We start from the raw sequence: 72,089 nt of genomic DNA, 5'->3' as shown, positions 1-72,089 counted from the left end.
CACTGTTTTTATAATTAATTCAGCCACTGTGGAAAGCAGTTTGAAGATTTATCAAAGATCAAAAAATAGAACCACCAACAGACCCAGGAAACCTATTACTGTGTATATATTGAAAGGAAAATTTTAAAAGACACCTGCGCTCTTATGTTTATTACAGCACAGTTCACAGTAACAAAAACATGGAATCAACCTAGGTGTTCCTCAATGCTGTATTGGATAAAGTAAATGTGGTACATATACACTGTGGAATACTGTGCAGCCATAAAAAAGAAAGAGATTATGTCCTTTGCAGCAACATGGATGCAGGTGGTGGCCATCATTCTAAGTGAGTTATTGCATAAAGAGAATACCAAATATCAAATATTCTCACTTCTAAGTGGGAGCTAAAAGTTGGGCACACCTGGACATAATGATGGAATCAATAGGCACTGGGTATTCCAAAAGGGGGAAGGGATTGAATGAGGAGGGGAGGGACTAAACACTTCCTATTGGACACTATTTTCACTATACAGGTGATGGGATCATTAGAAGCCCAAACATAAGCTTCACACCATATACCCTTAGCAAGCATGCGCATGTACCCCCTGAGTATATATATTTTTTAAAAAAGAATGTTATACAAATGTAATCCTACAGTATATGACTTTTTGAGGTTTCCTTTTTTTTTCACTCAGTATTATGCCTTTGGGATCCATTCAAGTTGTTGCATGTATTAGTTTGTTAATTTTCACTGCTAAGTAATATTTCATGGTATGGATGTACCACGGTTTGCTTATCCGTTCAAACACTGAAGGATGTTTAGGTTGTTTCCTACTTTAGGCTATTACAAGTACAGCTTCTATGAACATTTTTGCTTGGGTTTTTGTGAAAAACAGGTTACCTCTCTCTAGAATAATTATCCAGAAATGTGATTGCTGAGTTAAATGGTAGTTACATATTTAAACTATCAAACTATTTTCCAGAGAGGCTGCACAATTTTACTTGCTCCAAAGGATATCTGAAGGACTCAGTTTCTCCACATTTTTGCCAACAGTTGATGTGGTCATTATTTTTTATTTTAGCCACTCTGATAGGTGTGAAGTGATATCTCATTGTGGTTTCAATTCGCATTTGTCTTATGGCTAGTGATGTTTGTGAAGTGTCTCTTGATGTTCTTTGCCCATATTATAATAGAATTATTATTACTTTTTACTGTTGAGTTTTGAAATTTCTTTATATATGCTGGATGCAGGTCCTTTGCCAGATATGTGGTTTGCAAATATTTTCTCCAGTATATGGTTTTTCTTCTCATTTTCTTAATAGGATCATTCACAGAAAGTTTTAAATTTTGATGAAATAGAGTTTAGCAGTGTATTTAATGGCTGATGCTTTTGGTGTCATATCCAAGAACCCTTTGCAAAGCCCTAGGTCCTGAATACTTTCTCTTGTGTTATCTCCTAAAAGTTTTATAGTTCCACATTTTACATTTAAATGTGTGATCCCATATGAGTTTATTTTTTGTATAAGGTATCAAGTTTAGAATGAAGTTCATTTTTTTTTTTTTGCTTATGAATACTGCTTTTTTACAGTGTTCTATATTTACAAAATCTTTGAATATTTCCCATGACCTGAAGGATAGAGTTGAAGTTCCTTACTCTGTTATTCAAGATCCTCACAGATCAGGGCTCACATTTCTTTCTCATTTTCCATACGATCTGTATTCAAATCCTGGTACTGCCTCGTGGTGACTCAGTTTTCTCATTTGTCATATGTGATACTAATAGTGTTTATTTATAGTGTTGTAATAAAGATAAAAAATTGAGTTACTTTATATAAGCAGCACAGTGCCTGTATTAGTCCATTCTTACACTGCTATCAATAGCTAAAATTGGATAATTTATAGAGAAAAGAGGTACAATTGGCTCATGGTTACTCAGGCTGTACAGGAATCCTGATACTGGCATCTGCTCAGCTTCTGGGAAAGTTACAGTCATGACAGAGGGTAATAGGAAAGCACCCACATCACATAGCCAGAGTAGGAGCAAGCAAGAGAGAGGGTGGAGGTGCTACACAATTTTAAATAATTAGATCTCATGAGAACTCACTCACTGTTGTGAGAACAGTACTGAGAGATGATGCTAAACCATTCATGAGAAACCCACCCCCATGATCCAATTATGTCCCACGAGGTTTCATCTCTGATATTGGGGCCTACAACTTGACATGAAATTTGCTGAGGACACAGATTCAAACTATATTTTTTCACCACTGCCCCACTCAAATCTCATGTCCTTCTCATGTTGCAAATACAATTATCCCTTCTCAACAGTCCCCCAAAATCTTAACGTATTTCGGCATTAACTCAAAAGTTCAAAGCCCAAAGTCTCATCTGAGACAAGGCTAGTCCCTTCCACCTATGAGTGTGAAAATAAAATAAAGTAAAAAAAAAAAGAGTTAGTTACTTCCAAGATACAGTGGGGTTACAGGTTTGGGTAAATACTTCCATTCCAAAATGAAGAAATCGACCAAAAGAAAGGGGCTACAGGCCCTGTGCAAGTCAGAAACCCAACAGGGCAGTCATTAAATCTTAAAGCTCCAAAACAATATCCTTTGACTCCATGTCCCACATCCAGAGCACACTGATGAAAGGGGTGGGCTCCCAAGATCTTGTGGCTTTGCAGGGTACGGCCCCCACCATTGCTCTCATGCACTAGAATTGAGTGCCTGTGGCTTTTTCAGGAGCAGGGTGCAAGTTGTCAGTGGATCTACTATTTTGGAGTTTGGAGGATGGTGACTCTCTTCTCATAGCTTCACTAGGCAGTGCCCCAGTGGGAACTCTGTGTGGGTGCTTCAACCCCTCTGAACTTCCCTAGTAGAGGTTCTCCATGATGGCTCTGCCCCTGTAGTAGGCTTCTGCCTGGACACTAGGGATTTTCCATACATGCTCTGAAATCTAGGTGGAGGATTCCAAGCCTCAACTCTTGCACTCCATGCACCTGCAGGCCTAACGCCACGTGAAAGCAGCCAAGGCTTATGACTTGCTCCCTCTGAAGCAGTGACATGAGGTGTACCTGTTTCCCTTTGAGCCACAACTAGAGTTGGAGCAGTTGGGATGCAGGGAGCAGTGTCTTGAGACAGGCTCTGGGCCTGGCCTAAGAAACCATTCAATTGTCCTAGGCCTCTGGGCCTGTGATGGGAAGGGCTGCCACAAAGGTCTCTTAAATGCCTTTGAGGCCTTTTTCCCATTGTATTGTCTATTGGCAGGTGGCTCCTTTTTACTTATACAAATTTCTGGAGCCTGCTTGAATTCCTTCCCTGAAAATGGGCTTTTATTTTCTACTACATGGCTAGGCTGCAAATTCTCCAAATTTTTTGCTCTACTTCTCCTTTAAATGTAAATTTAACTTTAGGTCATTTCTTTGCTCATACATATGAGGTAGGCTGTGAGAAGCAGCCAGGCCACCTCTTGAACTTTTTGTTGCTTAGAAATTTCTTCCTCCAGATACCCTAAATCATCACTCTCAAGTTCTAAGTTCCACAGATTCCTAGGGCAGAAGCACAATTCAGTCAAGTATTTTGCTAAGGCATAACAAAAGTGATACTTGCTCCAGATCACAATACGTTCCTCATTTTCATCTGAGTCCTTTTTAGCCTGGCCTTCTCTGTCCATATCACTATCAGCATTTTGCTAACAACTATTCAACTAGTCTCTAAGAAGTTCCAAACTTTTCCTCATCTTTCTGTTTTCTTCTGAGCCCTCTACTCTCTTCCAACCTCTGCTTGTTACCCAGTTCCAAAGTTGCCTCCACATTTTCAGGTGTCTTTATAGCAATGTCCTACTCCTTGATACCAATTTTCTGTATTAGTCTGTTGTTACACTGCTATAAAGAAATACATGAGACTGGGTAATTTATAGTGAAAAGAGGTTTAATTGGTTCTACAGGAAGCATGATGCTAGCATCTGCTTGGTTTCTGGGGAGGCCTCAGAAAACTTACTATTATAGTGGAAGGTAAAGGGTGTACATGCATGTTACATGACTGGAACGAATAAGAGAAGGGGGGAGGTGTTATACACTTTTAAATGAGCAGATCTCACCAGTATAGTACCAAGGGAGATGGTGCTAAACCATTCACGAGAAACCATCCCCAATGATCCAATCCCCAGTCCCCACCTCCAATAGTGGGGATTACAACTTGACATGAGATTTGGTAGGGATGCAGATTCAAACCGTATCAGTGCCTGACAAATACTGTTCAACAAATGTTACCTCCTATCATTATTGTACAAAATGTTTACTTCCAATAAGCTTTTCCATCTGCTAGCCTCAAATGCCATTTTTTTCTTTCCTTTTGATCTGTCATAATCCTCACTGATCAAATTGCTATCTGTTTTTGTGGTTGCCTCTGAGGGTGATGGACCAGTCAGGATTGACTGGAAAGGGGAGATTTCTGTGATGATGATAAGGTTGTATGTCTCGATAGGTGTTTGGGCTACATAGGTAAATGCATCTGTCAGAGTTTAGCAAATGTTCCCTTAATGTTTGTGATGTAAATGTATGTACATTTACCTCAAAAAACTGTAAACATACATTAAACTCTAGTTAATGACATGTATGGAGAAGTGTTTGTTGGTGAAGTGTACTAATGTCTGTTACTTTCTTTGAAGTGCAACAGAAAATAAAATATATTAAAGAATGAATAGAGAAGTGGATAGATATATGATGAAGCAAATGTAGTAGAATCTAGGTGGTGGGTAGGCTGGGCATGGTGGCTTATGGCTGTAATCCCAGCACTTTGGTAGTCTGAGGTGGGCAGATCTCCTGAGGGCAGGAGCTCCAGACCAGCCCGGCCAACATGGCAAAATCCCGTCTCTACAAAAAAATACAAAAATTAGCTGGGCGTGGTGACAGGTGCCTGTAATCCCAGTTACTGAGGAGGCTGAGGCAGGGAGAATTGCTTGAATCCAGGAGGTGGAGGTCGCTGTAAGCCAAGACCATGCCACTGCACTCCAGCCTAGGTGACAGTGAGACTCCGTTTCAGGAAAAAAAAAAAAAAATAGAATCTAGGTGGTGGGTATATTGGTGTTCACTATAAAATTCTTTATATTTTGCTATATGCAGGATAATCTTCAAAGGTGTTTGACCTGTGGATCATACAGGGCCCCATGCACAGAAGGGCATTGTGCTTGGTTTAATGCTCTTTTGTCACTTTTTTGAAATTCTTAATAATTTCATCTTTGAACTTGTGTTAAAAATCCAACAGGACAATGGAGCATGCAAATGAGCAGAGTAGATACACATGATATGTATCTACTATTACTTGCCACCCCAGGTATATATAGTGTTTGTAAGGCTCCATGAGTGAAGAATTCCAGTACATCTACAATGTGTGGGAGCTCAGCAAGGCTCAAACTGAGTGCAAGGTAAGTGATTTATGTGTATAACCACGTGGGAGTACTGACAACCTTAAGAGGGTATGCTTTCCTTTTAAATCAGAACTTGCTTTGAATGCAAAAAAAGGCAATTATCTTCTAAGAAACACAAATGACCTTGGTCATAACCACTTGGTTATACACATAACCAGCTCTGTTATTACCAGGCTGTGTAACTATTGAGAATGCTTTATCTCTCTCTAGGTTTGTGTCTTTACTTGTACAATGAAGAGGTTGGATGAGATAGTCCTTTCTTAAGTTCCTTCAAATTGGGAGACTGTGATTCTCTCATTTATATCATCTAAAGACCTTTTCCATCTACAGCTGAGTGATATTGATAATGTGTAAGGGTCATGTCCTTTCATGGATGTGAGCTTTTGGAAAACGAACCTCCGGCTTTGTATATTTCTACTCACTATGATATTTTGCACATAGTAGGTGCACAATAACTGTTTTCTGGATAAATGAATAAACAAGTGAGTGAATGTGGTGACCATTATTTGTATTTTACCTCACAGTGGCTTCAGAATCAACCATTTGCTCCTCTTTCATTGTAAAAAGGTTTTGTGCCAAACCTATGCTGTAGAAAGTCCAAACATGATAGAAGGGGTCGCTGATACTGCCCTGAGACATCAGCTAACCTTTTGAGACCACTCTCTTCATATTGCCTATAAAAGATTTTTCTCTTTTTGAAGAATCCTGCCTAAGGTCCTTGGATTCACAGCTCCCATCCTCAGGGAGAGATAGGTCTGTCCTGCCTCACTAGGTTCAGGGGTATGTGCCCAGCTCAGAGGCCCATAAAGGAATTGGGAAAATGGCCAGAGTTCCTCATGTGGGTTGAAGGCTCAGCCCCACAAGAGGCCATTAGAACTTCCCATATATACTTGAACCTTTTGTTTCCCACACCCGCTGGAAGGGTGGAGTAGGATGTGGAGTCAGGAGGATGGCTTTGTGAAATCCAACATCTTGAGGCAGTGAGCCATAAATATTAACAGAAAAGTAGCCTGGGCCTTTGTAGGACCTGGGATTTCCATTTTCTTGCCACTGGCCAGCACACATTGGTGTCATTATAAACCAGGCTAGTTTCACTCCCTCCAGAGCCCACTGTCCGGCTCCATTTTCCACTTTCATAAGCTCTACTCATCATTTCTCAATGAATCAGGCAGAATTTTTCCATCTGGGCTCGGTATTGGTTTCCCCAAATGACCCTTAAAAAGTTCAGATTTGAGTCCACAGATCTGTCTGAGCAGGAGGTGGGCCTCATACATCACTGAACACTCATCTTCTCAGAAGGTCGAGGCCTTGGCATGGTTGAGTGTTGATGTCTTTATGGATGGAAAATGTTGGTTTTGCATTCTATCAGTAACCTCCACAGAGGTGATATTGGGATTTAGGGATCTAATCATTTGGAAAATGCTTGATTGGAGCCAGTTCTAGTCTCATTTATATTTTGGAAAGAGAGGATAATGACTTGTACCTCAGAGATGGCTGCTCCTCTGCAATCTTGTTGGATGGAGTTTAGGAGTGATCAGCAGAGTGAGGTGATAGAAAGACAATTTAAGGAAGAGACTCAACGAACAATCAGAAGCAATAGTGGAAAGAGCACTGGATTGGGAATCAGCAGACTGAGGCTCTGATTCTGACTCTATTATGCTCTTACTTGTTCGCCGTATAGCCTTAGGCAGATTATTTTCTCTCTCAGAGTCTCAATTCCCTCATGTATAAAATGAAGACATGGCCCTTGACGGTCCCTAAGGATCTTCCCAGCTCTAATTTGTAACACTTGAGAGGATACTTACCCTCCTTTAGTTGGGTTAAGTTCATGAAGTCTGGAGCTAGGCTGCCTGGGTTTATGTATTGGACTTACCCTTTCCTGACTGAGTGACCTCAAACTAACCTCTGTGTGCTTCACTATCCTCAACTGTAAAATGGGGATAGTAATGGTACTTGCCTTATAGGATTTTAATAAGGATTAATTGTTTCAATTTACCTGAATCCCTTAGAATATTACCTGACACATAGTAAGTGCTAATAAATATTAGGTACCATTATTTTGTATAGGACCCTTCCCTGGGTTATCCTGAGGAAATCAGGTTACAGTATCTGGGATTTCAGGATATAGCCTTTACCTTCTCTCTGAGAAAAAAGACTGCCTAGCGGTTGACTTCCTAGACCTCCTGACACATACCTCAACTACCTTTGGGGAAGGTCAGCTTCTGCTCACCCATGGTACAGTACTCCAGGGCTACTGTATAAGAGTCCTCAAACTGGACCTCTTTAGAAAACAGCTATTCTAGGATTTGGTCTTGATTCTCCAACTTGGAAGGTCTGTTCATCTTCCCGTATGTGCTTCTCTACCTTCTGGCTAGTTTTTACCTTTTCCCGCTGAGATGGTCAGTTTTGGAGTGGAGATAAGACAATCATGGCAGAAAGGAGAATAGTACCTCTCTAATCTCTGATTGTCCTCTCAGGATTTGTTTCCATTAAGGGTTTCTATGCCTCTGGGATATCTTTTGAATTAATCCATGTCTCTGGATTTCTACTTTTTTACAGACATGTCTGGTCAATTCTAACAAATGGATAAATGAATACTTGTAGTCCTGCAAAGTAACATTTGAGCTTGTATTTGGGTCTTAATAATGTAGAATGTTTTAGTCATAAGTGGCCTTTGAGATGAACTTATCTAGTTCCCTCCTTCTGTGGTATATTGAGGAAACTGAAACCCAGAAATGGGAAGGAAATTTCCCAAGATCATGCATCTCAGTTGGGGCTAGAAGCTAGGTAACTTAATGCCGACTTGTAGGCCCTTTCACCTATATAAATTTTCCTGTGGGGCATTTTTGCAGGCACATTTTCCTTAACCAAAAGGAGTGTCTCCAAAATATTGGGGTGTAGATGAGTGAGTGAATATGTTTTAGGATAGAGAGGCCTTTTGGTTCTGCTTAAAATTCCCGGTAGGCAGTTGCCTGCACTTCTTTTAAATTGGGCCAGCCTTGCTGATACTTAAAGAATTCTAGGAGAGCTAGAATTTCAGAGCTCTGTATCTTCAACTGTAGTACCATTGTTGGGTGGGGACAGGAGCATAAGCCTTGCAGCTGGATTTCCTATGTGTCTCCAGGGCCTGGGAGGAGCTTGTCACTCTGGAGTTTGCTTTGGGGTGCTTGGTCATATCATGCAAAGACAATGAAGAGATATGAATAGAATTGATGGAAGAGTGAATCAGGGGTCAGTGTCTGGTTTGCTCGGCAGCCAGTCCATGGGAGTGGCAGAGCAATGAGAACAAAGCACAGTGTGAACTCCTGGCCAAAAATATAACCTAATAAATAGAGGTTTTGCACCCTAGAGAGCACAGTGGAGTTTCTGGCAGGATTGGGTAGTAGTCATCCTGAACAAACAAGATCTTAATTTATGTCTAAGCAGAACAAGATTAGAAACCTGCTTCACATTCCTCCTAGAGAGTTTCTGAAAATCAGCCAAGTAAATTTCCTCCATTTGGAGGTGGAGCAGAGAAGTCATGCACAGTGATTTCCAAACAGTTCCCAGGCTACTGCACTGGTAGTCCTAGGCATGACCCTCAAGGAACCACCATCTGGTGCCAACTTGCAATGTCAAGACAATGATAGCAACAGTTGTACATTGACAAACACCAAGATATAGATGGCTTAGTTGGAGCTTTGTATATCTATTTCAATAGCTGAATGAATTTGCAATCTGCTTCACCAGAAGATCTTAAGCTTATTTTTTCTTGCCTATATTCCCTTAGTATCTAGAACAGTCTTCTATTTATTATCTGTTATGCTGTCTTTTTTACTCTATTCAATTGTTTCCTGAAAACTTATCACTTTCACTTTCACAAGAGATTTAATCTAAATGAAAGACAATAAAAGAGTAGCCATGAAGGATTCTCAATTTTGAAGCTGCCAGATTCTCCAAAGAACACGTAATATGTCCTTTTGAGGTACCAACTCTCTGACTTTCAACTACCATTTATATTCTGATGACCCCTGATTCTATATCCCATCCTCATGCCCAACTTACAAATTAATATATCAAGTTGTCTGCCACTCAGATGTATCACAGGTACCATAAACCTAACATGACCAAGGTGGAACTTACCCTATTACCCCTTCAACATGATTCTACTCCTGTGTTTCAGTTTTACTTGGTGGCACCATTACTTCTCAGTGACCTAACGTAGAAACTATGGAGTCATCCTTGAATCACCTTCTTTCCTTACCTGTTAGACCCAAATCCATCATCAAGTCTTACTGATTTTTATCTCATAAATATATTTCAAATCTGTCCACTTAATTTTGTTTCTACTGCCTTAATTCAAGCCCTCATTACTTCATATCCAAACTGCTACCTGATGTCCCTGTCTCCAATCTGGGCCCCTTACACTTCATCCTCCACACTGCCAAAATAATTTTAAAATATAAATCTGATTATGTTACTCGAAGTGCTTAAGGCCCTACAATGGCTACTGATATGATTTGGCTCTGTGTCCCCCACCCACAATTGTTGAATTGTAATCCTCATGTGTTGGGGGGGGCGAACCTGGTGGGGGGAGATTGGATCATGAGGGTGGATTTCCCCCATGCTGTTCTCATGATAGTGAGTGAATTCTTATGAGATCTGATGGTTTAAAAGTTTGGTACTTCCCCCCTTGCTCTCTCTCTCCTGCTTCCATGTAAGACGTGCTTTGCTTCCCCTTCTGCCATGTTTGTAAATTTCCTGAGGCCTCCCCAGCCTTGCAGAACTGTGAGTCAAACTTCTTTTCCTTATAAATTACCCAGTCTTAGGTAGTTCTTTATAGCAGTGTGAAAACAGACTAATACAGCTACCCATTTCCTTTAAAATAAATCTCAAATTCCTTTCAGGGCCCACAAGGCCTTACATGATTCTTCTCTACTTATTTCAGAAGCCTTGTTTTTTGCCACTCCTTGGATTGCTCTTTATGCTTTAGCAACACTGAACTCTTTGAAGTACCCCGCAGACACTGTTTTGTTTGTGTAATTGTTTGTGTTGCCTTCTTGAATTGGATCTTCCCTACTTATTATTTTGTCTGGCTAACTTTTTATTACTTAACCCCAGAAGTCTTTCCAGACTAAGTGAGGTGGCACTCTTGTGTGATCTCATAGCATCCCGTCACATTCCATATCGTATCTCATTATCACACCCTATTATAATTATCTGTTCACCTGTGTTTCCCACTACATTATACTGTTCTTCAAGAGACAGTGTGTTACTTATCTCTATCCTAGCACACTGTTTGGCATATAGTAAGTGCTCAATAATTGCTTTCTGAGAGAATGAAAGGAGCAGGTATATATTTGACTATTCAGCTAGCCCTTTGACATCAAGTAATTTTTCACTCATTGACTCATTTTTCTGTCACAACAAGTCCATGGGGTTGGTTTTTGGGGACATTCATATGTATGCTTCTTTCATAGAACACTTCTTGTGAGTTACTTTTCTGAAACTTTTTCTGGTAAGGACAGCAAACTTGATATTGCCCATTTTGAAAATGCAAAAACTGACACTCAAAGATGCTACAAAACTTGCCTCAGTTCATGCAGCTAATTAATAGTGGAGTGTAAATTTTGATTTCTAAACTCTCATCCCAAGGGTCTTCCTCCTGCCTCCCACTGTTTCCAAATCATGGTCTTGAAACTTTTGGGTTTCAAGGGAGGTCCTTAGGATGACTGGGTTTCTCCTATACTTTGTTTATCTACTGACTTAAAACATTTAAAAAATTATTTAATTTTATTTTTAGTTGACGTGTAACAATTGTACATATTCACAGGACACATAATGATGTTTCAATACATATAATGTATGGTGATAAGAAAAGAATAATTAACATATCCATCATCTTAAACATTTATCATATATATATCATATATATATATAAATATATATATATATAAACAAGCACAGCATGGTACTGGCATAAAAATAGACACATAGACCAATGAAAGAGAAAAAATAACCTAGACATTAATATAAGAATCTACAGTCAACTTATGTTTTACAAAAGTGCCAAGAACATTCATTGGGAAAAGAATAGTCTCTTCAATAAATGATGCTTTCAAACTAGGTATCCATGTGTAGAAACATAAGACTAGACCCACACCTCTCATACTATAGAAAAATCAACTCAAAATGAATCATATATATATATTAATTCATAATATTCATAATTAATTCATAATATTATAATGATTATACATATAATATTATGAATATCATATATATATATAATTGCTAACTGTAGCCATCCTATGGTGTTATAGATTACACGAACTTATTTCTCCTAATAAAACCTCCTCCTATGCATTCCTTCCCCCTACTCTTCCTAGCCTCTAGCGTCTTTTGATCTACTTTTTAACTTCTCTGAGACCAACCTTTTTTTTTTAAGCTTTCACATATGTGTGAAAACATGCAGTGTTTGATTTTCTTTTCCTGGCTTTTTTTTACCTAACATAATGCCCTCTAATTCTATTCATACTGCCATAAATAACAGGATTTCATCCTTTTCATGGCAAAATATTATTCCACTGTGTATAAACACCACATTTTCTTTATCCATTCATCTGTTTTTGGACATCTAGTTTGATCCATGTCTTGGCTATTGTAAATAGTGCTGCAATAAACAAGGGTAGGGCAGTATATATCTCCTCAATATATCCATTTCCTTTCTTTTGGATAAATATCCTGCAGTGGGATTGCTGAATCATATGGTAGTTCTATGTGTAGTTTTGTGAGGAATCTTCATATTGTTCTCCATAGTGGCTGTACTAGCTTACATTCCCACCAAGAGTCAATAAAATGTTTTTTTCTCTGCATCTTTGACAGCACTTGTTATTTTTTGTATTTTTGATAATAGTGATTCTAACTGGGATGTAACAATACCTCATTGTGGATTTGATTTGCATTTTTCTAATGATTAGTGATATTATTATCATCACTGTTAATCTTCATTAGCAAAAATGATCATCAATTTTTAAAATATATTTCTTGGCCGCTAGTATGTCTTCTTTTGAGAAATGCATGTTCAGATCATTTTCTCATTTTAAAATCAGATTTTTTTTTTTTGTTTTTTGCTGTTGAGGTGTATGAATGTCTTCTATATTCTCGGTATTGATCCCATGCCAGATGAATAGTTTGCAAATGTTTTCTCCCGCTCTGTAGGTTGTATATTCACTCTGTTGATTGTTTACTTTGCTATGAAGGAGTTTTGCAGTTTGATATAATCCCATTTGTTTATTTTTACTTTGGTTGTCTGTGCTTTTGTGGTCTTTTTTTAAAAATTTATTTATTATTATTATACTTTAAGTTGTAGGGTACATATGCATAACGAGCAGGTTTGTTACATATGTATACTTGTGCCATGTTGGTGTGCTGCACCCATCAACTCGTCATTTACATCAGGTATAACTCCCAATGCAATCCCTCCCCCCTCCCCCCTCCCCATGATAGGCCCCGGTGTGTGATGTTCCCCTTCCTGTGTCCAAGTGATCTCATTGTTCAGTTCCCACCTATGAGTGAGAACATGCAGTGTTTGGTTTTCTGTTCTTGTGAGAGTTTGCTAAGAATGATGGTTTCCAGCTGCATCCATGTCCCTACAAAGGACACAAACTCATCCTTTTTGATGGCTGCATAGTATTCCATGGTGTATATGTGCCACATTTTCTTAATCCAATCTGTCACTGATGGACATTTGGGTTGATTCCAAGTCTTTGCTCTTGTGAATAGTGCTGCAATAAACATACGTGTGCATGTGTCTTTATAGCAGCATAATTTATAATCCTTTGGGTATATACCCAGTAATGGGATGGCTGGGTCATATGGTACATCTAGTTCTAGATCCTTGAGGAATCGCCATACTGTTTTCCATAATGGTTGAACTAGTTTACAATCCCACCAACAGTGTAAAAGTGTTCCTATTTCTCCACATCCTCTCCAGCACCTGTTGTTTCCTGACTTTTTAATGATCGCCATTCTAAGTGGTGTGAGATGGTATCTCATTGTGGTTTTGATTTGCATTTCTCTGATGGCCAGTGATGATGAGCATTTTTTCATGTGTCTGTTGGCTGTATGAATGTCTTCTTTTGAGAAATGTCTGTTCATATCCTTTGCCCACTTTTTGATGGGGTTGTTTGTTTTATTCTTGTAAATTTGTTTGTGTTCTTTGTAGGTTCTGGATATTAGCCCTTTGTCAGATGAGTAGATTGCAAAAATGTTCTCCCATTCTGTAAGTTGCCTGTTCACTCTGATGGTAGTTTCTTTTGCTGTGCAGAAGCTCTTTAGTTTAATGAGATCCCATTTGTCAATTTTGGCTTTTGCTGCCATTGCTTTTGGTGTTTGAGACATGAAGTCTTTGCCCATGCCTATGTCCTGAATGGTACTACCTAGGTTTTCCTCTAGGATTTTTATGGTATTAGGTCTAACATTTAAGTCTGTAATCCATCTTGAATTAATTTTCGTATAAGGAGTAAGGAAAGGATCCAGTTTCAGCTTTCTACTTATGGCTAGCCAATTTTCCCAGCACCATTTATTAAATAGGGAATCCTTTCCCCATTTCTTGTTTTTCTCAGGTTTGTCAAAGATCAGATGGCTGTAGATGTGTGGTATTATTTCTGAGGACTCTGTTCTGTTCCATTGGTCTATATCTCTGTTTTGGTACCAGTACCATGCTTTTTTGGTTACTGTAGCCTTGTAGTATAGTTTGAAGTCAGGTAGCGTGATGCCTCCAGCTTTGTTCTTTTGACTTAGGATTGTCTTGGAGATGCGGGCTCTTTTTTGGTTCCATATGAACTTTAAAGCAGTTTTTTCCAATTCTGTGAAGAAACTCATTGGTAGCTTGATGGGGATGGCATTGAATCTCTAAATGACCTTGGGCAGTATGGCCATTTTCACAATATTGATTCTTCCTATCCATGAGCATGGTATGTTCTTCCATTTGTTTGTGTCCTCTTTTATTTCACTGAGCAGTGGTTTGTAGTTCTCCTTGAAGAGGTCCTTTACATCCCTTGTAAGTTGGATTCCTAGGTATTTTATTCTCTTTGAAGCAATTGTGAATGGAAGTTCATTCCTGATTTGGCTCTCTGTTTGTCTGTTACTGGTGTATATGAATGCTTGTGATTTTTGCCCATTAATTTTGTATCCTGAGACTTTGCTGAAGTTGCTTATCAGCTTAAGGAGATTTTGGGCTGAGACAATGGGGTTTTCTAAATATACAATCATGTCATCTGCAAACAGGGACAGTTTGACTTCTTCTTTTCCTAACTGAATACCCTTGATTTCTTTCTCTTGCCTAATTGCCCTAGCCAGAACTTCCAACACTATGTTGAATAGGAGTGGTGAGAGAGGGCATCCCTGTCTTGTGCCAGTTTTCAAAGGGAATTTTTCCAGTTTTTGCCCATTCAGTATGATATTGGCTGTGGGTTTGTCATAAATAGCTCTTATGATTTTGAGGTACGTTCCATCAATACCGAATTTATTGAGCGTTTTTAGCATGAAGGGCTGTTGAATTTTGTCAAAAGCCTTTTCTGCATCTATTGAGATAATCATGTGGTTCTTGTCTTTGGTTCTGTTGATATGCTGGATTATGTTTATTGATTTGCGAATGTTGAACCAGCCATGCATCCCAGGGATGAAGCCCACTTGATCATGGTGGATAAGCTTTTTGATGTGCTGCTGGATCCGGTTTGCCAGTATTTTATTGAGGATTTTTGCATCGATGTTCATCAGGGATATTGGTCTAAAATTCTCTTTTTTTGTTGTGTCTCTGCCAGGCTTTGGTATCAGGATGATGTTGGCCTCATCAAATGAGTTAGGGAGGATTCCCTCTTTTTCTATTGATTGGAATAGTTTCAGAAGGAATGGTACCAACTCCTCCTTGTACCTCTGGTAGAATTCAGTTGTGAATCCATCTGGTCCTGGACTTTTTTTGGTTGGTAGGCTATTAATTATTGCCTCAATTTTCAGAGCCTGCTATTGGTCTATTCAGGGATTCAACTTCTTCCTGGTTTAGTCTTGGAAGAGTGTAAGTGTCCAGGAAATTATCCATTTCTTCTAGATTTTCCAGTTTATTTACGTAGAGGTTTTTATCGTATTCTCTGATGGTACTTTGTATTTCTGTGGGGTGGGTGGTGATATCCCCTTTATCATTTTTAATTGCGTCGATTTGATTCTTCTCTCTTTTCTTCTTTATTAGTCTGGCTAGTGGTCTGTCAATTTTGTTGATCTTTTCAAAAAACCAACTCCTGGATTCATTGATTTTTTGGAGAGTTTTTTGTGTCTCTATCTCCTTCAGTTCTGCTCTGATCTTAGTTATTTCTTGCCTTCTACTAGCTTTCGAATGTGTTTGCTCTTGCTTCTCTAGTTCTTTTAATTGCGATGTTAGAGTGTCAATTTTAGATCTTTCCTGCTTTCTCTTGTGGGCATTTAGTGCTATAAATTTCCCTCTACACACTGCTTTAAATGTGTCCCAGAGATTCTGGTATGTTGTATCTTTGTTCTCATTGGTTTCAAAGAACATCTTTATTTCTGCCTTCATTTCGTTATGTACCCAGTAGTCATTCAGGAGCATGTTGTTCAGTTTCCATGTAGTTGAGCGGTTTTGATTGAGTTTCTTAGTCCTGAGTTCTAGTTTGATTGCAGTGTGGTGTGAGAGACAGTTTGTTATAATTTCTGTTCTTGTACATTTGCTGAGGAGTGCTTTACTTCCAATTACGTGGTCCATTTTGGAGTAAGTATGATGTGGTGCTGAGAAGAATGTATATTATGTTGATTTGTGGTGGAGAGTTCTATAGATGTCTATTAGGTCTGCTTGCTGCAGAGATGAGTTCAATTCCTGGATATCCTTGTTAACTTTCTGTCTCGTTGATCTGTCTAATGTTGACAGTGGAGTGTTGAAGTCTCCCATTATTATTGTATGGGAGTCTAAGTCTCTTTGTAAGTCTCTAAGGACTTGCTTTATGAATCTGGGTGCTCCTGTATTGGGTGCATATATATTTAGGATAGTTAGCTCTTCCTGTTGAATTGATCCCTTTACCATTACGTAATGGCCTTCTTTGTCTCTTTTGATCTTTGATGGTTTAAAGTCTGTTTTATCAGAGACTAGTATTGCAACCCCCACTTTTTTTTGTTCTCCATTTGCTTGGTAAATCTTCCTCCATCCCTTTATTTTGAGCCTATGTATGTCTCTGCGTGTGAGATGGGTCTCCTGAATACAGCAGACTGATGGGTCTTGACTCTTTATCCAGTTTGCCAGTCTGTGTCTTTTATTGGAGCATTTAGTCCGTTTACATTTAAGGTTAATATTGTTATGTGTGAACTTGATCCTGCCATTATGCTATTAACTGGTTATTTTGCTCGTTAGTTGATGCAGTTTCTTCCTAGCCTCGATGGTCTTTACATTTTGGCATGTTTTTGCAATGGCTGGTACCGGTTGTTCCTTTCCATGTTGAGTGCTTCCTTCAGGGTCTCTTGTAAGGCAGGCCTAGTGGTGACAAAATCTCTAAGCATTTGCTTATCTGTAAAGGATTTTATTTCTCCTTCACTTATGAAACTTAGTTTTGCTGGATATGAAATTCTGGGTTGAAAATTATTTTCTTTAAGAATGTTGAATATTGGCCCCCACTCTCTTCTGGCTTGGAGAGTTTCTGCCGAGAGATCTACTGTTAGTCTGATGGGCTTCCCTTTGTGGGTAACCCGACCTTTCTCTCTGGCTGCCCTTAAGATTTTTTCCTTCATTTCAACTTTGGTGAATCTGGCAATTTTGTGTGTTGGAGTTGCTCTTCTCGAGGAGTATCTTTGTGGCGTTCTCTGTATTTCCTGGATTTGAATGTTGGCCTGCCCTACTAGGTTGGGGAAGTTCTCCTGGATGATATCCTGAAGAGTGTTTTCCAACTTGGTTCCATTTTCCCCCTCACTTTCGGGCACCCCAATCAGACGTAGATTTGGTCTTTTTACATAATCCCATACTTCTTGCAGGCTTTGTTCATTTCTTTTTCTTCTTTTTTCTTTTGGTTTCTCTTCTCGCTTCATTTCATTCATTTGATCCTCAATCGCAGATACTCTTTCTTCCAGTTGATCGAGTCGGTTACTGAAGCTTGTGCATTTGTCACGTATTTCTCGTGTCATGGTTTTCATCTCTTTCATTTTGTTTAGGACCTTCTCTGCATTAATTACTCTAGCCATCAATTCTTCCACTTTTTTTTCAAGATTTTTAGTTTCTTTGAGCTGGGTACGTAATTCCTCCTTTACCTCTGAGAAATTTGATGGACTGAAGCCTTCTTCTCTCATCTCGTCCAAGTCATTCTCTGTCCAGCTTTGATCCATTGCTGGCGATGAGCTGCGCTCCTTTGCCGGGGGAGATGCGCTCTTATTTTTTGAATTTCCAGCTTTTCTGCCCTGCTTTTTCCCCATCTTTGTGGTTTTATCTGCCTCTGGTCTTTGATGATGGTGATGTACTGATGGGGTTTTGGTGTAGGTATCCTTCCTGTTTGTTAGTTTTCCTTCTAACAGTCAGGACCCTCAGCTGTAGGTCTGTTGGAGATTGCTTGAGGTCCACTCCAGACCCTGTTTGCCTGGGTATCAGCAGCAGAGGCTGCAGAAGATAGAATATTTCTGAACAGCGAGTGTACCTGTCTGGTTCTTGCTTTGGAAGCTTCCTCTCAGGGGTGTACTCCACCCTGTGAGGTGTGGGGTGTCAGACTGCCCCTAATGGGGGATGTCTCCCAGTTAGGCTACTCAGGGGTCAGGTACCCACTTGAGCAGGGAGTCTGACCTTCTCAGATCTCAACCTCCGTGTTGGGAGATCCACTGCTCTCTTCAAAGCTGTCAGACAGAGTCGTTTGCGTCTGCAGAGGTTTCGGCTGCGTTTGTTATTGCCCTGTCCCTAGAGGGGGAGTCTACAGAGACAGGCAGGTTTCCTTGAGCTGCTGTGAGCTCCACCCAGTTCGAGCTTCCCAGCAGCTTTGTTTACCTACTTAAGCCTCAGCAATGGCGGGCGCCCCTCCCCCAGCCTCGCTGCTGCCTTGCCGGTAGATCACAGACTGTTGTGCTAGCAATGAGGGAGGCTCCATGGGCGTGGGACCCTCCCGGCCAGGTGTGGGATATGATCTCCTGGTGTGCCTGTTTGCTTAAAGCGCAGTATTGGGGTGGGAGTTACCCGATTTTCCAGGTGTTGTGTGTCTCAGTTCCCATGGCTAGGAAAAGGGATTCCCTTCCCCCTTGCGCTTCCCAGGTGAGGCAATGCCTCGCCGTGCTTCAGCTCTCACTGGTCGGGCTGCAGCAGCTGACCAGCACGGATCGTCCGGCATTCCCCAGTGAGATGAACCCAGTACCTCAGTTGAAAATGCAGAAATCACTGGTCTTCTGTGTCGGTGGCGCTGGGAGTTGGAGACTGGAGCTGTTCCTATTCGGCCATCTTGCTCTGCCCCCTCGTGGTCTTCTTAAAAAAGTATTTTTCCAGACCAATATCCTAGAGTGTTTCCCCTAGGTTTTCTTCCAGTAGTTTTGTAGTTTTGGGTCTTACATTTAGGTCTTTGATTCATTTTGAGTTGATTTTTCTATAGGATGAGAGGTGTGAGTCTAGTCTTATATTTCTACACATGGATACCTAGTTTGAAAGCACCATTTATTGAAGAGACTATTCTTTTCCCAAAGAATGTTCTTGGCACTTTTGTAAAACATAAGTTGACTGTAGATTCTTATATTAATGTCCAGGTTATTTCTTCTCTTTCATTGGTCTATGTGTCTATTTTTATGCCAGTACCTTGCTGTGCTTGTTACTATAGCTTTGCAATACATTTTGAAACATGGTAATGTGATAATCCCAGCTTTGTTCTTTTTGCTCAGGGTTGCTTTGGCTGTATTCTGAGTCTTTTGTGGTTCCACAAACATTTTTAGGGCTTTTTGTCCTATTTCTGTGAAAAAATATCATTAGTATTTTGATTGACATTACCTTGAATCGAGATTTCTTTGAGTAGTATGGTCATTTTAACAATATTAATTCTTGTGATCCATGAACATGGGATGTCTTTCCATTTGTTTATATCCTCTTTAATTTTTTTATTTTCTTTTATTATTATACTTTAAGTTCTAGGGTACATGTGCACAACGTTCAGGTTTGCTCCTCTTTAATTTTTTTTCATCAGTGTTCTGTAGTTTTTCTTAGAGAGATCTTTCACCTCCTTGGTTAAATTTATACTTAGGTATTTTATTTTTTGGTAGCTATTTGTAAATGGGATTTCTGTCTTGATTTATTTTCAGCTACTTTTTTGTGTATGTGTAGAAATGCTGCTAATTTGTAGACTGATTTTGTGTCCTGAAACCTTATTACCAAATTTTTAAATAAATTCTAAAATTTTTTTGGTGAAATCTTTATGTTTTTCTATTTAAACCATCATGTCTGCAAACAGGGACAATTTTACTTCCTCCTTTACAATTTATTTATTTATTTATTTATTTTTCCTTCTTTACAATTAAAATGACTTTGTTTCTCTCTCTTTTAAAGTGAAACTAACATAACATAAAATTAACCACTTTAATGTGTAAAATTTAGTACATTTTTAATGATGTGCAACTATCACTTCCATCTAGTTTTAAAACATTTTTATCATCCTAAAAGGAAATTCCATTTGCATTAACCAATCACTCCCCATTGGTGCTCTTCTCCTAACCCCTGGTGATGACTTTTTCCTTCTGTCTCTGTGGACTTACCTATTCTGAATATTTAATATGAATGTAATCGTACAATATGTGACCTTTTTTGTATGACTTCTTTTATTTAACATAATTTTTCCAAGTTCATTTATGTAATGGCATGTATCAGTATGCCATTCCTTTTTTGGCTGAATCATATTTTATTACATGGATATACCACATTTGGATTATCATGCATTTATCATTGGTGGACATATTTGGTTTGTTTTCAACTTTGTACTACTGAGAATTGTGCTGCCATAAAATACAACACTACAGTACAAATTCTGTCCAAGTACTTGATTGAATGCCTATTTTCAATTCTTTTGGAAATATATTTACAAGCAGAATTGCTGAGTTACATGGTAGTTCTATGTTTCACAGTTTCATAGAAAGCATGACACAATGCTTTCCATAGCAACTACAATATTTTAGATTTTGAGTAGCAATGTATGAGGGTTCTAATTATTCTACATTCTCACCAACACTTCATATTTGGTGGTTATGAAGTAGTATCACCATGTGGTTTTGATTTGCATTTCCCTGATAGCTAATAATGTTGAGCATCATTTCATGTGTTTATTGTATCTTTGTATAACTTCCTTAGAGAAATATATGTTTAGCTGCATCCATGTCCCTACAAAGGACACAAACTCATCTTTTTTTATGGCTGCATAGTACTCCATGTTGTATATGTGCCACATTTTCTTAATCCAGTCTGTCACTGATGGACATTTGGGTTGATTCCAAGTCTTTGCTATTGTGAATAGTGCCACAATAAACATACATGTGCATGTGTCTTTATAGCAGCATGATTTATAATCCTTTGGGTATATACCCAGTAATGGGATGGCTGGGTCATATGGTACATCTAGTTCTAGATCCTTGAGGAATCGCCATACTGTTTTCCATAATGGTTGAACTAGTTTACAATCCCACCAACAGTGTAAAAGTGTTCCTATTTCTCCACATCCTCTCCAGCACCTGTTGTTTCCTGACTTTTTAATGATCACCATTAAACTGCTGTGAGATGGTATGTCATTGTGGTTTTAATTTGCATTTCTCTGATGGCCAGTGATGATGAGCATGTTTTCATGTGCCTGTTGGCTGTATGAATGTCTTCTTTTGAGAAATGTCTGTTCATATCCTTTGCCCACTTTTTGATGGGGTTGTTTGTTTTTTTCTTGTCAATTTGTTTGAGTTCTTTGTAGGTTCTGGATATTAGCTCTTTGTCAGATGAGTAGATTGCAAAAATGTTCTCCCATTCTGTAGGTTGCCTGTTCACTCTGATGGTAGTTTCTTTTGCTGTGCAGAAGCTCTTTAGTTTAATGAGATCCCATTTGTCAATTTTGGCTTTTGCTGCCATTGCTTTTGGTGTTTTAGACATGAAGTCTTTGCCCATGCCTATGTCCTGAATGGTACTACCTAGGTTTTCCTCTAGGGTTTTTATGGTATTAGGTCTAACATTTAAGTCTCTAATCCATCTTGAATTAATTTTTGTATAAGGAGTAAGGAAAGGATCCAGTTTCAGCTTTCTACTTATGGCTAGCCAATTTTCCCAGCACCATTTATTAAGTAGGGAATCCTTTCCCCATTTCTTGTTTCTCTCAGGTTTGTCAAAGATCAGATGGCTGTAGATGTGTGGTATTATTTCTGAGGACTCTGTTCTGTTCCATTGGTCTATATCTCTATTTTGGTACCAGTACCATGCTGTTTTGGTTACTGTAGCCTTGTGGTATAGTTTGAAGTCAGGTAGCGTGATGCCTCCAGCTTTGTTCTTTTGACTTAGGATTGTCTTGGAGATGCGGGCTCTTTTTTGGTTCCATATGAACTTTAAAGCAGTTTTTTCCAATTCTGTGAAGAAACTCATTGGTAGCTTGATGGGGATGGCATTGAATCTATTAATAACCTTGGGCAGTATGGCCATTTTCACGATATTGATTCTTCCTATCCATGAGCATGGTATGTTCTTCCATTTGTTTGTGTCCTCTTTTATTTCACTGAGCAGTGGTTTGTAGTTCTCCTTGAAGAGGTCCTTTACCTCCCTTGTAAGTTGGATTCCTAGGTATTTTATTCTCTTTGAAGCAATTGTGAATGGAAGTTCATTCCTGATTTGGCTCTCTGTTTGTCTGTTACTGGTGTATAAGAATGCTTGTGATTTTTGCACATTAATTTTGTATCCTGAGACTTTGCTGAAGTTGCTTATCAGCTTAAGGAGATTTTGGGCTGAGACAATCGGGTTTTCTAAATATACAATCATGTCATCTGCAAACAGGGACAATTTGACTTCTTCTTTTCCTAACTGAATACCCTTGATTTCTTTCTCTTGCCTGATTGCCCTAGCCAGAACTTCCAACACTATATTGAATAGGAGTCGTGAGAGAGGCCATCCCTGTCTTGTGCCAGTTTTCAAAGGGAATTTTTCCAATTTTTGCCCATTCAGTATGATATTGGATGCAGTTGGAAACCATCATTCTTAGCAAACTATCACAAGAACAGAAAACCTAACACCGCATGTTCTCACTCATAGGTGGGAACTGAACAATGAGATCACTTGGACTCAGGAAGGGGAATATCACACACCGGGGCCTATCATGGGGAGGGGGGAGGGGGGAGGGATTGCATTGGGAGTTATACCTGATGTAAATGACGAGTTGATGGGTGCTGATGAGTTGATGAGTGCAGCACAGCAACATGGCACAAGTATACATATGTAACAAACCTGCACGTTATGCACATGTACCCTGGAACTTAAAGTATATAAAAAAAAAAAAAGTTGAACTCAGTCATCCTATTAATTTTTGCCAAATTTTAGACATATAAAAACTATCATTTTATACACTTAAAGTTGTATTATTATAAACATATATGTATATTTTTTATATATTTTTTTGAGACGGTGGCCAGACAAATTTTATAGTATTACATGTACACACACACTGTGATAGTGTCTCTCTCTTTGCAAAAATTACAAGGATTAAGCTGCCAGTTGCCACAGTGAGATCTTTCATTATAATTATTTCATTAACTTTTCATGATGTACAACTATAAGTTTATCTGTGTATTGTTAAGTAGTATGTTTATAATTAAAACTCCATCAGGCTTGTTAGAATAAATGAACAGAACTCATTCTCCCTTACATAAGATCCTTTGTTTTCAATTTTTTTCTTTTTTTGTTTCTTGCACTTTTACTGAAACACAACTTCACAATCTAGAGTGAAGATAGCCCAACTTAGTTTCTGGCACAAAATTCACACTGAATATTTGACAAATGACATAAAACAAAACCCCCAATATGCCTGATACTTTATTGATGATCCTGGATGAGATGAAGCACTGTATTCCACCTTCTCCATTTCCTTGTGGTGGTCTCATAATTTCAACCAGAAGTTGGAGGAGAAGTGGAGACCAAGCTAATGAGACGCCCATAAGTGAAAAGGAATGACCAGGGAACACACTCCAAAATAACTGAGGTTTCCAGCTTCCTGGGGATTGATATGCTGGAAATTACACAACTAAAAGATGCTTGAGTATACTGTAAAGCTTGACTAAGCTCACCTTAATCATTATACCATGCAAATACAGGAATAAAAATGTCATTGTTCAACTATAAAAAAAAAAAAAGAAATATATGTTTAGGTCATTTGCTCATTTTTATCATTGGTTTTCTTTGTCTTCTTGTTATTGAATTGTAAACATTCTTTAAATATTTTGGGTTCTAGATCTTTATTAGAAATATGGTTTGCAAATAATTTTTCCCATTCTGTGGGTTGCCTTTTCACTTTGTGATAGTGTTCTTTTATGTGTATATATTTTTTAATTTTGTAGATATCCAATTGATCTATTTTTCTTTTCTTTGTCCTTTTGCTGTCATAGCTAAGAATCCATTTCTAAATCCAAAGTCATGAACATTTACTCACTTTTTAATGGCAGTGTGACTGATAAAAAACGCATCCATTTAAGGTGTAAAACAGTTTTTTTCAAGATGGCAGATTAGAGGCATTGCTAGCTTACTTGTCTCACTTAGAACAAAATAGTGTGTAGGGATTCACACTGTAAATTTTCTTTATTTCCAAGAGGTGACATGGGAACTAAACGGTAAAACTGAAGGAATCCACAGACCTTTTGAAGGAACTGGCAGGCTGCAGACTACACTGTGAGTCAGGAGAAAGGCTATGAGTCCCCAAAGCATGAGATGGAGAGACTGCCTCTGGGATATACAACCTCACTAGGGGGCTGGAAAGTTCAGGATATGGGGGAAGGCCTTCACCCTACCCAGTGCAGAAACCAACTTGGGGAGAGTCATAGAACATAAAAGTAGGAGCAGTGGTGGCAAGACCCTTGCATGCACTTCCAATCACCAGTGCACACCAAGGGAAACCACTCTTTATTATTCCTCACAGGAGACCTTGTGGAAGTCAGCCAAATAGTTCAGAGATTGGTTGTAGGTTGAAAGAAGCCCCCAATTCGGTTTCATAATGTAACCTCAGGTGGGGATGAATTCCCTTTGCCAGGGCTTGGTGGGGGGTGGGGGCAGTGAAAAGTAGGCTGCACCCACGAGTGCAGGAACCAGGCATCTGGTTTTGTGAGCGGAGACAAAGGGTATGGCCGGAAACCCATAATTGCTATCTCTGCAGGGAAAGCTTATAACCTGTGTCAGTTGCAATTTCTGAGTGCAGGCTGCCTAGAACTTAGTTTTCTGCTGCCAGTGGAATACTGTAGGAATGGATCTGCCTCAGCAAGTGTGTGGGATCTTTGTGGGTCTTACTGCCACCTGATACTCCCCACTCCTTGTGTGAACTTTTCTGTGCAACAGAGGCAGCAACATTCTGCTCTGGATCATCAACCCAGAGGCATTAGAACCACCTCCACCCCTCAACACCCACAGGGGCTGTGGCTTGCACTGCACATGGAAAGTGCATCTGATCCAGTTCCCACCTCACTTTGCCCCACCACAAGCTCTGGTAGCTTAACACAAAAGACAGAAACTTTCAGGCTCTCCCCACTGCCTCAAAAACCAGAGTACCCACACTGGGCAACATAAGGGAAGAAAAATCCCACTGCTACTACTGTGCCTGGTGCTCTTTTGCTAGCACCACGTCCTGGCTGGAGGCCAACCAACACAATTTACTACAACATCTCTTGATAGAATAACACAGTGCCCAGGAAGGAGAAAATAGCTATGTGACCTCAGCTATTACCACTGCCTGCACCACTCTGGCTAGCCAGAAGGTCCTGAGTCTGTTCACGTGGCCAGTTCATTACTACAATAGATGGCATTTGAGAAAGCCAACATGCTAAGGCTATCATAACCCAGGAATACCACAGAGTCTATGTCATTTCCCTTCCACCTTTATTAGATCTGGTGCTACTACCCACTGCTGAGGGATTAAAAGATAGGGTGAATCACTAGATCCCTTGCAGATAATCCGCAGAACCAGCCTGGAGCATGGCAACTTTACTGAGTGGCTAAACTCAGAGGAGCAAAAACACAGTAGTCTGGCAACCAGGGCCTCCCACTCCTGAGGGAAGGGGTAGTACAGCACATCAAGGTAGCACCCTGTGAAACAAAATAATCTGCATGGTAGGCCTTGAGCATCAGATCTTTCCACTGGCAAAAATTTCTTTCAGCCGAGCCACAGTTGCAGTGCTTTGGGCTCAGTGGGGGAAAATCTGCATCTCTAACCCAACAGTCAGCCCTTTAGATATCTGAATCCAAGAAGTTCAGAGAACTGGGAAATTCACTGCAAAAAGGTCTTCACCAAGGCATAAAGTCATCAGGCTATCTAAAGCCAGCATGAAGGAAATAATTCTAAGAGAAGTAAGACAAAACATCTGGTAACCTATAAAGGAAAACCTATCAGACTAACAAGAGACTTACCAGCAGAAACTTTACAAGCCAAAAGGGATTGGGGTCCTATCTTGAGCCTCCTTAAACAGAATAAATGTCAGCCAAGGATTTTGTATTCAGCAAAACTAAGTTTCATAAACAAAGGAGAAATAAAGTCATTTTCAGAGAAACAAATGCTTAGGCAATTTGCTGTTACCAAACCAGCACTACACGAAATATTAAGAGGAGTTCTAAACCTTGAAACAAAAGCTCAGTATGCACCAAAATAGAAACTCCTGAAATCTTAAAACTCACAAGGCCTATAAAACAATAACATAATGAAAACAACAAACTATATAGATAACAATGACCATGATGAAGGAGAGTACCTCACATCTCAATATTAATATTGAATACAAATGACCTATATGCTTCACTTAAAATACACAGAATGGTAGAATGAAGCAAAATCATAAACCAAACGTCTGCTGTCTTCAAGAGACTCACCTAACAAGGAAAGATTCATATAAACTTAAAGAAAAGAGGTGGAAAAAGATATTCCATACAAATGGAAACCAAAAGCAAGCAAGAGTAGCTATTCTTATATCAGATAAAACAGACTTTAAAGCAAAAATAGTAAAAAATACAAAGATCATTACATGATGATAAAAGGATCAATCCAAAAAGAAGATATTACAATTTTAAATTTATATGCACCTAATGCTGGAGCCCCCGGATTCATAAAATATTACTACTAGACCTAAGAAATGAGATAGACACAAAAACAATAATAGTGGGAGACTTTGATACACCACTGACAGCACTATACAGATCTTCAAGACAGAAAGTCAACAAAGAAACAATGGATTTAAAGCACTAGAACACATGGACTTAGATATTTACAGAACTCTCGACTCAAGAACTGCAGAGTATACATTTTTCTCATCAGCACATGGAACATTCTCCAAGATAGACCATATGAGAGGTCACAAAACAAGTCTCAATAAGTTTTAGAAACTTGAAGTTATATAAAGTATCTTCTTGGGCTACAGCAGAATAAAATGAGGAATCTACTACAAAAGGAACACTGAAAACTATACAAGCACATGGAAATTAAATAATCTGCTCCTGAATGATTTCTGGCTTAACAATAAAATCAAGATTTAAATTAAATAATTCTTTGAATTGAACAATAATAATGACACAAGTTATCAAATTCTCTGGGGTATAGTAAAGGCAGTGTTAAGAGGAAAGTTTATAGTGTTGAATGCCTACTTCAAAATATCTGAAAGAACACTAAATGACAACCTAATATCACACCTCAAGGTACAAGAGAAACAAGAACAAACTAAACTTAAAGCTAGCAGAAGAAAAGAAATAATAGAGATCAGAACAGAAGTTAATAAAATTCAAACAAAAAATACAAAAGATCAATAAAACAAAAAGCTAGTTTTTTGAAAAGATGAAAAATACTGATAGATCATTAGCCACATTAACCAAGAAAAAAGAGAGAAGATCCAAATAAACTCAACAGAAATGATACTGAAGACATTACAGCCAGCACAACAGAAATATAAAAGATCATTTGAGATTTTATGAACACCTTTATATACACAAACTAGAAAACCTAGAGGAAATGGATACATGCCTAGAAACATACATCCCTCCTAGATTAAATCAAGAAGTGGGACAAGCAGAGAGACTGAATTAGTAATTAAAAATTGCCAACAAAAAAGTCCAGGACCAGGTGGATTCACAGTTGAATTCTATCAGACTTTCAAAAAAGAATTGATGCCAATCCTACCGAAACTTTTCCAAAAGATTGAGAAAAAGAGCATCTTTCCTAAGTCATTCTATGAAGCCAGTATCACCCTGAGACCAAAACCAGGGGGAGACACAACAGAAAAGAAAACTATATACCAATATCCCTGATGAACGCAGATGCAAAAGTCCTCAACAAAATACTAACTAACTGTTCCAACAGCACATCAAAAGAACACATCATTATAAAGTGGGTTTTATCTCAGAGATTCAGGGACAGTTTAACATACACAAATCAATAAATGTGATACCCCACATGAACAGAATTAAACACAAAAACCATATCATTATCTCAACAGATGAAGAAAAAGCATGCCATAAAATTCAGCTTCCCTTTATGATAAAAACACTCAACAAACTAGGCACTGAAAAGACCTACCTCAAAATAGTAAGTTACGTAAGACAAACACACAGCCAACATCGTATTGAATAGTGAAAAGTTGAAAGCATTCCCCTGAGAACAGGAATAAGGCAAGTTTTCCCACTTTTACCACTGCTATACAACATAATTCTGGAAGTCCTAGCCAGAGAAATTAGGCAAGAGAAAAAAATGAAGGGCATCAAAATTGAAAAAGAGGAAGTCAAACTATCACTGATTGCAAATGATATAATTCTAGACCTAGAAAATCCTAAAGACTGCTCCAAAAGACTCTTGGATTTGATTGAAAAAATTCAAAGTATCAGGTTACAAAATCAATGTACACAAATGAATAGCACTGCTATCTACTAACAACAATAATGCTGAGAATTAAATCAAGAACTCGATCCCTTTTACAGCAGTTGCAAGAAAACCCTAGGAATATACTTAACCAAGGAGGTGACAGATATCTACAAAAGGAACTACAAAACACTGCTGAAAGAAATTATAGATAACACAAACAAATGGAGACATATTCAATGTTCATGGATTGGAAGAATCAATATTGTGAAAATGACCATATGACTGAATTCCCATCAAAATATGAATATCATTTTTTACTGAATTAGAAAAAGCAGTTCTAAAATTTATATGGAATAAAAAGGGCCCAAATAGCCAAAGTAATTCTAAGCAAAAAGAATTCAAGGAGCATTGTATTACCGCACTTAAAATTATACAACAAGGCTATAGTTACAAAAACAGCATGGTACTGTTATAAAAGTAGGTACATAGACCAGATGGACCAGAAGAGAGAATCCAGAAGTAAACCAAATATGTGCAAACCAACTGATCATTGGCAAGGCATACAAAATATAATGGGAGAATGGATACCCTATTTAATAAATGGGTCTGGGAAAACTGGAAAGCCACATGTAGAAGAACGAAACTGGATTTCATCTCTCACCTTATACAAAAATCAATGCAAGATGGATCAAAGACTTAAATATAATACATGAAACCATAATGATTCCACAACACAACATTGGAAAAACTCTTCTAGACATAAGCTTATGCAAATAATTCAGGACTGGGATCCTCAAAGCAAGTGCAACAAAACAAAAATTAATAAATGGGAACTAATTAAACTAAAAGGTTTCTGCACACTTAAAAAAATAATAATACCAGAGTAAACAGACAACCCACAGAATGGGAGAAAATATTTGCAATTTATGCATCCTACAAGGGACTATTATCTAGAATCTACAAGGAACCCAAACAAATTTGCAAGAATAAAACCCAAATAATCCCATCTAAAAGTGGGCAAATGACATGAATAGGCATTTCTAAAAAGAAGATATACAAATGGCCAACAGTCACATGGAAAAATGCTCAACATTTCCAATCATCAGAAAAATGCCAATTAAAACCACATTGAGATACACCCTTACTGCTGCAAGAATAAAAGTTATTAAAAAGTCAAACAACAATAAATACTGATGTGGATGTGCAGAAAAGAGAACACTTACTCTAAATTAGTACAACTTCTGTGAAAAACAGTATGAAGATTCCTTACAGAGCCAAAAGTAGATCTATCATTGGATCCAGCAGTCCCACTACTGTATATTTACACAAAGGAAGAAGAGTCATTATGTGAAAAAGACATGTATTGCAACACAATTCACAATTGCAAAGATGTGGAACGAACATAAATGCCCATCAACTAATGAGTGGATAAGAAAATATAGTATAAATACACCATAGAATACTACTCAGCCATAAAAAGGAACAAAACAATGTCTTTGCAGCAACTTAGTTGGAGTAGAAAGCCATTATTTTAAGTGAAATAACACAGGACTTAACCAAAAACCATGTATTCTCACTTATAAGTTGGAGCTAAGCTACTAGTACATAAAGGCATACAGAGTGATATAATGGACTTAGAGACTCAGAAGGGAGAAGTTAGGAGGGGCATAGGGATAAAAAAAAACTACACATTAAGTACAATGTACACTACATTGGTGATGGGTGCACCAAAATCTCACAATTCACCACTATATAATTCATCCATGTAACAAAAAATCCACTTGTACCCCAAAAGCTATATAAATAATATATATATTAAATTTTAAAAAAGAACCAACTTAAGTTCCCATTGACTAATGGATGGATAAAGAAAATGTGATACATATACACACAGTGGGGTACTATTCAGCCATAAAAAAGAATGAGATCTTGTCATTTGCAACTACATGGATGGACATCATTATGTTTAGAGAAATAAGCCAGAGACTGAAAGACAAACTTTGCATATTCTCCCTTATTTGTGGGATGTAAAAATCAAAACCATTGATCTCATGGTCATAAAGAGTAGAAGGATGGTCATAAGAGCTGGGAAGATTAGTGGGGTTGATGGGGAAAGGTGGGATAGTTAATATGTACAAAAATAGAAAAGAATGAATAAGACCTAATATTTGATAATGCAAAAGGGTGAATATAGTAAATAATAATATAATTGTACATTATGAAATAAAAAAGATGTTTTAACACAAAGGATAAATGCTTGAGGAGATAAACATCCCATTCTCAATGATATGCATTGCATGCCTGTATCAAAACATCTCATGTACCCCATAAATATATACACATACTATGTACCCACAAAAGCTAAAAATTTATAAATAATGAAAACTATGTAGTGAAACAATTCCTCCAATTAAGCTAATTAACCTGTTAACCACCTCACATATTTACCCTTTCTTTGATAGAATGCTGAAGATCTCTTGTCCTAGCAAATTTCAAGTATACATTACTATTAACAGTATTCACCATGATATATATCTCCATAACTTCTCACATTTTCACTGAAAGTGTGCATCCTTTGACTAACCTATTTTTCTCCACGCCTCCAAACCTGACAACCATCTTTCCACTCTCAGCTTCTATGAGTCCAACTTTTTTAGATTCCACATATAAGTAAAATCATACAGTACTTGTCTTTCTGTGTCTGGCTTATTTTACTGAGCATAATGTCTTTCAGTTTCATCCATGTTGTTGAAAATGGCAAGATTTCCTCCTTTTTAAAAGGCTGAATAGTATTTTATTGTGCATATACATATTTTCTCTATTCATTCATCTGTTGGCGAACACATAAGTTGTTTCCATACTTGGCTATTGTAAATGAAGCTGCAGTGAACATGGAAAGGTAAATGTCTTTTCAAGACAGTAATTTTATTTCCTTTGAGTATATATCCAGAAGTGGGTTTCCTGGGTCATATGGTCTTTTGATTTTTTGGGGAAAGCTCCATACTGTTTACATAATGGTTGTACCAATTTACATTCCCACCTATGACGTACAAGGGTTCCCTTTTCTACAAATTCTTGTCAACATATGTTATTTCCCACTTGTTCTAGTAACTCCCTAACAGGAGTGAAGTAATATCTGTGTGTGTTTTCAATTTGTGTTTTCCTGATCATTAGTGATAAATATCCATTCAGGTCCTTTGTCCATTTATTTATTTAAATACTTTTTATTTTTAAGTTTTTTGAGTACATAGTAGGTGTATGTACTTATGGGATACATAAGGTATTTTGACACAGGCATGCAATGTAAAATAATCACATCATAAAAAGTGAGATACCCATCCCCTCAAGCGTTGATCTTTTGCATTACAATCGAATTACACTCTTTTAGTTATTTTAAAATGTACAACTAAATTAATGACTATAGTTATTTTAAAATGTACAACTAAATTATTAACTAAAATGTACAACTAAATTATTGACTCATTTACTCTAGCTTCTTTTTTGAACACATTAACAACACCCACATCTCTCCCACCCAACCACTACCTTTCCTTGCCTCTGGTAACCACCTTTCTACTCTCCATCTCCATGAGATCAATTGTTTTAAGTTTTAGATCCCACAAATAAGTGTAAACACAATTCATTGAAAAGACTGTCTTTTCTGCAGTGTATGTTCTTTTCGCCTTTGTCCAAAATGAGTTCACTGTAGGTATCTGAGTTTTTTTTTACATTTGTGAGATTTATTATTATTATTATTATTATTATTATACTTTAAGTTCCAGCGTACATGTGCATAATGTGCAGGTTTGTTACATATGTATACTTGTGCCATGTTGGTGTGCTGCACCCATCAACTCGTCATTTACATCAGGTATAACTCCCAGTGCAATCCCTCCCCCTTCCCCCTCCCCCCTACCCATGATAGGCCCCAGTGTGTGATGTTCCCCTTCCCGAGTCCAAGTGACCTCATTGTTCAGTTCTCACCTGTGAGTGAGAACATGCGGTGTTTGGTTTTCTGTTCTTGCGATAGTTTGCTGAGAATGATGGTTTCCAGCTGCATCCATGTCCCTACAAAGGACACAAACTCATCCTTTTTTAGGGCCACATAGTATTCCATGGTGTATACGTGCCACATTTTCTTAATCCAGTCCGTCACTGATAGACATTTGGGTTGATTCCAAGTCTTTGCTATTGTGAATAGTGCTGCAATAAACATACGTGTGCATGTGTCTTTATAGCAGCATGATTTATAATCCTTTGGGTATACTCCCAGTAATGGGATGGCTGGGTCATATGGTACTTCTACTTCTAGATCCTTGAGGAATCATCATACCGTTTTCCATAATGGTTGAAATAGTTTACAATCTCACCAACAGTGTAAAAGTGTTCCTATTTGTCCACATCCTCTCCAGCACCTGTTGTTTCCTGACTTTTTAATGATCGCCATTCTAACTGGTGTGAGATGGTATCTCATTGTGGTTTTGATTTGCATTTCTCTGATGGCCAGTGATGATGAGCATTTTTTCATGTGTCTGTTGGCTGTATGAATGTCTTCTTTTGAGAAATGTCTGTTCATATCCTTTGCCCACTTTTTGATGGGGTTGTTTGTTTTTTTCTTGTAAATTTGTTTGAGTTCTTTGTAGGTTCTGGATATTAGCCCTTTGTCAGATGAGTAGATTGCAAAAATTTTCTCCCATTCTGTAAGTTGCCTGTTCACTCTGATGGTAGTTTCTTTTGCTGTGCAGAAGCTCTTTAGTTTGATGAGATCCCATTTGTCAATTTTGGCTTTTGCTGCCGTTGCTTTTGGTGTTTTAGACATGAAGTCCTTGCCTATGCCTATGTCCTGAATGGTATTACCTAGCTTTTCTTCTAGGGTTTTTATGGTGTTGGGTCTAACATTTAAGTCTCTAATCCATCTTGAATTAATTTTCGTATAAGGAGTAAGGAAAGGATCCAGTTTCAACTTTCTACTTATGGCTAGTCAATTTTCCCAGCACCGTTTATTAAATAGGGAATCCTTTCCCCATTTCTTGTTTTTTTTTGAGGTTTGTCAAAGATCAGATGGCTGTAGATGTGTGGTATTATTTCTGAGGACTCTGTTCTGTTCCATTGGTCTATATCTCTGTTTTGGTACCAGTACGATGCTGTTTTGGTTACTGTAGCCTTGTAGTATAGTTTGAAGTCAGGTAGCATGATGCCTCCAGCTTTGTTCTTTTGACTTAGGATTGTCTTGGAGATGCGGGCTCTTTTTTGGTTCCATATGAACTTTGAAACAGTTTTTTCCAATTCTGTGAAGAAACTCATTGGTAGCTTGATGGGGATGGCATTGAATCTATAAATTACTTTGGGCAGTATGGCCATTTTCACAATATTGATTCTTCCTATCCATGAGCATGGTGTGTTCTTCCATTTGTTTGTGTCCTCTTTGATTTCACTGAGCAGTGGTTTGTAGTTCTCCTTGAAGAGGTCCTTTACATCCTTTGTAAGTTGGATTCCTAGGTATTTTATTCTCTTTGAAGCAATTGTGAATGGAAGTTCATTCCTGATTTGGCTCTCTCTTTGTTACTGGTGTATACGAATGCTTGTGATTTTTGTGTATGTTGAACCAGCCTTGCATCCCAGGGATGAAGACCACTTGATCATGGTGGATAAGCTTTTTGATGTGCTGCTGGATCCCATTTGCCAATATTTTTTTGAGGATTTTTGCATCAATGTTCATCAGCGATATTGGTCTAAAATTCTCTTTTTTTGTTATGTCTCTGCCAGGCTTTGGTATCAGGATGTTGTTGGTCTCGTAAAATGAGTTAGGGAGGATTTCTTCACCTCTGGTAGAATTCAGCTGTGAATCCATCTGGTCCTGGACTTTTTTAGTTGGTAAGCTATTAATGATAGCCTCAATTTCAGAGTCTGCTATTGGTCTATTCAGGGATTCAGCTTCTTCCTGGTTTAGTCTTGGGAGAGTGTAAGTGTCCAGGAAATTATCCATTTCTTCTAGATTTTCCAGTTTATTTGCATAGAGGTGTTTATAGTATTCTCCCATGGTAGTTTGTATTTCTGTGGGGTCGGTGGTGATATCCCCTTTATCATTTTTTATTGTGTCTATTTGATTCTTCTCTCTTTTCTTCTTTATTAGTCTTGCTAGCAGTCTATCAATTTTGTTGATCTTTTCAAAAAACCGACTCCTGGATTATTGATTTTTTGGAGGGTTTTTTGTGTCTCTATCTCCTTCGATTCTGCTCCGATCTTAGTTATTTCTTCTCTTCTGCTAGCTTTTCAATGTGTTTGCTCTTGCTTCTCTAGTTCTTTTAATTGTGATGTCAGAGTGTCAATTTTAGATCTTTCCAGCTTTCTCTTGTGGGCATTTAATGCTCTAAATTTCCCTCTACATACTGCTTTACATGTGTCCCAGAGATTCTGGTATGTTGTCCCTTTGTTCTCATTGGTTTCAAAGAACATCTTTATTTCTGCCTCATTTCATTATGTACCCAGTAGTCATTCAGGAGCAGGTTATTCAGTTTCCATGTAGTTGAGCGGTTTTGATTGAGATTCTTAGTCCTGAGTTCTAGTTTGATTGCTCTGTGGTCTGAGAGACAGTTTGTTATAATTTCTGTTCTTGTACATTTGCTGAGGAGTGCTTTACTTCCACTTATGTGGCCAATTTTGGAATAAGTTGATGTGGTGCTGAGAAGAATGTACATTCTGTTGATTTGGGGTGGAGAGTTCTGTAGATGCCTATTAGGTCTGCTTGCTGCAGAGATGAGTTCAATTCCTGGATATCCTTGTTAACTTTCTGTCTCATTGATCTGTCTCATGTTGACAGTGGGGTGTTGAAGTCTCCCCTTATTACTGTATGGGAGTCTAAGTCTCTTTGTATGTCTCTAAGGACTTGCTTTATGAATCTGGGTGCTCCTGTATTGGGTGCATATATATTTAGGATAGTTAGCTCTTCCTGTTGAATTGATCCCTTTACTATTATGTAATGGCCTTCTTTATCTCTTTTAATCTTTGATGGTCTAAAGTCTGTTTTATGAGAGACTAGGATTGCATCCCCTGCTTTTTTTTTGTTCTCCATTTGCTTGGTAGATCTTCCTCCATCCCTTTATTTTGACCCTATGTATGTCTCTGCCTGTGAGATGGGTCTCCTGAATACAGCAAACTGGTAGGTCTTGAATCTTTATTCAGTTTGCCAGTCTGTGTCTTTTAATAGGACCATTTAGTGCATTTACATTTAAGGTTAATACTGTTATGTGTGAACTTGATCCTGCCATTATGATATTAACTGGTGATTTTGCTCGTTAGTTGATACAGTTTCTTCCTAGCCTCGATGGTCTTTACATTTTGGCATGTTTTTGCAATGGCTGGTACCGGTTGTTCCTTTCCATGTTTAGTGCTTCCTTCAGGGTCTCTTGTAAGGCAGGCCTGGTGGTGACAAAATCTCTAAGCATTTGCTTATCTGTAAAGGATTTTATTTCTCCTTCACTTATGAAACTTAGTTTGGCTGGATATGAAAATCTGGGTTGAAAATTATTTTCTTTAAGAATGTTGAATATTGGCCCCCACTCTCTTCTGGCTTGGAGAGTTTCTGCTGAGACATCTGCTGTTAGTCTGATGGGCTTCCCTTTGTGGATAACCCGACCTTTCTCTCTGGCTGCCCTTAAGATTTTTTCCTTCATTTCAACTTTGGTGAATCTGGCAATTCTGTGTCTTGGAGTTGCTCTTCTCGAGGAGTATCTTTGTGGCGTTTTCTGTATTTCCTGAATTTGAATGTTGGCCTACCTACTAGGTTGGGGAAATTCTCCTGGATGATATCCTGTAGAGTGTTTTCCAACTTAATTCCATTTTCTCCCTCACTTTCAGGCACCCCAATCAGATGTAGATTTGGTCTTTTTACATAATCCCATACTTTTTGCAGGCTTTGTTCATTTCTTTTTCTTCTTTTTTCTTTTGGTTTCTCTTCTCACTTCATTTCATTCATTTGTTCCTCAATCGCTGATACTCTTTCTTCCAGTTGATCAAGTTGGTTACTGAAGCTTGTGCATTTGTCACGTATTTCTCGTGTCATAATTTTTATCTCTGTCAGTTCGTTTATGGCCTTCTGCATTAATTATTCTAGTTATCAATTCTTCCAATCTTTTTTCAAGATTTTTAGTTTCTTTGTGATGGGTACGTAATTCCTCCTTTAGCTCTGAGAAGTTTGATGGACTGAAGCCTTCTTCTCTCATCTCGTCAAAGTCATTCTCCATCCAGCTTTGATACATTGCTGGCGATGAGCTGCGTTCCTTTGCAGGGGGAGATGCGCTCTTATTTTTTGAATTTCCAGCTTTTCTGCCCTGCTTTTTCCCCATGTTTGTGGTTTTATCTGCCTCTAGTCTTTGATGATGGTGATGTACTGATGGGGTTTTGGTGTGGGTGTCCTTCCTGCTTTTTAGTTTTCCTTCTAACAGTCAGGACTCTCAACTGTAGGTCTGTTGGAGATTGCCTGAGGTCCACTCCAGACCCTGTTTGCCTGAGTATCAGCAGCAGAGGCTGCAGAAGATAGAATATTGCTGAACAGCAAGTGTACCTTTTGGATTCTTGCTTTGGAAGTTTCCTCTCAGAGGTGTACTCCACCGTGTGAGGTGTGTGGTGTCGGTCTGCCCCTCGTGGGGGATGTCTCCCAGTTAGACTACTCAGGGGTCAGGGACCCACTTGAGCAGGCAGTCTGTCCGTTCTGAGATCTCAACCTCCGTGTTGGGAGATCCACTGCTCTCTTCAAAGCTGTCAAACAGAGTCGTTTGTATCTGCAGAGGCTTCTGCTGCTTTTTTTGTTTTGTTTTGTTTAGCTGTGCCCTGTCCCTAGATGTGGAGTCTACAGAGACAGATGGGCCTCCATGAGCTGCTGTGAGCTCCACCCAATTGGAGCTTCCCAGTGACTTTGTTTACCTACTTAAGCCTCTGCAATGACAGGCGCCCCTCCCCTAGCCTCGCTGCTGCCTTGCTGTTAGATCTCAGACTGCTGTTCTAGCAATGAGGGAGGCTCCTTGGGTGTGGTACCCTCCCGGCTGGGTGTGGGATATAATGTCCTGGTGTGCCCATTTCCTAAGACTTTTGGTAAGGTGCAGTATTGGGGTGGGAGTTACCCGATTTTCCAGGTGTTGTGTGTCTCAGTTCCCCTGGCTAGGAAAAGGGATTCCCTTCCCCGTTGCACTTCCCAGGTGAGGCGATGCCTGGCCCTGCTTCAGCTCTCGCTGGTCGGGCTGCAGCAGCTGATCAGCACCTATTTTCTGGCACTCCCTAGTGAGATGAACCCAGTACCTCAGTTGATAATGCAGAAATCACCTATCTACTGTGTCGCTCGCTCTGGGAGCTGGAGACTGGAGCTGTTCCTGTTTGGCCATCTTAGCTGTAGCAGTCTGATGAATGAATTCCCTTTCCCTGCCAACACACCAAAATGATATGGCTCCTATGACTGGAAGAACACCAGGGTCCTTGGTCTCGCACCAATAGGATTAACAACATGGACACATGTGCAGTGGTTTTATGGAGCAAAAAGTTTAATAGGCAAGAAAGAAGGAAGAAGAAAACAGCTCCCCCATACAGAGACAGAGGGAATGGGTTTTCAAACAAAGAGACAACCCTTGTGAGAAGATTTTTTATGATCAATTATGTGATTGATTTTAGAGTATGCGCCATGTGGCAATAAGAAGAATGTATATTTGTTGTTTTTGAGTGGAGAGTTCTGCAGATGTCTATCAGGTCCATTTGATCTAGTGCTGAGTTTAGGTCCTGAATATCTTTGATAATTTTGTGACTCTATGTTATAATACTGTCAGTAGGGTGTTGAAATTTCCAGTGTGGGAGTTCACATCTTTTTCAAGGTCTGTAAGAACTTGCTTTTAAAATCTTTATAAATTTATAAATCTGGGCACTCCTGTCTTGGGTGCATATATACTTAGGATAGTTAGCTTTTCTCATTGAATTGAATACTTTACCATTATGTAATGCTCTTTTAATCTTTTAAAAATCTTTTTAGGTTTAAAGTCTGTTTTGTCTGAAATTGGTTTGTAACCCCTGCTTTCTTCTGTTTTCCTTTTGCTTGGTAAACTTCTCTTCATCTTTTTATTTTGAGTCTATGTGTGGCATTGCATGTGAAATTGGTCTCTCGAAGACAGCATACTAATAGGTCTTGGTTTGTTATCCAGCTTGTCACTCTGTGTCTTTAATTGGGGCATTTAGATCATTTACATTCAAGGTTAGTATTGATATGTGTGGATTTGATTCTGTAATTATAACGTTAGCTGCTTATTTTACAGACTTGTTTATGTGGTTGCTTTATAGTGTCACTGATTTGTATACTTCAGTGTGCTTTTTTTTGTGGCTGGTAATGGTCTTGTCTTTTCATATTTAGTGCTTTCTTCAGGAGCTCTTGTAAGGCCAGTCTGGTGGTAATGAATTCCATCAGCATTTGCTTGTTTGAAAAGTATCTTATTCTCCTTTGCTTATAAAGCTTATTTTGGCTTGGAATTTCTTTAATGATGTTGAATATTGGTCCCAAATCTCTTCTTGTTTATAGGGTTGCTGCTAAGAGGTGTGCTGTTGGCATGATGGACCTCTTTGTAGGTTACTTGGCGTTTCTCTCTAGTTCCATTTTACATTGTTTTCTTACATTTTGACATTGGAAAATCTGATGATTATGTGTCTTGGGGATGATCTTCTTGGGAAGTATCTTACTGTGTTTCTCTGCATTTTTCTGAATTTGCCTATTGGCCTGTCTAGCTAGGTTGAGGAAGTTGTCATGAATGATATCCCAAAATATGTTTTCTGAGTTGCTTCCATTCTCCCCATCTATTTCAGAGACAGCAATGGGTCATAGTTTTGATCTCCTCACACAATTACATGTTTTTCAGAGGTTTTGTTTATTTCTTTTCATCCTGTTTTATCTATTATTGCCTGACTGTCTTGTTTCAGAAAGCCAGTCTTCAAGCTCTGAGATTCTTTCCTAAGCTTTATTTCATTCTTAACATTTGTGTTTAAATTATAAAATTATTGCAGTGTGCTTTACAGCTCTATCATGTTTATGATTATGATATGTTTATCATAAAAACATGATTATGTTTTCTTCTATACTGGCTATTTTGTCTCTCAGCTTCTGTCTTACTTTATTGATATTTTTCCTTGTATTGGCTTTGAACTTACCCTGATTCTCAATTATCTTCATTCCTATTTATATTCTGAATTCTATTTCTGTCATTTTAGCCATCTCAGCCCAGCTCAGAACCCCAGCTTTAATGGTAGTGTGATTGTTTGGAGTAAAGAAGGCACTCTGGCTTTTTGAGCTGTCAGAATTCTTGTCCTGGTTCTTTCTCATCTTTCTGTGCTGATGTTCCTTCAATCTTTGAAATTGCTTTGAAATTGCTGTTTTTTGGAATTTTTTTCTTTTATCCTATTTGATGATCTTCAGCACTTTATTACGGTATAAGGTGGGTTCAGTTGACTGGCTTCATTTCTGGAAAATTTTAGGGTTCAAGTTTCAGCTCCCAATTTCTAGACTGCCTGCTCTAACTCTGGGGGACTTGTATTGCATCTTGGCTTTGTTCTTTGGCTCCTCTATGTGAGTAACTCACTGCTCTGTGAAGGCAATGTGCCCTTGGACTGGTGGTTACCACACTTTGATCAGTGGTGCCAGTTAAAGCATTTCATAGGGTGGTGGTAGCAGGATCCATCCTTGCATATGTAAGGGGCAGCAGCCAGGATGACAGGGTGCATGCTCATTGGCTAAGGAAAAATCCTAGTGGGTGCTGGGGTGCCTGCCTTTGTGCATGAATTCATAGTGGTGGTGGAGGCAGCATGACTCAGGGGGAGAAGGGCCCCCTGCTGGCCACTGTGCATGCCATTGAACTGGTGGAGGTGTTAGCATGTGGGCAAGGAACTGGTGGGCACAGGTTTATGTGTGCCGGCTGTGGCTGTTCATAGTAGGGGAAGTTCTGCTGTTCGTGCCTAGTTTCACTCTGGCACCCATGTTGTCACAGGGGCAAAAGGCTGGTTAGGGCAGAGCTGAGAGGCTCTGTGCCCATGAAGGTTTCATATGCAGTGGTGGTACAGTGGGCAGGGGGATCAGAGTGCATTTCTTCTGGCAGAAGTTGTAGGGCATGGTTACACATGTACACATGTGCTGGTGGGGCAAGTATGGCAAAATTTCTCCATGCACACACACACTGGCAAAGTGATGTGGGGGGTTGCCATGGGCCAAGGGAAAGCTGCAGTGATGGGAGAGAGCAGATGGGCTGGTGAGTGGCATGGGGACCAACCTACTGGAGCTTTCCTCCAGTTAGGCATGGTCTTTTAGTGCAAGAAGTATGATGTGGGCCCTCAGGGAACTTAAGACTGCACTGCAAGCAGGTGTGGCCAGGACGGGGCACTAGTAGAGGCCAGCAGACCAAGAGCTGCTCAGGTCAGACTTACCCCATTTGAAGGGCAAGACCACCCTGCAGATTTCAGGTCTAGAAGTTCTCTTAGGGCTAAAGTCTCCTATGGAAGCAAGTTGAGCCTAGGAGGATGGGAGTGCTTAGCCATGTTCTGCCACAGACACTCCCACACCAAACCCTCTGGGCTTGACATCGGCTGTCCCTACCACTTCTCTAAGCAGCTCTTCCTGCCAACATAAGAAAGAGTCTGTGGTGGTTGATAGATCTCCTCCTGACGGGACTCCAAAGGCCCATGGCAAAAGTGGGTTGCTCCTTGCCAGTTGAACTCACCTGTTCCCCTGAAGTCGTTGGTGGCCAGGAATGATCCCCTGTGTTGTGATGACAGGTCAGTAGCCCTGTAGAAGGTTCCCAGCTTTCTCCCTCTTCAGCCCAGCTTCTGTGTCTTCCATCTGTTTGCTCTCAGTGCCTTCCCTCTGATGATCTGTTAAGAGTGTGCAGAAAACCGGAAGGGTCCCACACCCACGGAGCCTCCCTCATTGCTAGCACAGCAGTCGGTGATCTACCGGCAAGGCAGCAGCAAGGCTGGGGGAGGGGCGCCCGCCATTGCTGAGGCTTAAGTAGGTAAACAAAGCTGCTGGGAAGCTCGAACTGGGTGGAGCTCACAGCAGCTCAAGGAAACCTGCCTGTCTCTGTAGACTCCCCCTCTAGGGACAGGGCAATAACAAACACAGCCGAAACCTCTGCAGACGCAAACGACTCTGTCTGACAGCTTTGAAGAGAGCAGTGGATCTCCCAACACGGAGGTTGAGATCTGAGAAGGGACAGACTCCCTGCTCAAGTGGGTCCCTGACCCCTGAGTAGCCTAACTGGGAGACATCCCCCACTAGGGGCAGTCTGACACCCCACACCTCACAGGGTGGAGTACACCCCTGAGAGGAAGCTTCCAAAGCAAGAATCAGACAGGTACACTCGCTGTTCAGAAATATTCTATCTTCTGCAGCCTCCGCTGCTGATACTCAGGCAAACAGGGTCTGGAGTGGACCTCAAGCAAACTCCAACAGACCTGCAGCTGAGTGTCCTGACTGTTAGAAGGAAAACTAACAAACAGAAAGGACACCCACACTGAAACCCCGTCAATACGTCACCATCATCAAAGACCAAAGGCAGATAAAACCACAAAGATGGGCAAAAAGCAGTGTAGAAAAGCTGGAAACTCAAAAAATAAGAACGTATCTCCCCCTCCAAAGGAACGCAGCTCCTCGCCAGCAACAGAACAAAGCTGGACAGAGAATGACTTTGACAAGTTGAGAGAAGAAGGCTCCAGTCGATCAAACTTCTCAGAGCTAAAGGAGGAACTACGTACCCAGTGCAAAGAAACTGAAAACCTGGAAAAAAGACTGGATGAATGGATAACAAGAATAATCAATGCAGAGAAGATCATAAAAGAACTGATAAAGATGAAAACCATGACATGAGAACTACATGAAAAACGCACAGGCTTCAGTAACCAACTCAATCAACTGGAAGAAAGGGTATCAATGATTGAAGATTAAATGAATGAAGTGAAATGAGAAGAGAAGTGTAGAGAAAAAGAGTAAAAAGAAATGAACAAAGCCTCCAAGAAATATGGCATTATGTGAAAAGACCAAATCTATGTGTGATTGATGTGCCTGAAATTGACGGGGAAAATGGAACCAAGTTGGAAAACACTCTGTAGGATATCATCTAGGAGAACTTCCTCAACCTAGTAAGGCAGTCCAACATTCAAGTTCAGGAAATATAGAGAATGCCACAAAGATACTCCTCGAGAAGAACAACTCCAAGACACATAACTGTCAGATTCACCAAAGTCAAAATGAAGGAATAAATGTTAAGGGCAGCCAGACAGAAAGGTCGGGTTACCCACAAAGGGAAGCCCATCAGACTAACAGCAGATCTCTCGGCAGAAACTCTACAAGCCAGAAGAGAGTGGGGGCCAATATTCAACATTCTTAAAGAAAATAATTTTCAATCCAGAATTTCATATCCAGCCAAACTAAGTTTCATAAGTGAAGGAGAAATAAAATCCTTTATTGACAAGCAAATGCTTAGAGATTTTGTCACCACCAGGCCTGCCAACAAGAGACCCTGAAGGAAGCACTAAATATGGAAAGGAACAACCAGTACCAGCCACTGCAAAAATATGTCAAAATGTAAAGTCCAATGATGCCAGGAAGAAACTGCATCAACTAGTGAGCAAAACAACAAGCTAATATCACAATGACAGGATTAAGTTCACACATAAAAATGTTAACCTTAAATGTGAATGGACTCAATAGTCCAATTAAATGAAACAGACCGGGAAATTGCATAAACAGTCAAGACCCATCAGTTTGCTGTATTCAGGGGACCCATCTCACGTGCAGAGACACACATAGGCTCAAAATAAAAGGATGAAGGAAGATCTATCAAGATAATAGAAAATAAAAAAAAAAGCAGGGGTTGCAATCCTAGTCTCTGATAAAACAGACTTTAAAACATCAAAGATCAAAAGAGACAAAGAAGGCCATTACAAAATGGTAAAGGGATCCATTCATCAGGAAGATTTAACTATCCTAAATACATATGCACCCAATACAGGAGCACCCAGATTCATAAAGCAAGTCCTTAGTGACTTACAAAGAGACTTAGACTCCCATACAATAATAATGGGAGACTTCAACACCCCACTGTCAACTTTAGACAGATCAACGAGACAGAAAGTTAACAAGGATATCCAGGAATTGAATTCAACTCTGCACCAAGTGGACCTAAGAGACATCTACAGAACTCTCCACCCCAAATCAACAGAATATACATTCTTCTCAGCACCACATCATACTTATTCCAAAATTGACCACCTGGTTGGTACTAAAGCACTCCTCAGCAAATGTACAAGAACAGAAATTATAACAAACTGTCTCTCAGACCACAGTGCAATCAAACTAGATCTCAGGACCAAGAAACTCAATCAAAACCACTCAACTACATGGAAACTGAACAACCTGCTCCTGAATGACTACTGGGTACATAACAAAATGAAGGCAGAAATAAAGATGTTCTTTGAAACCAATGAGAACAAAGATACAACATACCAGAATCTCTGGGACACATTTAAAGCAGTGTGTAGAGGGAAATTTACGGCACTAAATGCACACAAGAGAAAGCAGGAAAGATCTAAATTTGACAATCTAACATCGCAATTAAAAGAACTAGAGAAGCAAGAGAAAACACATTCGAAAGCTAGCAGAAGGCAAGAAATAACTAAGATCAGAGCAGAACTGAAGGAGATAGAGACACAAAAAACTCTCCAAAAAATCAATGAATCCAGGAGTTGGTTTTTTGAAAAGATCAACAAAATTGATAGACTGCTAGCAAGACAAATAAAGAAGAAAAGAGAGAAGAATCAAATCAATGCAATTAAAAATGATAAAGGGGATATCACCACCCACCCCACAGAAATACAAACTACCATCAGAGAATACTATAAACACCTCTATGCAAATAAATTAGAAAACCTAGAAGAAATGGATAGTTTCCTGGACACTTACACTCTCCCAAGACTAAACCAGAAAGAATTGAATCTCTGAATAAACCAATACTAGGCTCTGAAATTGAGGCAATAATAAATAACCTACCAACCAAAAAAAGTCCAGGACCAGACGGATTCACAGATGAATTCTACCAGAGGTACAAGGAGGATCTGGTACCATTCCTTCTGAAACTATTCCAATCAATAGAAAAAGAGGGAATCCCCCCTAAATCATTTTACGAGGCCAACACCATCCTGATAACAAAGCCTGACAGAGATACAACAAAAAAGAGAATTTTAGACCAACATCCCTGATGAACATTGATGCAAAAATCCTCAATAAAATACTGGAAAACCAAATCCAACATCACATCAAAAAGCTTATCCACCATGATCAAGTGGGATTCATCCCTGGGATGCAAGGCTGGTTCAACATACACAAATCAATAAACGTAATCCAGCATATAAACAGAACGAAAGACAAAAGTCACATGATTATCTCAATAGATGCAGAAAAGGCCTTCAACAAAATTCAACAGCCCTTCATGCTAAAAACTCTCAATAAATACGGTATTGATGGAACGTATCTCAAAATAATAAAGGCTATTTCTTACAAATCCACAGCCAATATCATACTGAATGGGCAAAAACTCGAAGCATTTCCTTTGAAAACTGGCACAAGACAGGGATGGCCTCTCTCACCACTCCTATTCAACATAGTGTTGGACGTTCTGGCCAGGGCAATCAGGCAAGAGAAAGAAATCAAGGGTATTCAGTTAGGAAAAGAAGAAGTCAAATTGTCCCTCTTTGCAGATGACATGATTGTATACTTAGAAAACCCCATTGTCTCAGCCCAAAATCTCAAGCTGATAAGAAACTTCAGCAAAGTCTCAGGATACAAAATTAATGTGCAAAAATCACAAGCATTCTTATACACCAGTAACAGACAAACAGAGAGCCAAATCAGGAAAGAACTTCCATTCACAATTGCTTCAAAGAGAATAAAATATCTAGGAATCCAACTTACAAGGTATGTAAAGGACCTCTTCAAGGAGAACTACAAACCACTGCTCAGTGAAATAAAAGAGGACACAAACAAATGGAAGAATATACCATGCTCATGGATAGGAGGAATCAATATTGTGAAAATGGCCATACTGCCCAGGGTAATTTATAGATTCAATGCCATTCCCATTAAGCAACCAATGACTTTCTTCACAGAATTGGAAAAAAACTGCTTTGAAGTTCATATGGAACCAAAAAAGAGCCCGCATTGCCAAGACAATTGTAAGCCAAAAGAACAAAGTTGGAGGTGTCACGCTACCTAACTTCAAACTATACTGCAAGGCTACAGTAACCAAAACAGGATGGTACTGGTACCAAAGCAGAGATATAGACCAATGGAACAGAACAGAATCCTCAGAAATCATACCACACATCTACAGCCATCTGATCTTTGACTAACCTGAGAAAAACAAGAAATGGGGAAAGGATTCCCTATTTAATAAATGGTGCTGGGAAAATTGGCTAGCCATAAGTAGAAAGTTGAAACTGGATTCTTTCTTTACTTCTTATACGAAAATTAATTCAAGATGGATAAGAGACTTAAATGTCAGACCGAAAACCATAAAAACCCTAAAAAAAACTTAGGAAATACCATTCAGGATGTAGGCATGGGGAAGCACCTTATGTGTAAAACACCAAAAGCAACGGCAACAAATGCCAAAATTGACAAATGAGATCTCATTAAACTAAAGAGCTTCTGCCCAGCAAAAGAAACTACCATCAGAGTGAACAGGCAACCTACAGAATGGGAGAAAATTTTTGCAATCTACTCATCTGACAAAGGGCTAATATCCAGAACCTACAAAGAACTCAAACAAATTTAAAAGAAAAAAACAAATAACCCCATCAAAAAGTGGGCAAAGGATATGAACAGACACTTCTCAAAAGAAGACATTCATACAGCCAACAGTCACATGAAAAAATGCTCATCATCACTCACCATCAGAGAAATGCAAATCAAAACCACGATGAGATACCATCTCACACCAGTTAGAATGGCAATCATTAAAAAATCAGGAAACAACAGGTGCTGGAGATGATGTGGAGAAATAGGAACACTTTTACACTGTTGGTGGGTCTGTAAACTAGTTATGACAGTGTGGTAATTCCTGAAGTATCTAGAACTACAAATACCATTTCACCTAGCCATCCCATTACTGAGGATATACCCAAAGGATTATAAACCATGCTGCTATAAAGACACATGCACATGTAGGTTTATTGCAGCACTATTCACAATAGCAAAGACTTGGAATCAACCCAAACGTCCATCAGTGGATTAAGACTGGATTAAGAAGAGGGGGGGGGGGCGGAGCAAGATGGCCAAATAGGAGCAGCTCCAGTCTCCAACTCCCAGCGCGAGCAACACAGAAGACCGGTGATTTCTGCATTTTCAACTGAGGTACTGGGTTCATCTCACTGGGGAGTGCCGGACAGTCGGTGCTGGTCAGCTGCTGCAGCCCGACCAGCGAGAGCTGAAGCAGGGCGAGGCATTGCCTCACCTGGGAATCGCAAGGGGGAAGGGAGTCCCTTTTCCTAGCCAGGGGAACTGAGACACACAACACCTGGAAAATCGGGTAACTCCCACCCCAATACTGCGCTTTAAGCAAACAGGCACACCAGGAGATCATATCCCACACCTGGCCGGGTGGGTCCCACACCCACGGAGCCTCCCTCATTGCTAGCGCAGCAGTTTGTGATCTACCGGCAAGGCAGCAGCGAGGCTGGGGGAGGGGCGCCCGCCATTGCTGAGGCTTAAGTAGGTAAACAAAGCTGCTGGGAAGCTCCGACTGGGTGGAGCTCACAGCAGCTCAAGGAAACATGCCAGTCTCTGTAGACTCCACCTGTGGGGACAGGGCACAGTAAACTAAACAAAGGCAGCAGACACCTCTGCAGACACAAACGACTCTGTCTGACAGCCTTGAAGAGAGCAGTGGATCTCCCAACACGGAGGTTGAGATCTGAGAAGGGACAGACTCCCTGCTCAAGTGGGTCCCTGACCCCTGAGTAGCCTAACTGGGAGACATCCCCCACTAGGGGCAGTCTGACACCCCACACCTCACAGGGAGGAGTACACCCCTGAGAGGAAGCTTCCAAAGCAAGAATCAGACAGGTACACTCGCTGTTCAGAAATATTCTATCTTCTGCAGCCTCTGCTGCTGATACCCAGGCAAACAGGGTCTGGAGTGGACCTCAAGCAATCTCCAACAGACCTACAGCTGAGGGTCCTGACTGTTAGAAGGAAAACTATCAAACAGGAAGGACACCTACACCAAAACCCCATCAGTACATCACCATCATCAAAGACCAGAGGAAGATAAAACCACAAAGATGGGGAAAAAGCAGGGCAGAAAAGCTGGAAATTCAAAAAATAAGAGCGCATCTCCCCCGGCAAAGGAGCACAGCTCATCGCCAGCAACAGATCAAAGCTAGACGGAGAATGACTTGGACGAGATGAGAGAAGAAGGCTTCAGTCCATCAAATTTCTCAGAGCTAAAGGAGGAATTACGTACCCAGCGCAAAGAAACTAAAAATCTTGAAAAAAAAGTGGAAGAATTGATGGCTAGAGTAATTAATGCAGAGAAGGTCATAAACGAAATGAAAGAGATGAAAACCATGACACGAGAAATACGTGACAAATGCACAAGCTTCAGTAACCGACTCGATCAACTGGAAGAAAGAGTATCAGCGATTGAGGATCAAATGAATGAAATGAAGTGAGAAGAGAAACCAAAAGAAAAAAGAAGAAAAAGAAATGAACAAAGCCTGCAAGAAGTATGGGATTATGTAAAAAGACCAAATCTACGTCTGATTGGGGTGCCTGAAAGTGAGGGGGAAAATGGAACCAAGTTGGAAAACACTCTTCAGGATATCATCCAGGAGAACTTCCCCAACCTAGTAGGGCAGGCCAACATTCAAATCCAGGAAATACAGAGAACACCACAAAGATACTCCTTGAGAGGAGCAACTCCAAGACACATAATTGCCAGATTCACCAAAGTTGAAATGAAGGAAAAAATCTTAAGGGCAGCCAGAGAGAAAGGTCGGGTTACCCACAAAGGGAAGCCCATCAGACTAACAGCAGATCTCTCGGCAGAAACTCTCCAAGCCAGAAGAGAGTGGGGGCCAATATTCAACATTCTTAAAGAAAAGAATTTTAAACCCAGAATTTCATATCCAGCCAAACTAAGTTTCATAAGTGAAGGAGAAATAAAATCCTTTACGGATAAGCAAATGCTTAGAGATTTTGTCACCACTAGGCCTGCCTTACAAGAGACCCTGAAGGAAGCACTCAACATGGAAAGGAACAACCGGTACCAGCCATTGCAAAAACATGCCAAAATGTAAAGATCATCAAGGCTAGGAAGAAACTGCATCAACTAACGAGCAAAATAACCAGTTAATATCATCATGGCAGGATCAAGTTCACACATAACAATCTTATCCTTAAATGTAAATGGACTAAATGCTCCAATAAAAGACACAGACTGGCAAACTGGATAAAGAGTCAAGACCCATCAGTCTGCTGTATTCAGGAGACCCATCTCACACGCAGAGACATACATAGGCTCAAAATAAAGGGATGGAGGAAGATTTACCAAGCAAATGGAGAACAAAAAAAGGCAGGGGTTGCAATACTAGTCTCTGATAAAACAGACTTTAAACCATCAAAGATCAAAAGAGACAAAGAAGGCCATTACATAATGGTAAAGGGATCAGTTCAACAGGAAGAGCTAACTATCCTAAATATATATGCACCCAATACAGGAGCACCCAGATTCATAAAGCAAGTCCTTAGAGACTTACAAAGAGACTTAGACTCCCATACAATAATAATGGGAGACTTCAACACTCCACTGTCAACATTAGACAGATCAACGAGAAAGAAAGTTAACAAGGATATCCAGGAATTGAACTCATCTCTGCAGCAAGCAGACCTAACAGACATCTGTAGAACTCTCCACCCCAAATCAACAGAATATACATTCTTCTCAGCACCACATCATACTTACTCCAAAATCGACCACGTAATTGGAAGTAAAGCACTCCTCAGCAAATGTACAAGAACAGAAATTATAACAAACTGTCTCTCAGACCACAGAGCAATCAAACTAGAACTCAGGACTAAGAAACTCAATCAAAACCGCTCAACTACATGGAAACTGAACAACCTGCTCCTGAATGACTACTGGATACATAACGAAATGAAGGCAGAAATAAAGATGTTCTTTGAAACCAATGAGAACAAAGATACAACATACCAGAATCTCTGGGACACATTTAAAGCAGTGTGTAGAGGGAAATTTATAGCACTAAATGCCCAGAAGAGAAAGCAGGAAAGATGTAAAATTGACACTCTAACATCACAATTAAAAGAACTAGAGAAGCAAGAGCAAACACATTCGAAAGCTAGCAGAAGGCAAGAAATAACTAAGATCAGAGCAGAACTAAAGGAGATACAGACACAAAAAACCCTCCAAAAAATCAATGAATCTAGGAGTTGGTTTTTTGAAAAGATAAACAAAATTGACAGACCACTAGCCAGACTAATAAAGAAGAAAAGAGAGAAGAATCAAATCGACGCAATTAAAAATGATAAAGGGGATATCACCACCGACCCCACAGAAATACAAACTACCATCAGAGAATACTATAAACACCTCTACGCAAATAAACTGGAAAATCTAGAAGAAATGGATAATTTCCTGGACACTTACACTCTTCCAAGACTAAACCAGGAAGAAGTTGAATCCCTGAATAGACCAATAGCAGGCTCTGAAAATTGAGGCGATAATTAATAGCCTACCAACCAAAAAAAGTCCAGGACCAGATGGATTCACAGCTGAATTCTACCAGAGGTACAAGGAGGAGTTTGTACCATTCCTCTGAAACCATTCCAATCAATAGAAAAAGAGGGAATCCTCCCTAACTCATTTTATGAGGCCAACATCATCCTGACACCAAAGCCTGGCAGAGACACAACAAAAAAAGAGAATTTTAGACCAATATCCCTGATGAACATCGATGCAAAAATCCTCAATAAAATACTGGCAAACCGGATTCAGCAACACATCAAAAAGCTTATCCACCATGATCAAGTGGGCTTCATCCCTGGGATGCAAGGCTGGTTCAACATTCGCAAATCAATAAACATAATCCAGCATATAAACAGAACCAAAGACAAGAACCACATAATTATCTCAATAGATGCAGAAAAGGCTTTTGACAAAATTCAACAGCCCTTCATGCTAAAAACGCTCAATAAATTCAGTATTGATGGAACGTACCTCAAAATCATAAGAGCTATTTATGACAAACCCACAGCCAATATCATACTGAATGGGCAAAAACTGGAAAAATTCCCTTTGAAAACTGGCACAAGACAGGGATGGCCTCTCTCACCACTCCTATTCAACATAGTGTTGGAAGTTCTGGCTAGGGCAATTAGGCAAGAGAAAGAAATCAAGGGTATTCAGTTAGGAAAAGAAGAAGTCAAACTGTCCCTGTTTGCAGATGACATGATTGTATATTTAGAAAACCCGATTGTCTCAGCCCAAAATCTCCTTAAGCTGATAAGCAACTTCAGCAAAGTCTCAGGATACAAAATTAATGTGCAAAAATCACAAGCATTCTTATACACCAGTAACAGACAAACAGAGAGCCAAATCAGGAATGAACTTCCATTTACAATTGCTTCAAAGAGAATCAAATACCTAGGAATCCAACTTACAAAGGATGTAAAGGACCTCTTCAAGGAGAACTACAAACCACTGCTCAGTGAAATCAAAGAGGACACAAACAAATGGAAGAACATACCATGCTCATGGATAGGAAGAATCAATATTGTGAAAATGGCCATACTGCCCAAGGTTATTTATAGATTCAATGCCATCCCCATCAAGCTACCAATGAGTTTCTTCATAGAATTGGAAAAAAAATGCTTTAAAGTTCATATGGAACCAAAAAAGAGCCCGCATCTCCAAGACAATCCTAAGTCAAAAGAACAAAGCTGGAGGCATCACGCTACCTGACTTCAAACTATACTACAAGGCTACAGTAACCAAAACAGCATGGTACTGGTACCAAAACAGAGATATAGACCAATGGAACAGAACAGAGTCCTCAGAAATAATACCACACATCTATAGCCATTTGATCTTTGACAAACCTGAGAGAAACAAGATATGGGGAAAGGATTCCATATTTAATAAATGGTGCTCGGAAAATTGGCTAGCCATAAGTAGAAAGCTGAAACTGGATCCTTTCCTTACTCCTTATACGAAAATTAATTCAAGATGGATTAGAGACTTAAATGTTAGACCTAATACCATAAAAATCCTAGAGGAAAACCTAGGTAGTACCATTCAGGTCATAGGCATGGGCAAAGACTTCATGTCTAAAACACCAAAAGCAATGGCAGCAAAAGCCAAAATTGACAAATGGGATCTCATTAAACTAAAGAGCTTCTGCCCAGCAAAAGAAACTACCATCAGAGTGAACAGGCAACCTACAGAATGGGAGAAAATTTTTGCAATCTACTCATCTGACAAAGGGCTAATATCCAGAACCTACAAAGAACTCAAACAAATTTACAAGAAAAAAACAAACAACCCCATCAAAAAGTGGGCAAAGGATATGAACAGACATTTCTCAAAAGAAGACATTCATACAGCCAACAGACACATGAAAAAATGCTCATCATCACTGGCCATCAGAGAAATGCAAATCAAAACCACAATGAGATACCATCTCACACCAGTTAGAATGGCAGTCATTAAAAAGTCAGGAAACAACAGGTGCTGGAGAGGTTGTGGAGAAATAGGAACGCTTTTACACTGTTGGTGGGATTGTAAACTATTTCAACCATTATGGAAAACAGTATGGCGATTCCTCAAGGATCTAGAACTAGATGTACCATATGACCCAGCCATCCCATTACTGGGTATATACCCAAAGGATTATAAATTATGCTGCTATAAAGACACATGCACATGTATGTTTATTGCAGCACTATTCACAATAGCAAAGACTTGGAATCAACCCAAATATCCATCAGTGACAAATTGGATTAAGAAAATGTGGCACATACACACCATGGAATACTATGCAGCCATCAAAAAGGATGAGTTTGAGTCCTTTGTAGGGACTTGGATGCAGCTGGAATCCATCATTCTTAGCAAACTATCACAAGAACAGAAAACCAAACACCGCATGTTCTCACTCATAGGTGGGAACTGAACAATGAGATCACTCGGACTCAGGAAGGGGAACATCACACACCGGGGCCTATCATGGGGAGGTGGGAGGGGGGAGGGATTGCATTGGGAGTTATACCTGATGTAAATGACGAGTTGATGGGTGCAGCACAGCAACATGGCACAAGTATACATATGTAAGAAACCTGCACGTTATGCACATGTACCCTACAACTTAAAGTATAATAATAATAAATAAATTATAAAAAAAATAAATAAAAAATAAAGTTACAGTAGATAATTAAAAAAAAAGAAAAAAGACTGGATTAAGAAAATATGGCACATATACACCATGGAGTACTATGCAGCCATATAAAAGGATGAGTTTATGTCCTTTGTAGGGACATGGATGCAGCTGGAAACCATCATTCTCAGCAAACTATTACAAAAGCAGAAAACCAAATACTGCATGTTCTCACTCGTAGGTGGGAATTGAACAATGAGATCGCTTGGACACAGGAAGGGGAGCATAACACACCGGGCCCTATTGTGGGGAGGGGACAGATGGGAGGGATAGCATTAGGAGATAATACCTAATGTAAATGACAAGTTAAAGGGTGCAGCACACCAATATGTCACATGTATGCATATGTAACAAACCTGCACATTGTGCATATGTACCCTAGAACTTAAAGTATAATAATAAAAAAATTAAAAAATTTAAAAAATTAATACACACTAGAATTGCTCAAACCACTTCAAGTACCCATCTTATAAACCCATAATACATTCATAGGTTTTTGAAACTGAGGAAAAAAATCTCCATTTGCTCTAGTCAAATAATTTTTAGAGGTGCTAGAAATTATATATACACATGTATGTATGTATATATACCAGATTTAATAACTTGGCATGCATTATAAGAAATAAAATTTTTCTCCCATTCTTACTTTAAGGTAAAGATTTTAAAAAAAATGCTTTAGTGGACTGAGATAGTCACTCTAGAAATTAATGCCAAAATGTTTAATGATGTACTTGTACTAATTTAAAAACATAACTTGTTAAACATTATATAGTATTTGTTTCCAAACATTTAAAAAAAGTCCAATAAAAGTTCTAACACAATTGTAATCAGCTACAATCAATATGCAGGAGCTGGTTTTCATTTTCCACTTTGCACTGAGAGGCAGTTCTTAAAGTACTGAAGACCTAGCTGTACTTGAAAATGGCTGAGATTTACTTGTGCTTAGATCTCTTATATTCCTCCTCAACTTTCAAGACATGATTTCATTTGATAAGGATGTTTTGGAATCTGAATTTTAACATGTAGCCGTGATGCATTTCAGCATGCAAATATACACACTGTATATTATTTTACTTTTACAGTAATTATTTTTATTTATGAAATTCTAAATTCGATGTTAAATATTGAATATTTTGGTTAAATGATAGCTTGTGCTAGCTTTAGGATATTCCGGCTTGATAATTATTCGTGAGAAGAACAGCTGGATCAAACTAGTTGTACACCTTGGCAAATTTCTGTGAATGTAATTGTGTGAAATTTCCCCATGGCCATGTGACTTTATTGTAAGTACTCTAACAGAGTCAATGTCCAGAATGTTGTCCTTGTCACAAATATTATTCTTATATTCAAAGTTTTTTCATTACTCTTTACTGCTTCAGAGAAAACGTGACAAAGGAGATGAGACATGCAATATGTATGATAGAACATATGCAGCTCTCTTCAGTGCCTGTCCTCCCTTGGTATGGAGTGGGCATGGTGCTTACATCCCTTATTCCTGCAAAATAAAGAAGCAGTGGCATTTTTGTGAAATCTAGATATGATGAAAACATTTCCTATTAAATGTTAAGAAAAAAGAAAAAAAGAAAAGAAAATGCGGTACATATACATCATGGAATGCTATGCAACCATAAAAAAGGATGAGTTCCTGTCCTTTCTAGGGACATGGATGCAGCTGGAAACCATCATTCTCAGCAAATTATTGCAAGAACAGAAAACGAAACACCGCATGTTATCACTCTTAGGTGGGAATTGAACAATGGGATCACTTGGACACAGAAAGGGGAACATCACACACCAGGGCCTATTGTGGGGTGGGAGAAGCGGGGAGGGATAGTGTTTGGAGATATACCTAATGTAAATGACGAGTTAATGGGTGCAGCACACCAACAAGGCACATGTATACATATGTAACAAACCTGCACTTTGTGCACATATACCCTAGAACATAAAGTACAATAAAAAAAAAAAAAAAAGAATAAGGATAAAAATTAGGCTGGGCATAGTGGCTGACACCTGTAAAATCAGCATTTTCGGAGGCTGAGGTGGGTGGATTGCTTAAGTACAGGAGTTCAAGACCACCTCGAGCAACATGGTGAAACTTCATCTCTACTAAAAATACAAAAATTAGCCAGGCATGGTGGCATGTACCTGTAGTTTAAACTACTTAGGAGGCTGAGATGGGAGGATTTCTTGAGCCCAGGAGGCAGAGGTTGCAGAAAGCCAAGACGACACAGCTGCACTCCAACCTCAGCAACAGAGTGAGACTCCATCTCAAAAATAAACAAGAAACCAAAAAAATAAAATAAGGGTAAAATCACATAATCATCTCAGTTAATGCAGAAAAAAAGGATGAAATAAGACATCCTTTCATAATAAAAAGAAAACTCAACAAAATAGGTAAAGAAGCAATGTACCTCAGTAGATAAAGGCCATATATCACAAGCCCACAGGTAAATTATACTCAAAAATTTAAAACTGAAATAATTTCCTCTAATATCAAGGGCAAGATAAAGATGCCTACTCTGGTCACTTCTATTCAACACAATATTAGAAGTGCTGTCCAGAGCAATTAGTCAAGAACCATAAATAAATGGCATCCAAAACAGCAAAAAGAAGTAAAGTTGTCTGTTTGCAGATGACATGACCTTACATATAGAAAATGCAACAGACTCCACCAAAAAGAAACTGCTAGAACTAATAAATAAACTCAGTAAAGTTGTAGGATACAAAATTAACATACAAAAATAAGTTGTGTTAACATACACTAACAAGTATCCAAAAAAGAAATTAAGAAAGCAACCTTATTTCCAATAACATTCAAATAATAAAATCTTTAGAAATAAATTAAACCAAGGAAGTAAAAGACCTGTACAATGAAAGCTGTAATTGATAAAATTGAAGACAAAATTGAATAAAAAGATATCTCATGTTCACAGTTCAGAAAAATCAATAGTATCAAAAATCCATACTTGCCAAAGTATTCTAAAGATTCAGTGTAATTCCTATCAAAAATTCCAAAGGCAATTATTACAGAAGCAGAAAAAAAAAATCCTAAAATGTTTATGGAACTATGATAGATCCCAAGTAGGTAAAGCAATCTTGAGCAAGAAGAAAAAAGGCTGGAGGCATCATAGTTCTGATTTCAAACTACATTACAAAGTTATAGTAATTGAAACAGTATGGAATTGGTTAAAAGCAGACATTCAGATCAGTGAAACAGAATAGGAAGACCAGAAATAAATTGACTCATATATGGTCAAATTATCTTTGAAAAAGATGCCAAAAATACCGAGTGGAGAAAGGATAGTCTCTTCATAAAATGTGCTGAGAAAACTGAATATCCACTTGCAATAGAATAAAACTGCATCTTTATCTTACTGTATACACAAAAATTAACTCAAATTGGATTAAAAGTTTAAACCTAAGACCTAAAACTGTAAAAACTCCTTGAAAAGAAAAGGAGAAAATCTCCTTGACATTGCTCTTATAAATAATTTTAAAATATAGTATCAGAAGCAAAATCGAAGAAAGTAAAAATGGACAAGAAAAGCTACATCAAACCAAAAAGTTTCTGCTCAACAAAAGAAACAATCAACAAAGTGAAAAAGGCAACCTAAGGAATGAAAGAAAATATTTGCAAGCCATATATCCAATAACGAGTTAATATTCAAAATACATCAAAAACTCATGCAACTAAATAGCAAAATAAATACCCAATTTTAAAATAAGAAAAAAGATGCTATTGAGGGGGCGGAGCAAGATGGCTGAAGAGGAACAGCTCCAGTCTCCAGCTCCCAGCACAAGCAACACAGAAGGTAGGTGATTTCTGCATTTTCAACTGAGGTACTGGGTTCATCTCACTAGGGAGTGCCGGACAATCAGTGCTGGTCAGCTGCTGCAGCCCGACCAGCGAGAGCTGAAGCAGGGCCAGGCATCGCCTCACCTGGGAAGCGCAAGGGGGAAGGGAATCCCTTTTCCTAGCCAGGGGAACTGAGACACACAACACCTGGAAAATCGGATAAATCCCACCTCAATACTGCACTTTTTACCAAGGGTCTTAGCAAATGGGCACACCAGGAGATTATATCCCACACCTGGCCGGGAGGGTCCCATGCCCACGGAGCCTCCCTTTTTGCTAGCCCAGCAGTCTGCCATCTAACGGCAAGGCAGCAGTGAGGTGGGGGGAGGGGCACCAGCCATTTCTGAGGCTTAAGTAGGTAAACAAAGCCACCGGGAAGTTCGAACTGGGTGGAGCTCACAGCAGCTCAAGGAGGCCTGCCTGTCTCTGTAGACTCCACCTGTGGGGACAGGGCACAGCTAAACAACAACAACAACAACAAAAAAGCAGCAGAAGCCTCTGCAGACCCAAACGACTCTGACAGCTTTGAAGAGAGCAGTGGATCTCCCAACACGGAGGTTGAGATCTGAGAACGGACAGACTGCCTGCTCATGTGGGTCCTTTACCCCTGAGTAGCCTAACTGGGAGACATCCCCCACGAGGGGCAGACCGACACCCCACACCTCACATGGTAGAGTACACCCCTGAGAGGAAGCTTCCAAAGCAAGAATCAGACAGGTACACTCGCTGTTCAGCAATATTCTATCTTCTGCAGCCTCTGCTGCTGATATCCAGGCAAACGGGGTCTGGAGTGGACCTCAAGCTATCTCCAACAGATCTGCAGCTGAGGGTCCTGACTGTTAGAAGGAAAACTAACAAACAGGAAGGACACCCACACCAAAACCCCATCAGTACTTCACCATCATCAAAGACCAGAGGCAGATAAAACCACAAAGATGGGGGAAAAGGAGGGCAGAAAAGCTGGAAATTCAAAAAATAAGAGCGCATCTCCCCCTCCAAAGGAACGCAGCTCATCGCCAGCAATGGATCAAAGCTGGATGGAGAATGACTTTGACAAGATGAGAGAAGAAGGCTTCAGTCCATCAAACTTCTCAGAGCTAAAGGAGGAATTACGTACCCATCACAAAGAAACTAAAAATCTTGAAAAAAGAGTGGAAGAATTGATAACTAGAATAATTAATGCAGAGAAGGCCATAAACGAACTGACAGAGATGAAAACCATGACACGAGAAATACGTGACAAATGCACAAGCTTCAGTAACCGACTCGATCAACTGGAAGAAAGAGTATCAGCGATTGAGGATCAAATGAATGAAATGAAGTGAGAAGAGAAACCAAAAGAAAAAAGAAGAAAAAGAAATGAACAAAGCCTGCAAGAAGTATGGGATTATGTAAAAAGACCAAATCTACATCTGATTGGGGTGCCTGAAAGTGAGGGGGAAAATGGAACCAAGTTGGAAAACACTCTTCAGGATATCATCCAGGAGAACTTCCCCAACCTAGTAGTGCGGGCCAACATTCAAATCCAGGAAATACAGAGAACGCCACAAAGATACTCCTCGAGAAGAGCAACTCCAAGACACATAATTGCCAGATTCACCAAAGTTGAAATGAAGGAAAAAATCTTAAGGGCAGCCAGAGAGAAAGGTCAGGTTACCCACAAAGGGAAGCCCATCAGACTAACAGTAGATCTCTCGGCAGAAACTCTCCAAGCCAGAAGAGAGTGGGGGCCAATATTCAACATTCTTAAAGAAAAGAATTTTCAACCCAGAATTTCATATCCAGCCAAACTAAGTTTCCTAAGTGAAGGAGAAACAAAATCCTTTACAGATAAGCAAATGCTTAGAGATTTTGTCACCACCAGGCCTGCCTTACAAGAGACCCTGAAGGAAGCACTAAACATGGAAAGAAGCAACCGGTACCAGCCATTGCAAAAACATGCCAAAATGTAAAGACCATCGAGGCTAGGAAGAAACTGCATTTACTAATGAGCAAAATAACCAGTTAATAGCATAATGGCAGGATCAAGTTCACACATAACAATATTAACCTTAAATATAAATGGACTAAATGGTCCAATTAAAGACTCAGACTGGCAAACTGGATAAAGAGTCAAGACCCATCAGTCTGCTGTATTCAGGAGACCCATCTCACAAGCAGAGACATACATAGGGTCAAAATAAAGGGATAGAGGAAGATCTACCAAGCAAATGGAGAACAAAAAAAAGCAGGGGTTGTAATACTAGTCTCTGATAAAACAGACTTTAAACCATCAAAGATCAAAAGAGACAAAGAAGGCCATTACATAATGGTAAAGGGATCAATTCAACAGGAAGAGCTAACTATCCTAAATATATATGCACCCAATACAGGAGCACCCAGATTCATAAAGGAAGTCCTTAGAGACTTACGAAGAGACTTAGACTCCCATACAATAATAATGGAGACTTCAACACCCCACTGTCAACATGAGACAGATCAAGGAGACAGAAAGTTAACAAGGATATCCAGGAATTGAACTCATCTCTGCAGCAAGCAGACCTAATAGACACCTATAGAACTCTCCACCCCAAATCAGCATAATATACATTCTTCTCAGCACCACATAGCACTTATTCCAAAATTGACCACATAATTGGAAGTAAAGCACTCCTCAGCAAATGTACAAGAACAGAAATTATAACAAACTGTCTCTCAGACCACAGTGCAATCAAACTAGAACTCAGGACTAAGAAACTCATTCAAAACTGCTCAACTACATGGAAACTGAATAACCTGCTCCTGAATGACTACTGGGTACATAACGAAATGAAGGCAGAAATAAAGATGTTCTTTGAAACCAATGAGAACAAAGATACAACATACCAGAATCTCTGGGACACATGTAAAGCAGTGTGTAGAGGGAAATTTATAGCACTAAATGCCCACAAGAGAAAGCAGGAAAGATCTAAAATTGACACCCTAACATCACAATTAAAAGAACTAGAGAAGCAAGAGCAAACATATTCAAAAACCAGCAGAAGTCAAAAAATAACTAAGATCAGAGCAGAATTGGAGGAGATAGAGACAAAAAAAAACCCTCCAAAAAATCAATGAATCCAGGAGATGGTTTTTTGAAAAGATCAACCAAATTGATAGACTGCTAGCAAGACTAATAAAGAAGAAAAGAGAGAAGAGTCAAATAGACGCAATAAAAAATGATAAAGGGGATATCACCACCCACCCCACAGAAATAAAAACTACCAGCAGAGAATAGTATATACACCTTTACGCAAATAAGCTAGAAAATCTGGAAGAAATGGATAATTTCCTGGACACTTACACTCTCCCAAGACTAAACCAGGAAGAAGTTGAATCCCTGAATAGACCAATAGCAGTCTCTGAAATTGAGGCAATAATAAATAGCCTACCAACCAAAAAAAGTCCAGGACCAGATGGATTCACAGCTGAATTCTATGAGAGGTACAAGGAGGAGCTGGTACCATTCCCTCTGAAACTATTCCAATCAATAGAGAAAGAGAGAATCCTCCCTAACTCATAAGGCCAACATCATCCTGATACCGAAGCCTGACAGAGACTCAACAAAAAAAGGGAATTAAACCAATATCCCTCATGAACATCGATGCAAAAATCCTCAATAAAATACTGGCAAACCGGATCCAGCAGCACATTAAAAAGCTTATCCACCAAGATCAAGTGGGCTTCATCCCTGGGATGCAAGGCTGGTTCAACATACACAAATCAATAAATGTAATCCAGCATATAAACAGAACCAAAGACAAAAACCACATGATTATCTCAATAGATGAAAAGGCCTTTGATAAAATTCAACAGCCCTTCATGCTAAAAACTCTCAATAAATTCGGTATTGCTGGAACGTATCTAAAAATCATAAGAGCTATTTATGACAAACCCACAGCCAATATCATACTGAATCCGCAAAAACTGGAAAAATTCCCTTTGAAAACTGGCACAAGACAGGGATGGCCTCTCTCACCACTCCTATTCAACATAGTGTTGGAAGTTCTGGCTAGGACAATCAGGCAAGAGAAAGAAATCAAGGGTATTCAGTTAGGAAAAGAAGAAGTCAAATTGTCCCTGTTTGCAGATTTATGGGAATACCTTTCAGGACATAGGCATGGGCAAGGACTTCATGTCTAAAACACCAAAAGCAATGGCAACAAATGCCAAAATTGACAAATGGGATCTCATTAAACTAACGAGCTTCTGCACAGCAAAAGAAACTACCATCAGAGTGAACAGGCAACCTACAGAATGGGAGAAAATTTTTGCAATCTACTCATCTGACAAAGGGCTAATATCCAGAACCTACAAAGAACTCAAACAAATTTACAAGAAAAAAACAAACAACCCCATCAAAAAGTGGGCAAAGGATATGAACAGACATTTCTCAAAAGAAGACATTCATACAGCCAACAGACACATGAAACAATGCTCATCATCACTGGCCATCAGAGAAAAGCAAATCAAAACCACAATGAGATACCATCTCACACCAGTTAGAATGGCAATCATTAAAAAGTCAGGAAACAACAGGTGCTGGAGAGGATGTGGAGAAATAGGAACACTTTTACACTGTTGGTGGGATTGTAAACTAGTTCAACCATTATGGAAAACAGTATGGCGATTCCTCAAGGATCTAGAACTAGAAGTACCACATGAGCCAGCCATTCCATTACTGGGTATATACCCAAAGGATTATAAATCACGCTGCTATAAAGACACATGCACATGTATGTTCATTGCGGCACTATTCACAATAGCAAAGACTTGGAATCAACCCAAATGTCCGTCAGTGACAGACTGGATTAAGAAAATGTGGCACATATACACCATGGAATACTATACAGCCATAAAAAGGGATGAGTTTGTGTCCTTTGTAGGGACATGGATGCAGCTGGAAGCCATCATTCTCAGCAAACTATCGCAAGAACAGAAAACCAAACACCGCATGTTCTCACTCATAGGTGGGAACTGAACAATGAGATCACTTGGACTCGGGAAGGGGAACATCATACACCGGGGCCTATCATGGGGAGGGTGGAGGGTGGAGGAATGGCATTGGGAGTTATACCTGATGTAAATGACGAGTTGATGGGTGCTGACGAGTTCATGGGTACAGCACACCAATGTGGCAGAAGTATACATATGTGACAAAGCTGCACGTTATGCACATGTACCTTAGAACTTAAAGTATAATAATAATTAAAAAAAGAAAAAAAAAGGTAAGCAAAAGACCCAAACATGCATTTTTCCCAAATAGTCATAAATATAACCAGCAAGTGTATGAAAATATGTTCGGCATCATTAATCATCAGGGAAATGCAAATCAAAATCCAAAATGAGATATCACCTGTTACCTGTTAGAATGGCTATTATCAAAAAAATGTCCAAGGGTAAGAGTTGGCAAGAATGTAGAGAAAAGGGGACCCTTATGCACTGTTGATGAGAGTTTAAAGAAGTACAACCATTATGGAAAACAGTACAGAGCTTCCTCAAAAAAATTATAAGTAGAATTGCCTTATAATCCAGCAATCTCACTTTCAGGTATACATTAAAAGGAAATAAGATCACAACCTTGGAGAGATGTCTGCACTCCATGTTTATTGCTGGATTATTTACAATAACCAAGATGTGAAAGAACCTATAAGTCTGTCAACAGATAAATAGATAAAAACAATGTGTTATATAAACACAATTGGATATAATTCAGCCTTTAAAAAGAATGAAATTCTGCTATTTGCAACAAAATGATTGAAACTGGAGACCTTTATGCTAAGTGAAATAAGCCAGACACAGAAAGATAAGTACTGTATGGTCTCACTTACATGTGAAATCTAATAAAAATCAAATATATGGAAGCAGAGGGTAGGATAGTGGTTGTCAGCAGGTAGGAGTGAGGTTGGGTGATGAGGAGATGTTGGTTAAAGGGTGCAAAGTTTCATTTAAGATGAGTAAGTTCAGGCGATCTATTTTACAGCATGGGGACTATCGTTAATAATAATGCATTGTACACTTGAAAATTGCTAAGAGAGTAGATCTTAAATGTTACTACAACAAAAAGTAAAGATGTGAGGTGATAAACATGTTAATTAGCTTCATGTAGCAATTCCACAATGTATACATACATGAGAACATCACATTTGACACCATAAATATGTACAATTTTCATTTGTCTGCTATACTTTAAGTTTTAAAAATGTAAAAATTAATGATTTTTTAAAATGATAACTAATCGAGGTGATGGATAATTTAATTAGATTAATGTCATTATTTCATAAAATATATGCATATTAAAAATTATTTCATACATCTGAAATATACAATATCCATATCACTTATACCTCAATACAGCTGGAAAAATATATCAATGAAAATAAAGAAATGAAATGAAGATATATAAATACATTTTACAATGTGATGGACAAAATGGGGGCATTATATAGTGCTGGCATTTTATGGCTTAGGCTATATTGATGCCATTATATTGTGCATGTTGAATAATTAGCAAGTTTGGTTGAATAAATATGTGTAATACAATACACTAAATGTCACTTTTTGGCTAAGTATACAAGGTAGCTTTGAAGTAAATGTAATTGAATCTTCTTTTTTGTACCCAGTAGGTGTATATATTTACGGAGTATATCAGATATTTTGATACAGATATACAAAGTGTTGTAATTACATGAAGGTAAATGTGATACTTACCATCTTAAGCATTTATTTTTTGTGTTACAAACAATCTAATTTCACTCTGTTATTTATTTTAAAATATACAGGAATAAAGAAGTGGACAGTGGCCCAGATGGCTGACTAGAAGCAGCTTAGGTTTTCGGCTCTCACAGAGAGGAATGGAAAGGGAAAGTAAATACAGCTCCTTCAACAGAAACATCCAGGTACTTGCTTGGGTACTAATCAAGGGCACAACTCGACCCATAGAGAACAGAGAAAGGCAAGGCAGAATGACAGCCCACCCAGGAGTGATATGGAGCCAAGGGAACCTCCCCCATCCAGGGAAGTGGTGAGTGAATGTGCAACCTGGAAAACCACCCTTATCCCATGGATATTTGCAACCCTTGAGTCAGGAGGTTCTCTCATGAACAAACATCCCCAGGACCTTCAGTCTGACACACAGAACTACATGGAGTATCAACAGAGCATCTGCTCAGGCACACATAAAAACTCCAGAGCTTTAGATACTCTGGCCCTGGGCTTCCAGGAAAAGGAACTGCAATACCAGCAAAGAGGAAAGTTAGACCCCCTTACATAGCCGTAGGAAAGAGGCTGAATTCAGGGGGTTGAGTGCAGCAATGGTCTGTGGGACCCACTTCCATGGCACCTCACAAGATAAAACCCACTGGTTTGGAATTCCAGCCAGCCACCAGTAGCAGTGTTGCATCTTCCTTGTACAGAGCTCCCAGGGGAATGGATAATCCATTATCTTTATTGTTTGAGTAACTTATCCATTCTAGGCTGCAGGCTTTGGAGAGCCCAAGCTAAACAGGGGTGAAAAAGATACCCCAGTACAGCACAACTACTCTAACAAAACGTGGCAAGACTGCTTCTTTACTTGGGTCATCAATCTATGCCTCCTCACCAGGCAGGACCTTCCAACTGGGGCCTCAAGTTAACCCTGCCAGTGTTCTTCAGCTGACAGAGATTTCAAAATCCCTGGGACAGAGTTTCCAGAGGGAGGGGTGGGCCACCATCTTTGCTATTTGGGTGACGTAGCAATTCCAACCTGCAGGCTTTGGAGAGCTAAAGTCAATTGGGGCAGAAGTGGTACCCCAGCACAACACAGCTGCTCTGTGACAGTGTGGTCACACTGCTTCTTTAAGCAGGTCCCTGAACCAGTTCCTCCTCACTGGGCAGAACCTCCCAACCAGGGCCTCCAGCCACCCCTGCCGGTGTTATTTGGCCTACAGAAATTCAAAAACTCCCTGAGATAGAACTCCCGATGGGAAGGGCAAGCTGCCATCTTTGGTGTTTGGGTGAGATAGTAGTTTCAGCCTTTGGGCTTTGGAGAGCCCAAGTCAACCAGGCATGGAAGCGGTACCCCAGAACAGCACAGTGGCCCCATGAAAACATGGCCAGATTGCTTTTTAAGCAAATCCCTGACCCTATTCCTCATCACTGATTGGAGCCTCCAAATGAGGGTCTCTGACTACCTCCACCGGTGTTCTCCAGCTGACAGAGGTTTCAAGCCTCCCCGGGATGGAACTCCCAAGAGGAGAGGCAGACCATCATCTTTGCTGTTTGGTTGACTTAGCTGGTCCAGCCACTGGGCTTCAGAGTGTCTGTGGTGACCAGGGGCTAAAGAGGAACCCCAGCACAGCACAGCACAGCTGCTCTATGAAAATGTGGCCAGACTACATTTTTAACCAAGTCCTGACTGGGTGAGACCTTACATCCAGGGTCTCCAGCCACCTCCCACCAGTGCATTCTGGCTAGCAAAAGATCTGTAAATCCCTGGACAAAACTCCCAGAGGAAGGATAAGGTTGCCATCTTTGCTATTTCACAGCTTTCACTGGTGATACCTCCAAGTACTGAAACATCTGAGGCAACTAGAGACTGGAGTGGACTCTAGCATATTGCAGCAACCATGTGAAAAAGGGGCCAGACTGTTAAAATTGGGGGGAAAAAATCCAAAAATCAGCAACCTCAAAGATTGAAGGTAGATAAGCCCACAAAGATGAGAAAATGTCAGCACAAGAAAGCTGAAAACTCAAAAAGCCAGAGTGTCTTCTTTCCTCCAAATGACATCTCTCCAGCAAAAGTTCATAACTGGGCTGAGGCTGAAATGGCTAAAATAACAGAAGTAGAATTCAGAATGTAGATAGGGATGAAGTTCATTGAGCTACAGGACTACGCTGTAACCCAAAGCAAGGAAGCTAAAAATAATGATAAAACATTGCAGGTGCTGACAGACAAAATAGCCAGTATAGAGAAGAATGTAACTGACCTGATAGAGCTGAAAAATACACTAAATGAAATCACAAATATTAATAGCAGAATAGATCAAGTGGAGGAAGAAACCTCAGAAAGTGTAGATTGAACTTCTGAAATAAGACAAGCAGAAAAAAATGCAGAAAAAAAGTATGAAAATGAATGAACAAAACCTCCAAGAAATACAGGATTATGTAAAGATACTGAATCTATGACGGATTGATGTACCTGAAAGAGATCAGGAGAATGAAAACTACTTGAAACATGTATTTTAGGATAACATCAATAACAACTTCCTCAACCTAGCTAGTGAGGCCAATGCTCAAATTCAGGAAATGCAGAGAATCCCAGTAAAATACTCCACGAGAAGATCCTCCCCAAGACACATAATCATCAGATACTCCAAGATCAAAATGAAAGAAAAATGTTAAAGAAAGACAGAGAGGAAAGCAAGGTAACCTACAAAGGGAAGCTTATCAGACTAACAGTGGACCTCTCAGCTGAATCCCTATAAGCCAGAAGAGATAGGGGGCCTATAGTCAACATCCTTAGAGAAAAGAAATTCCAACCCAAAATTTTATATCTGGCCAAACTCAGCTTCGTAAGTGAAGGAGAAATAAAATTCTTTTCAGAAGAGCAAAAGGTGAGAGAACTTGTTACCATCAGACCTGCCTTACAAGAGCCCCTGAAGTAAGCACTAAATATGGAAAGAAAAGACTGTTAGCAGCCACTGCAAAAACACACTGAAATACACAAGATCAGTGACACTGTAAATCAATCACATAAACAAGTGTGCAAAATGACCAGCTAACATCATGATAAGATCAAATCCACACATATCAATACTAACTTTAAATGTAAATGGGCTAAGAGACCCAGAGAAAGACAGAGTGGAAAGCTGGATTAAAAAAAAAAAGACCCATTGGTATGCTGTCTTCAAAAGACTCATCTCACATGCAATGACATACATAGGCTCAAAATAAAAGGATGGAGAAAAATCTACCAAGCAAATGGAAAACAGGAAAAATCAGGAGATGAAATCCTAGTTTCTGGCAAAACAGACTTTAAACAAACAGAGATGAAAAAATACAAAGAAAGGCATTAAATAACGGTAAAGTGTTCAATTCAACAAGAAGAGCTAACTATTCTGATATATATGCACCCAACAGGGGAGCACCGAGATTCACAAAGGAAGTTTTTAGAGACCTTCAAAGAGACTTAGACTCCAACATAATACTAGTGACAGACTTTAGCATCCCACTGACAATATTAGAGAGATCATCAAGACAGAAAATTAACAAAGATATTCAGGACCTGAACTCAGCACCGGATCAAATGGACCTGAGAGATATCTACAGAACACTCCACACAAAAACAGCACAATATACATTCTTCTCATCACCACATGTTCCTTGCCCTAAAATAGATCCCATGATTGGAAGTAAAGCACTCCTTAGCAAATGTAAAGGAACTGAAATCATAACAGTCTCTCAGATCACAGTACAATGAAATTAGAAATATAGATTTTGAATTTCTACTCTGGGTTATCTTGAATTTCTTTGAGTTTCCTCAAAACAGCTATTTTGAATTATGTCTGAAACATCACATATCTCTGTCTTTCTGGTATTGGTCCCTGATGCCTTAATTAGTTCATTTGATGAGGTCACATTTTTCCGGACAGCCTTGATGCTAGTGGATGTTCATCAATGTCTGGATACTGAAAAGTTAGGTATTTATTGTAGTCTTCACAGTCTGGGCTTATTTGCATCCATCCTTATTGGGAAGGCTTTCCAGGTATTTGAAGGTACCTGGATGTTGTGATCTAAGCTGTATCTGCTTTAGAGGGCATGCCAATCCCAGTAACACTGTGATTCTTTCAGACTCATAGAGGTGTTCCCTTGATGATCTTGGAAAAGATCCATAAGAATTCTCTGGATTACCAGGAAGAAACTCTTGTTCTCTTCTCTTACTTTCTCCCAAATGAATAGAGTCTCTCTGTGCTGAGCTTCCTGGAGCTGGGGAAATAGTGTCACAGCACCCCTGTTGCCACCACCACTGAAACTGCACTGTGATAAACGTGAAGCAAGCACAGCACTGAGTCTCACCCAAAGCCCACTGTGTTAACTGAAGTGCCCAAGGCTCTACTATCAGCAGATAATGAAGCCAGCCAGTCTTGTGGCCTTTCCTTCAGGGTAGTGAGTTTCTCCAGAAGAAACTGGGGAATACATGTTGTCTGGGAACCAAGGCCTGGAGTCAGAAACCTTAGAAATCTACCTGGTGCTGTATTCTACTGCAGCTGAGCTGGCAACAAAACCACAAGAGACGGGTTTTCCCACTCTTCCCTCCCCTTTTCCCAGGCAGAGGAGTCTCTCTCCATGTCCACCACCACCATAGGCCTACAGGGAGTACTGCCAGTGTGCTGTTGATGTTCACTTAAGGCCAAATGGCTCTTTAGTCAGCTTGCAGTGAATGGTGAATGCAACCTGGCCAGAGACTCCCCCTTCAGGGCAGTGGGCTCTCCTATGGCCCAGGGTCCAGGGTAGATCCAGAAATGTCATCTGAGAGCCAAGACCTGGAGTCAGGGACCCCAACAGCCTGCTTGATGCCCTTCCTAACTATGGTTGGGCTAATACCTAAGCTGTAAGACAAAGTACCCTTTATTCTTCCCTCTCCTTTTCTCAAGCAGAAGGAGTCTCTTATAGCCACCACAGTTGTGAATATACTGGGTCACACCTGAAACGAGCACATCTCAGGATCTCACCCAAGGCCCAGGGCATGCGCTACCTGGTCATCACTGCTGATTATTCAGGGTTCAAGGGCTCTTTAGTCAGCAAGTGATGAATCCTTCCAGGACCATGTCCTTTCCTTCAGGGCAGTGAGTTCTCTTCGGGCACAGGGTGTGTCTAGCAATGTCATCCAGGAGCTAGGGCCTGGAATGAGGGCCTCACAACTCTGCCTGGTGCTCTGTCCTTCACTGTGGCTGTGTTGATATCCAAGTTTCAAAACAAAGTCTTCTTCACTCTTTTTTCTCCTTTCCTCAAGTGGAAGGAATGAGTCTCTTTTGGAGTTCCAAGCTGTGCTGCCTGGGGTTGGGGAAAGAGTGGTGAAAGCACTTCCTTACCCACCCCAGCTGGTGTCTCACTAGGTCATGTGTCCCCCAAGTCCACTAGCTCCAAGATGAACACAGCACTCACTGGGACTTTGCCAGGAATTGCAGTCCTTGTGGCCTACACTGCCATCCAAGCTTATTTAGAACCCCAGGGTACTTTAGTCCAAGGTGGCAAGGCTGGCTCAAACTCAAGCTCTGACCACTGCGATGAGCATTTTCCTTTGACTAGGGCTGGTCTAAATGCTACCTCCATGAGCATCAGCTGAGTTATGCCTAGTGTTGGCAGCACTGAGTTCCTATGCAAAATTCCACAATTACTACACTCTCCCTCTCCCAAGTGCACAGATTCTCTCCCCTGCCACATAATTGCTCCTGGGGGATTGACTCAAGCTCCTACCAGTGGGATGAGCATTTTTCCTCTGGCTAGAGCTGGTCTAAATGCTATCTCCATGAACATCAGCTGAGTTCTGCCTGCTGTTGGCAGCATTGAGTTCCTATGGAAAATCCCACAATTGCTACACTCTCCCTCCTCCAAGTGCACACATTCTCCTGCCACATAGTTGCTCCTGGGGGATGTGGGTTAGGTGGTGTTGGCAATTAAAGAATGTCTTTTCCACCCCTTTCAGTGCTTCTTTCAATTGTATGAAGTTAAAACCAGGTACTATGATCACTCACTCGATTTTTAGTACTTATAAATGTGCTTTTTTGTCTAGATAGTTGTCAAATTTTGTATTTCATTGGTGGAGGCTTCTATTCAGCCATCTTGCTCCACCTCCTCAGGAATATTCTTATACAGTGTCTTCTGAAGCCCAACATTAAATAATATGTTAGTAAAATGCCTTCAAGGACTGTCTTACAAATCCCGTTGGTCCCAGGTGGCTTGATGAAGCATAAGGGAGGAATAGAAAGTAATCTCATGACCTACAAGAAAAATTTTCCTGAGATAATGCTGATCGCTTCCCTCAATGGGATAGCAACAAACTTGGCTGATCATAGACCTAGCTGAAAGCCATTTGAATTAACAAAGAATAAATAAAACATAGCAGATTATTGGCCACACTTTCCAATCTTCATTTGAGAACCAATCAACCATCATTCTTTCCATTCTGCAGAAGAAAAACAGCTCTGATGTGGGTCAAGGAGACCTTGTTAGTAGGGATTGTAGCTTTCCATTGTAGGAGCATGAAGATTCAAAGTTCTGGCTTCCTTAGGATATTATTAAGTTGGAGTCTTTCTCTTTCTTCCCTCTCATATGATTTTTACAATAAAATTGGTACAGAGTTGCTTAGAAAAAGCCCCATCAACACCACCACCTTTGAATAGCCTAGCAGGACCAGACAGAAAGGAGGCCTAGGGAAGGCGGTTTAGGGAGAAGTCTTCTCATTTGGTGTTTCAGTCCATGCCTCACAGTATAGACAGTGGTTAAATATATAGAAGTTTATACTATGTCCCAGAGAAGAAGAGAAGAATGAGCAAGCCACTCCACCTTTTTTATAGCCTAGGCCAGTGGTTCTCAATGTTGATTACCCTAGCTAATATAATCAGTGTCACCTGGGAACTTTGGAGCTAAAAATCATCAGCCACCACCAGACCTACTGAATCAGAATTCTGGAGGTGGCACCCAGAAATCTGTGTTTTAGCAAACTCCTCAGATAATTATGATGCATACTCAAGTTTGAGAACCACTAGCCCAGGCAAACAGTCTTTAAAGCTCAAACACATTCTAGCTTAGTTCACCAGAGTAGAACAACACATTATGATTTAGAGAGTCAAAGCACTAGTTACCACTGAAGCGTGCACTTGACTGGAGTATTGACTGGAGTATTCCCTCTGTATCTACCCCTCAGTATTCTGCAGGATAGCATTCAAAGTTTGAGAAATTCCAATACTGGACATCTTAATTAGTGGGATTGTGGACAGTGCTACAGGCCTCACTGAAATGGAAATTTTCTCAAGCACTAATATGCAGAGTTGTATTATTTTTTTTTAGCAGCATGCAGTTTTGGTTCCAGACACTTCTAATGGTCATTCATGGACAAGTAGGTCATTGAGTACCTAAAAGCAATTCCTCAGATTCTCTCAAAGCAGAGGTACATAGTCCCTATATTTTAGATGAAAGAATACTTCCCTAAGCTCACGTCTAGTGTCTGAATATTGATGTCTCCCAAAATTCACATGTTGAAATCTAGTGCTCAAGGTGATAGTATTAACAAGTGGAGCTTTGGGGAAGTAAGTCATGAGGACTTCATCCCAATAAATGGGATTAGTGCTCTTACAAAAGAGGCTGGAGAAAACTCCCTTGACCCTTCCTTCTGTCATGTGAGGACACACTAAAAAGGTGCTATCTTTGGTGCAGAGAGCAAGCCTTCAACAAACGGAATCTGCTGACTCCTTGATCTTGGATCACCTAGCCTCCCGAACTGTGAGCAATGAATTTCTGTTGTTTATAAATTACCAAGTCAAAGGTATTTTGTTATAGTATCCCTAGAAGATAAGACACACACCTATACCAAGCAGAATTATGTACCCAATTTAGGGAAAGAATACACAGAAAAACAAAGCAAGACCCTTAGAGTTACAGTGAAAGCAAGTAACCATCAACATGGCCAGAGTCTAGGTTTGCAGCTGAATGTGCGCTCCTCATTAAAGAATCAAGGGCAGAGAGTTTTCAACCTATATCATCAACTTAGATAGAGGAGGTTTTAATCAACTAAAAAAGAAGTGACCAAGCTCCATGAAGCTCTTCAGTTTAAGGAGGTGAAGATAAAGGCAAGGCTTTGGCAAACAATTAAACAATCTTCCCTTTGTAGCTAAGAAATGTGATTCATTCTCTCCCAGATCTCCCTGTTCTCATCAGGAACAAACATCAGTGGCTCAACATTTTCGTTCATACTGAATCATTGTGTTTTGCTCACACCCACCACTAACCTCAAAGCCTTTTCCATTTGGAGTATACAGTTCCTCCTATGCACCCATTTCTGTCTTGCTTTCATGAAGAAATTACACCTCCAACTCTATGACTTAACCATGAAACCCTGCTCTCACAAACTCTGGTCTCTATGTTGGCTGCATAAGAATTATCTAGTGGGCTTGTTAATAATACAGATTCCAAGCCTTACTCTCAGAGATTCTGTTTCACTATGTTTGGAAAGTCCCTCAGATTTTGACAGACAACAATGTTTGGAAATAGCTGA

This window comes from Macaca fascicularis, chromosome X, assembly GCF_037993035.2.
Source record: "Macaca fascicularis isolate 582-1 chromosome X, T2T-MFA8v1.1".
Taxonomy (NCBI): Eukaryota; Metazoa; Chordata; class Mammalia; order Primates; family Cercopithecidae; genus Macaca; species Macaca fascicularis.
The sequence above is the reverse complement of the archived record's forward strand: the minus strand, read 5'-3'. Positions refer to the sequence as shown.